The 68,665-nt window shown below is 50.0% G+C and overlaps 4 protein-coding genes across 7 annotated transcripts; all 4 read right to left on the reverse strand.

Moving 5' to 3' along the window:
- Window positions 1-11,385: 11,385 nt before the first annotated feature.
- NEU1 (neuraminidase 1) lies at window positions 11,386-15,389 on the reverse strand. Its single transcript, XM_040250323.1, has 6 exons — window positions 15,074-15,389; window positions 14,475-14,667; window positions 13,508-13,770; window positions 12,633-12,815; window positions 12,230-12,452; window positions 11,386-12,116 (listed from the first exon to the last, which is right to left on the reverse strand). Exons 1-6 carry the CDS (start codon window positions 15,233-15,235, stop codon window positions 11,890-11,892), a joined length of 1,251 nt encoding a protein of 416 aa, XP_040106257.1. The 5' UTR covers window positions 15,236-15,389; the 3' UTR covers window positions 11,386-11,889.
- A 242-nt stretch (window positions 15,390-15,631) lies between these two features.
- On the reverse strand, window positions 15,632-28,883 carry SLC44A4 (solute carrier family 44 member 4). The gene is made up of 21 exons (XM_040250324.1): window positions 28,789-28,883; window positions 26,878-26,926; window positions 26,331-26,404; window positions 26,115-26,193; window positions 25,077-25,176; window positions 24,868-24,993; window positions 24,646-24,706; window positions 23,138-23,222; window positions 22,973-23,056; window positions 22,462-22,697; window positions 22,275-22,374; window positions 21,553-21,645; window positions 21,195-21,297; window positions 17,740-17,990; window positions 17,560-17,654; window positions 17,354-17,457; window positions 17,169-17,242; window positions 16,883-16,953; window positions 16,685-16,779; window positions 16,468-16,552; window positions 15,632-15,869 (listed from the first exon to the last, which is right to left on the reverse strand). The coding sequence occupies exons 1-21, from the start codon at window positions 28,823-28,825 to the stop codon at window positions 15,748-15,750; spliced, it is 2,124 nt and encodes a 707-aa protein (XP_040106258.1). The 5' UTR covers window positions 28,826-28,883; the 3' UTR covers window positions 15,632-15,747.
- Window positions 28,884-29,309: 426 nt separating this feature from the next.
- On the reverse strand, window positions 29,310-42,445 carry EHMT2 (euchromatic histone lysine methyltransferase 2). 4 transcript variants are annotated; one of them, XM_040250328.1, is made up of 28 exons: window positions 42,404-42,445; window positions 41,691-41,757; window positions 41,374-41,592; window positions 41,020-41,273; window positions 40,168-40,252; window positions 40,027-40,067; window positions 39,724-39,879; window positions 38,013-38,150; window positions 37,775-37,889; window positions 37,527-37,628; window positions 37,153-37,301; window positions 36,919-37,062; window positions 36,597-36,832; window positions 36,335-36,517; window positions 36,143-36,225; window positions 35,525-35,631; window positions 35,317-35,439; window positions 35,129-35,230; window positions 34,331-34,435; window positions 34,072-34,226; window positions 33,813-33,980; window positions 33,061-33,205; window positions 32,618-32,695; window positions 32,165-32,280; window positions 31,974-32,060; window positions 30,474-30,552; window positions 30,156-30,331; window positions 29,310-29,831 (listed from the first exon to the last, which is right to left on the reverse strand). In XM_040250328.1, the coding sequence occupies exons 1-28, from the start codon at window positions 42,443-42,445 to the stop codon at window positions 29,651-29,653; spliced, it is 3,636 nt and encodes a 1,211-aa protein (XP_040106262.1). In that variant the 3' UTR covers window positions 29,310-29,650. The 4 variants fall into 4 exon arrangements, with proteins under 4 accessions (XP_040106262.1, XP_040106263.1, XP_040106259.1 ...); XM_040250329.1 differs by lacking the exon at window positions 37,527-37,628; XM_040250325.1 differs by lacking the exon at window positions 42,404-42,445 and having other exon boundaries at window positions 41,691-41,997.
- A 1,902-nt stretch (window positions 42,446-44,347) lies between these two features.
- Window positions 44,348-46,602, reverse strand: ZBTB12 (zinc finger and BTB domain containing 12). Its single transcript, XM_040250335.1, has 2 exons — window positions 46,541-46,602; window positions 44,348-46,044 (listed from the first exon to the last, which is right to left on the reverse strand). The coding sequence occupies exon 2, from the start codon at window positions 46,020-46,022 to the stop codon at window positions 44,643-44,645; it is 1,380 nt and encodes a 459-aa protein (XP_040106269.1). The 5' UTR covers window positions 46,023-46,044; window positions 46,541-46,602; the 3' UTR covers window positions 44,348-44,642.
- Between the last annotated feature and the right edge of the window lie 22,063 nt (window positions 46,603-68,665).

The raw sequence follows: 68,665 nt of genomic DNA on the forward strand, positions 1-68,665 counted from the left end.
TTGCTTAGAGCTGCTCTCACCTTGCTGGTTTGTTTTAATGCTCCAGTGAGAACAATTGCAGGCACAATGGTTAGTTCTGTCCAGTGGCATCTGTGGGCATCTGGCTTTCAGCAGCTCAGGGCCATCTGTTTCTTTCTTTCTTCTTTAATTTATTTACTTAATTTATTTGCCTGCATCAGGTCTTAGTCATGGCATGTGGGATCTAGTTCCCCGACTAGGGAACTAGTCTTAGCCACTAGATCACCAAGGAAGTCCCTGTTACTTTGTTTATTGTACTTTGACCATTAACGTCATAGTTTCCCAAAATAGTCCTGTGATTGTGTTATTTCCCAAAGAATAGGGACAAAGAGATTATCCTAAGGGTTAAAGTACCTGCTGACTCTTAAAAGTGTTAAATTTTATTGGCCCGTCAGATGACTCTCAGGTGAGAATAGGTCACATTTCAAGGCTGTTTATTGCCTGTCATTAAACCATTAACTTCTAAATATAGGGACGATAGAGATGTCAGCCAGCTATCAAACAGTTATGTGCTGATAAATAACCACAGAGGGAGCTGTCTTTAAAAGGCCATGCAACAATGTCGGGTACCACCCAGGACCTGGAGCCTCCCATTTCCCAGCAGCATGCAGGGAGAGGCTGAGCTCCACACTGGGTTGATTGCTTCTATAGTTGCTTTTTCTTTTTTTTTATTAATGTTTGGCTGCATCATGTCTTAGCTGAGACATGTGGGATCTTCACTGAGGCACTCGGGCTTAGGTGCCCCTGTAGCATGTGAAATCTTAGTTCTCTGACCAGACCAGGGATCGAGCCTACAACCTCTGCACTGCAAGGCGGACTCTTAACTACTAGACCACCAGGGAAGTCCTAATTTCTTCTAAAGGAAGCTGAGCAACTGTTATAACCTCCTTTTAAAAGAGGCTGATTGCTTCTTACATTTCTTTTATTAGGAAACTTTTAAAACAGTAGGAAGAATATAAATACCCATATACCTACCACCTAATCCAATACTGTAACATTTTCCCACATTTGAAAATATGGCAAATGGCAAATATATATATATATAATTATATGTGTGTATACATATACATATAATTATATATGTGTGTATACATATACACACATAAAATATATATATTTAGCAGGTGCATTTCAATGTGAATTATAGAGATCAAGGCATTTTATGCTTAAATATTTCAGCATGCATACCCGAAATCTAACGACATTTGCCTGCAATATGATTATGCCTGAGAAAATTAATAATTCCTAATATTACTTAATGGGCTTCTCAGATGGCTCAGTGGTAAAGAATCCACCTGTCAATGCATAAAACCTGGGTTTGATCCCTGGGTCGGGAAGATCCTCTGGAGAAGGAAATGGCAACCCACTCTAGTATTCTTGCCTGGGAAATCTTATGGACAGAGGAGCCTGTCGGGCTACAGTACATGGGGTCTCAAAAGGGTCAGACATGACTTAGCAACTAAACAACAACAACAATATCACTTAATACTTAATCAATATTAAAATTTTTTCAACTGTTCCCCAAATATCTTTTATGGTAATTGTTCTTTCAAGGGCCAGTATTCTTGAATCAAGGATCAAGCACTTTATTTTACTGTTAGATCTTGTTAGTCTCTTTATTCTAGAACAGTCCCCTTCTTTCTGTGACAATGATCCTTTGAAGAGACTTGGGCAGTTGTTTTGTAGGATATTCCACATGTTGGTTTCATCAAATTGTACTCTCATGGTGTTTTTAACTTGTTCCTCAAGTTTCTGCTTTTTCTTTAACCTAGAAATTACTCTTTAAGGCCTGATTAGATTCCTTTTTTTTTTTTTTTGGCTGCACTGAAGCAGCTTGTGGGATCTTATTAATAGTACCCCAACCAGGGATTGAACCACTGGACCACTAGGGAATTCCCTTAAAGGCCTAATTAGATTCTGATTACATGGTTTGGGCAAGAATGCTTCATGAATGACACCAGGTATTAGTTTCCTATGGGCGCTATAACAAATTACTACAAACTTGATGGTTTTAAAAAACCAGATATTTCTTCCTTCACAATTCTGGGAGCCAGAAGTTCAAAACAAAAAAATCAAGGTGTCCACAAGGACTGGCTCACTCCAGAGACATGAGGGAGAAATCCGTTACTCCAGCTTTTGGCAGCTGCTGGCATAACTCGACTTGTGGCCACTGTGGAGTCTTATCCCAGGTCACAAGTGTGAAGTCTTGCACCAAGGCCATAGAAGTGGAGCCCAAAACCAAGGTCACCTCTGAAACTGACTGAGCCCCTTTGTCAGTCAGTCAATTCAGTCACTCAGTGTGTCCGACTCTTTGCGACCCCATGAATCGCAGCATGCCAGGCCTCCCTGTCCATCACCAGCTCCCAGAGTTCACTCAGACTCACGTCCATCGAGTGGGTGATGCCATCCAGCCATCTAATCCTCTGTCGTCCCCTTCTCCTCCTGCCCCCAATCCCTCCCAGCATCAGAGTCTTTTCCAATGAGTCAACTCTTCGCATGAGGTGGCCAAAGTATTGGAGTTTCAGCTTTAGCATCATTCCTTCCAAAGAACACCCAGGGCTGATCTCCTTTAGAATGGACTGGTTGGATCTCCTTGCAGTACAAGGGACTCTCAAGAGTCTTCTCCAACACCACAGTTCAAAAGCATTAATTCTTCGGTGCTCAGCTTTCTTCACAGTCCAACTCTCACATCCATACATGAACACTAGAAAAACCATAGCCTTGACTAGAAGGACCTTTGTTGGCAAAGTGATGTCTCTGTTTTTCAATATGCTATCTAGGTTGGTCATAACTGTCCTTCCAAGCAGTAAGCGTCTTTTAATTTCATGGCTGCAATCACCATCTGCAGTGATTTTGGAGCCCCCCAAAATAAAGTCTGACACTGTTTCCACTGTTTCCTCTTTGTAACTGTTGTCAAAAGCTTGCTGATCATCATCAGCAAGCTTCCTGACCCCAGTTAAGCAAAAATGCCCACCCTGGTAGTCACTCTAAGCACCCTAACCCATTACCTAACGCCACTCTTCCAGCAGGAAATTTGTCTGGAGACTACAAAAATTGGCTGCTAACTCATGAAACACGTTGGCTCTCCCTGAGCTGGCCCACTGTTCTAACAGCATCCCATTGACCCTCCCTGGTCTGTTAGGAGATCGGCCTGCTGTGCTCTCAGCACTCTCATTATCTCTGCTCTTTGTTCTTAACAAACCCACTCCCTTCTGAAATGCTCTGTGTCTGGAAATGCTTTTCCCACCCGCACTTGGACTGCTGTGACAGCCACATCACTCCAGTCTCTGCCCCTGTGTCACACTGCTTCCTCCCCTATACTTGTGTGTATTGAGTCTTCTTCGGCCTCCCTCTTAGAGTGATAAGTGTGATTGCTTTTAGAGCTCCCCCAGACAACCCAGGAGGATCTCCCCATTGCAAGACCCTTGATTTAATCACATCTGCAAAGACCCTCTTTATCCCAGTGTAAGATAACCTTCACACGTTCCAGGGATTAAGGCATGGATATCTTTTGTTGTTGTTCAGTCAATTGAGTCGGGTCAGACTCTTTGCGACCCTGTGGGCTGCAGCACGCCGGGCTTCCCTGTCCTTCAGGGATATCTTTTAGGGGATCATTTTTTTCAGTCTACCAAATGCTATGTACTTCACAGGGCTTTGTGTCAGAGGGATCATAATGTCTACTTGTTCCATTATTCTTGACCTTAGTTTGATCACCCGGTTAAAGTAGCGACCTCCAGGATCTCTTCCTTGTAGAAATGCTTTTTGCCCTTTTGAGTGGCAAGATGGGTTATTTCTTTGGCAGTGTTACCAAACCATGTTTGTCTGCCTGATGCACAGCAAGCCAAATGCTAGGTTTGCAGTAGAGGGCTTATTCATAAAGCAGCCAACTGAGGGATGAGAGGATAAGCCTCAAATTTACTTCCCAAAAGACAAGGGGCTTGGGATATTCATGGGATAAAGCTGAGGTGTGGTGAAAAGCAATTGGAGATAAGAGAAAGGTGCTGTGATCAACATTCTGCATGGGAACAACTAAGCTACAGGCCTCTTATTGGGACCTGTGCTCAGAAAATGACTGTGTTAGCTCTGAGAAGGAAGCTTTTGTCCCTCTGATGTCAAAATGTCATCCAGCAGACACTCGTGCATATCCAGATGGAGGATCTTAATTGGCTGTAGCTCAAACCAGACACAGCCAGCTAGCTCCAAGTCTCAAAAAACAACTTGGGCAAACATTGTTTGGGCTATGTGGTGTTTGGAGGACATGCAAGTTTCTGTAAAAACAAAGTGAGCTTGATCAGTGAAGGCAGGTTACTATTATTACTTATTAACGGCTAACTGCTGACTGCCCTTGGTTTCAGCACCATGTGAATGAATATCCAGCCTCCATCACACTTGACCTAATGATTTTGGCATCCACTGATGATCTTTGCCTGTGTAGGGGAGGGAAAAGTTTTCCTTGACCTTCTTAGGGTCCTGGGCTCGTTCTGAAAAATCAACCTGACAAAGACAGCTTAACAGGAGAAAAATATACATATTTAAGTTTTACATAACACAAGCCTTCATAAAAAAAATGAAAGCCCAAAGACATGGCAAAACATACTTGCTTATATGTTAGGTTGAATGAAAGAGGCAATTGTGGGAAAGTGTCTAAACTATGTGGGGAGGCTAAAGGAAGATAAGGATTATTTTAACAAGTTCTGTTTTTGTTGCAGGATCTTCGTTCCCTAACCGGGAACTTAACCCAGGTCATGGCAGTGAAAGGACTGAGTCTTCACCACTGGGCCTCCAGGAAATTCCCAACAAGTTTTGTTTCTACAGAATTCTCTTGGGCTCAGCTTTTTGTTCTCCTGGTTCAGGGAGTTCAGTTCAGTTCAGTTCAGTTGCTTAGTTGTGTCTGATTCTGTGACCCCATGGACTGTAGCTTGCCAGGCTTCCCTGTCCATCACCAACTCCCGCAGCTTGCTCAAACTCATGTCCATCGAGTTGGTGATGCCATTCAACCATCTCATCCTCTGTTGTCCCCTTCTCTTCCTGCCTTCAATCTTTCCCAGCAGGTCTTTCCAGTGAGTCAGTTCTTTGCATCATGTGGCCAAAGTATTGGAGCTTTAGCTTCAGTATCAATCCTTCCAATGAATATTCAGGATTGATTTCCTTTAGGATTGACTGGTTGGATCTCCTTGCAGTCCAAGGGACTCTCAGGAGTCTTCTCCAACACCGCAGTTCAAAAGCATCAATTCTTCAGCACTCAGCTTTCTTTATAGCCCAACTCTCACATCCACATGTGACTACTGGAAAAACCCTAGCTTTGACTAGACCAACCTTTGTTGGCCAAGTAATATCTCTGCTTTTTAATATGCTGTCTAGGTTCAGGGAGGGCACCTTTCAAATGGGAACTGCCACTCAAGTTTGCAAAATGATGATTTTCCAATTTGGTTACTTTTTCTATACTTATTTTTATATTCTCCTATAAAATAATAATAATCTCTTATTATTATAATAGTAATAATCTCTCATCAACTGGTACTTTAACTTGAATTACTTGTTCCTGCAAAGGTAAGGGAAATGATTCATTCTTTTCCTCTATTTATAGTATCATGTAAGAGGTTGGTGTTAAAGTGTAAAAGTGTCCTCCAGTGGTGGTAAATGAATTTCCCCTCTTTTTTGTATACATGGGTCCAGGAAATTTTCCTGTGGTTCCTTATGACCATATCAAATGCCTTATTGAGACTCAGACATCCTGAGACACTGGCCTCCCCTTGATCTCTCCTTTTAGATCCACGAGCATGGAACTGCCACTGGGGTTGGCACGACATCCTCAGTGAACCCGTGTTAGTTATTGTATACCAGGCTCCTACCTCCAACGGCAACAAAAGCAAGCTTGGTGAAGGTTGAACAACATTCCTTAAATTGGTTGATAGGAACATCACCAAGTTAGCTGGGCTTAAGATACTGAAGCACAAAGGTGATTGTACATCTTCACTCTTCCCTCCAACCTCCCCTCTCTCGATACACATTAGGTTGGGTCATTCACTAGGGGCACCACCTTTGTGGTTGTATTTTTGCCAAATTACCCAGAGGTCATTTATCTTTTTCCTTCTATTTATTTATTTGTTCCTTTCATTTCCTTCTATTTAGTGTGTGTGTGTGCTAAGTTGCTTCAGTCGTGTCTGACTCTTTGTGACCTGGTGGACTGCAGCCTGTCAGGTTCCTCTGTCCCTGGGGATTCTCCAGGCAGAAATTCTGGAGTGGGTTGCCATGCCTTCCTCCAGGGGATCTTCCCGACCCAGGGATGAAACTCATGTCTCTTGTCTCCTGCACTTAGAGACGGGTTCTTACACCACTATTTAGTTTAAAAATATTTACTTGGCTGCAGCATCCGAGATCTTTAGTTGCTGCATGTGGGATCTAGTTCTCTGACCCGGGACTGAACCCGGCCCTCCTGCACTGGGACAGTGGAGTCCAGTTATTTCTGATAAGTATCTATTTCTCCATCTGTGTCAGAAAAGCAGAGTGGATCCCCTGCCCCCAGTCAGGCCGCCTGTGTTTCTCTCTTCATTTTTCTTCTCTCAGACATCCCCATGTCCCCCCCGCCGTAGGCCCGCAGACTCCGCCTCTGTATGTTTGTCCTGTGTGGTAACAACGTGGCTTACCGGCCAAGGTTAAGTATTATGAACACATCAGTTTACTTTGAGAACTGGCAATGAACGCGGAGAAAAGAGGCATTTATCCTGCCTTTCCCATATGAACCATGCTTCAGGGTAACCCAACAACCTTGATGAGGGAGACTTGTTTTTCATTAAAGCATTCCAGTTAATATGTGAAGAGAAAATAATATAATTCAAAAACCAGTATTTCATAACCCCTCATGAAATAATTGATTCAGGCAAAACTCATCTGTGTATGTAACTGTCAGTTGGAAGGTTGATGGGGAAGCCTTACACAACAGAGTTAACGGCCATCTGAACACATCACCACCTTCAGCTTTACTCAAGAGAGGGACAAGCAAGCAGGACTTGCTTCCTGAGGGAGCACAACAGGAAACACACGGCACCTGAGAAGGAATCTTGTCCTATGTTCCTCCTCACCCGGTGGAATCCAAATCTAATTAAACCTTCAGGTTTGGTAAGTGGAAACACAAGGGATGGAGGAAAAAGTTAAACGATGCTCCATTCTATAGGACAAAATGAACCTACTTTTGTGTAGATGGTATCCAAAAAAATAAAAGAGAGAGAGAGAAAGAGATTTAAGAAATACCAAATGCAATGAGTAGATTTTCTTGAGATCCTGGTTTGAACAAATCAACTGAAATAAGACATCTGAGGAAATTTGAATAACCAATTTGGGTTTTAGAGTATACCACAGTTATTGTGAATGTTTTGGGTGTGCAAAAGCATTCAGTTCAGTCGTTCAGTCCTGTCCGACTCCTTGCTACCCCACGGACTGCAGCACGCCAGGCTTCCCTGTCCATCACCAACTCTGCAGCTTGCTAAAACTCATGTCCATCGAGTCGGTGATGCCATCCAACCATCTCATCCTCTGTCATCCCCATGCCTTCAGTCTTTCCCAGCATCAGGGTCTTTTCAAATGAGTCAGTTCTTCACATCAGGTGGCCAAAGTATTGGAGTTTCAGCTTCAGCATCAGTCCTTCCAATGAATATTCAGGACAGATTTCTTTTAGGATCGACTGGTTTGATCTCCTTGCAGTCCAAGAGACTCTCAAGAGTCTTCTCCAACACCACAGTTCAAAAGCATCAACTCTTCGGCACTCAGCTTTCTTTATAATCCAACTCTCACATCCATACATGACTACTGGAAAAACCCTAGCTTTGACTAGATAGACATTTGTTGGCAAAGTAATGTCTCTGCTTTTTAATATGCTGTCTAGGTTGGTTATAGCTTTTCTTCCAAGGAGCAAGCGACTTTTAATTTCATGACTGCAGTCACCATCTGCAGTGATTTTGGAACTCAGAAAAACAAAGTCAGCCACTGTTTCCATTGTTTCCCCATCTATTTGCCATGAAGTGATGGGACTGGATGCCATGGTCTTAGTTTTCTGAATGTTGAGTTTTAAGCCAACTTTTTCACTCTCCTCTTTCACTTTCATCAAGAAGCTCTTTAGTTCTTCTTCGCTTTTTGCCATAAGAGTGGGGTCATCTTTGTGTCTGAGGTTATTGATATTTCTCCCGGCAATCTTGATTCCACCTTGTGCTTCATCCAGCCTGGCATTTTGAATGATATACTCTGCATATAAGTTAAATAAGCAGGCTGGCAATATACAACCTTGACGTACTCCTTTCCCTATTTGGAACCAGTCTGTTGTTCCATGTCCAGTTCTAGCTGTTGCTTCTTGACCTGCATACAAATTTCTTAGGAGGCAGGTCAGGTGGTCTGGTATTCCCATCTCTTTAAGAGTTTTCCACAGTTTGTTGTAATCCACATAGTCAAAGGCTTTGGTGTAGTCAATGAAGCAGATGTTTTTCTGGAACTCTCTTGTTCTTTCGATGATCCAACGGATGTTGGCAATTTGATCTCTGGTTCCTCTCTGCCTTTTCTAAATCCAGCTTGAACATCTGGAAGTTCACAGTTCATGTACTGTTGAAGCCTGGCTAGGAGAATTCTGAGCATTACTTTGCTAGCATGTGAGATGAGTGCAATTGTGTGGTAGTTTGAACATTCTTTGGCGTTGCCTTTCTTTGGGATTGGAATGAAAACTGACCTTTTCCAGTCCTGTGACCACTGCACTAGCACTATGGTTATGTAATAAAATGTAATAAAAAAAAGGAATGAGATGCATACATAAGAATGTAGGGTGAAATGTCAAGAGGTCTGGGATTTGTTTTAAAATAATTCAGCAAAGGAAATAGACAAAAGGATCAGACGATGCAATGGGGTAACATCTCGATTAACTGCTGAAACTGGATGTTGTGGTACCTGAGGTTCACTAAGCTATTTTCAGAAGAACTGTACAAAAAAGATCTTCACGACCTGGATAATCACGATGGTATGATCACTCACCTAGAGCCAGACATCCTGGAATGTGAAGTCAAGTGGACCTTAGAAAGCATCATTACAAACAAAGCTAGTGGAGGTGATGGAATTCCAGTTGAGCTATTTCAAATCCTAAAAGATGATGCTGTGAAAGTGCTGCACTCAATATGCCAGCAAATTTGGAAAACTCAGCAGTGGCCACAGGACTGGAAAAGGCCAGTTTTCATTCCAATCTCAAAGAAAGGCAATGCCAAAGACTGCTCAAACTACCGCACAATTGCACTCATCTCACACGCTAGTCAAGTAATGCTCAAAATCCTCCAAGCCAGGCTTCAGCAATATGTGAACCGTGAACTTCCTGATGTTCAAGCTGGTTTTAGAAAAGGCAGAGGAAACAGAGATCAAATTGCCAACATCTGCTGGATCATCAAAAAAGCAAGAGTTCCAGAAAAACATCTATTTCTTTATTGACTATGCCAAAGCCTTTGACTGTGTGGATCACAATAAACCATGGAAAATTCTTCAAAAGATGGGAATACCAGACCACCTGACCTGCCTCTTGAGAAACCTATATGCAGGTCAGGAAGCAACAGGTAGAATTGGACATGGAACAACAGACTGGTTCCAAATAGGAAAAGGAGTATGTCAAGGCTGTATACTGTCACCCTGCTTATTTAACTTATATGCAGAGTACATCATGAGAAATGCTGGGCTGGAAGAAGCAAAAGGTGGAATCAAGATTGCCGGGAGAAATATCAATAACCTCAGATAAGCAGATGACACCACCCTTACAGCAGAAAGTGAAGAGGAGCTAAAAAGCCTCTTGATGAAAGTGAGAGAGTGAAAAAGTTGGCTTAAAGCTCAACATTCAGAAAACTAAGATCATGGTATCTGGTCCCATTACTTCATGGGAAATAGATGGGCAAACAGTGGAAACAGTGCCACACTTTTATTTTGGGGGGCTCCAAAATCACTGCAGATGGTGACTGCAGCCATGAAATTAAAAGACGCTTACTCCTTGGAAGAAAAGTTGTGACCAACCTAGATAGCACATTCAAAAGCAGAGACGTTATTTTGCCAACAAAGGTCTGTCTAGTCAAGGCTATGGTTTTTCCTGTGGTCATGTATGGATGTGAGAGTTGGACTGTGAAGAAAGCTGAGCACTGAAGAATTGATGCTTTTGAACTGTGGTGTTGGAGAAGACTCTTGAGAGTCCCTTGGACTACAAGGAGATCCAACCAGTCCATTCTAGAGATCAGCCCTGGGTGTTCTTTGGAAGGAATGATGCTAAAGCTGAAACTCCAGTACTTTGGCCACCTCACGCGAGGAGTTGACTCATTGGAAAAGACTCTGATGCTGGGAGGGATTGGGGGCAGGAGGAGAAGGGGATGACAGAGGATGAGATGGCTGAATGGCATCACTGACTCGATGGACGTGAGTTTGAGTGAACTCTGGGAGTTGGTGATGGACAGGGAGGCCTGGCGTGCTGCGATTCATGGGGTCGCAAAGAGTCGGACATGAGTGAGCGACTGAACTGAAGCTATTTTCTCTAATTTTGTATTTTTGAAAATGTCTATAAAATGAAAAATCAAGTATTACATTGTTGACCACAAACTCTGGGTAGAACATAACAAAATTACACCTTGTCTTTACACACAGTGGGATATATTCTACTTCTTCCATCAGACAAGAATAAATTATCCTAACATTTTCTTATAAATGCAGTTGAAAGTAAAAGATATCTCTAACTGCAGATGAATGCAGCCCTCGTCTCTTTTTGATAAAGACATAAAGAATGTCTTGAGGACTTCCCTGGTGGTGCAGTGGATAAGATTCCACCTGCCAATGCAGGGTACACGGGTCTGATCCCTGGTCCAGGAAGATTCCACATGCTGAGGAAGAACCAAGCGGTGCGACACAACTACAGAGCCTGAACTCTAGAGCCAGAGGGCCGCATCTACTGAAGCCCGACTGCCTAGAGCCTGTTCTCCACAATGAGAGAGGTGAAATGCTCTTTTCACACGTAATTGCCACAGTGCTTATTTCTCTGCCAAGCTGGCTTGGGAGAAGCTTCTCACCTGCATTTTACACACCTGCTTCCTGCTTCATGGAGGATAGCTTCTTATCCCACCTTAGAATTACAATGCAGCTGGGTTTTAACTATCTTACGAGGTTCCTCCTCCTACTCCTCATTACATCTGTGAAGAGCGAACTTTTTCTGTGATAGGAATGTGAAGTCAAAAGGAGGATTTGACTTGCCAGAGTCACAGATTTTCAGTCAATAAGCACCCTAGCTTCCTTCCCCAAGCTCACTCCCTATCCCACACGTGTGCACTGGGAAAACAGACACGAAGACGCACAATGACAGAAACAGAGAGACCCTGCAAATATTCATTCTCCTTCATTAAAAATGTTAAGTTATAAACATTTTGATTCATAAATAGTCAAAGTGCATGGTGCCCCTCATCCTTTCTTGAAGCCAAATGTCCTGCCCTCCTAGAACTTTCACCAACCCTCTCCAAAACCAGTATTTTACCCCAAAGAGGTCTTCCCCAGTTCCCTGAGTTCACATTTATTTAATGCTACAGGCCCACCTATCCCTGCCCAAGAAAAGGACCAGTCATTGTCCCGGGAGGGCAGAAAGGGCAGGGAGTGCACAATGTGGAAGGGAAGAGCTCCCGGGTGCGGGCAGCTCCTCCTGGGTGGGAGAAGCCAGGTTTTTAGTCTTAAAGGAATGATCTCCCTGTCAAAGATAGTTGATTTTGCAAAAGGCTAGAGTCGAAAGGAAAGTGGAACTGTCCTCTAAGCTCCTCCAGCAGACCCTCTGCCGACCCACGGTCCTGAGGCTCAGTTCAGGGCCCTCCGCCCCCATGGGAGGTGCACAGTTCACAGTGTTCCGTAGACGCTGACTTTGACCAGAGAGATGCTCTCCATGTACTGGTTCCGGCCTTTCTCATACAGGACGTAGAGTTGTGGGGCCTGCTCCTTCCCACCCACGCTGCCTTCCAGGGCGGTCAGCGATGAGTAGCCACTGGGCCCCGGCCACAGCTGGACCGTCTCCTTCCTCCAGGAGGTACCATTGCTGAAGCTCCAGCGCAGGGTCAGGTTCACTCCTGGGAACAGCAGCAGAGTCAGGGAGATGAAGGGCCTCCCTCCTGGACAAGGCGGCCTTCTTTCAGTCACAGGGGCTCCCCCGCCCACTGCACCCCACCTGGCATATACTCACGGAACTCTGGATGGGCTGGATTGGAGAAGAAGACAATGCCAGAGCTGGTGGCTACAGCCCCTGCAGCTACCACAGGGTCCACGAGCTCCGTGTCAAAGGTCACATCCCGAGGCCTCAGGGTGTCACAGGCGTCGTAGCTGCGGAGGATGATGCGGCAACGGCAGTGGTAGTTGTTTTGGTTCCGTGCATTGATGACGACCGAGCCGTCGGGGAGCTCGTAGGGCTGAGTGGAAAGGAGAGGGCTTCAGAAAGACCCAGGCCAGGGGCAGGGCCCAGGGCCCCGTCCCCGAGGGAGCAAGGCTGGCTGGCACAGAGCTGGGCAGCCAGACCCGCGGTCTGTGAAACAGGTCTCTGGAGGGCCGAGCAGGTCGGGCGGGTGGGAAATAGCCCGTGGAATCCTCACCTGGCACTCATCAGGGTTGAAGTCGTTTTCCCGCTTGGGCTGGCCATAGGGGATGCCGCTGACCCCACCTCCATAGCGCCAGGAGACGCCGTGGTCATCGCTGAGCAGGCAGAACACCCCATCCCGCTCCAGCGTCCCGTGTCCACACACGATGAGCCGGCCCTTCCGAGGCTCCCGCTGTTTCTGTGTGGAAAGGATCGGGATGCTGCAGACAGAGACAGCGAGGAGGCTCAGGCAGGGAAGGGGGACCCCTCAGCTCCTAAGTTTGAGGATACAGCCAGTCCTCTTCCGTTCTGTCCTTGCTGCAGGTCCTGCAAGCCTTGCAAACGCCCACTGACTGAATTTAGCTTTTTGGCAGAATAAACTCCTTGGGGGCATACAGGGTATACTCTGGACAGGCTGTGCAAAGGACAAGGAGGCCTAGCAACAGGCATCGGATGGGAGCTTAAACCCAACCTGTGTTCATGGACCACGCTGTGGCCCATGGCACAGGCTTGTGTCTGCCCAAATGAAGGAGAGGGTTTTTTTCCCTAATCTGCATGGGATTTTCTAATTTTTTTCTAATCTGTACACGGATTCAGTTCAGTTGTTCAGTCATGTCCGACTCTTTGTGAGTCCGTGGACTGCAGCATGCCAGGGTTCATGGATTGTTACATGGTTTGGGGCAGCCCTGTGGACAACCCCCAAATAGAATGCCACTGGCAAAATTCCACCTTCCCTGGGTAGAGTGTTCTTCCCAGCACATCCCTTTCTTCCACGGAATCCCATCTAAAACAGAAAAATCTGACTTCACAGGATCTTGTCTCTGCGAAGGAGTCTGTTTTGGGGCAGAGTCTCTACAAGGCAGCTCCTTCCACCCATCTCAGGACAGAGACCTGAATGCCAGAGCCTGGTCCTGGGGCAAACATCTCGGTGCCTATATCCAGGGAGAGGTTCCGCGGCGAGCTCCAGGAAACACCGTCATCCTTACTCCACACCAGCATGGTAGAGGCCACCTGGCAGCCAGCCTTATGAGCACAGAGGGAATAGAAAAGGAAGACCACGCCTGTCATCGTGTCGCTCACCACTGCCCCCAAGTTCAGCCCATCTGGGGTCTCCCCATCATCCACAATGAAAGCTGTCGGAGACCATGTGCTGCCTAAAGAAAAAAAGGAAGAGACCCAGGGTAAGCACTTTGAAGGTGCCCTTTCCACCACTCCCTGCCATTTTCACCTCCTGGCTAGGGACTCAAGGCTTTATGATGGCCCCAAGGCCTACAAGATCTGCCCCTCCTTACCTCTCTGACCTTCTTCTACCTTTGTTCACTCCATCCAGCCACACAAACTCCTCATTTATTGAATATCTCCCTCCCTCCTTGGGGCATCTAAGCTTATTACACTGCTTAGCATGCTCTTTCTCAAGGCTCACTCACCTCCTCTGAGTCTGCTAAAATGTCACTTACTTAACATTGCAGTCAAGCTCTAGCACTCTCCTTATCTCTTGCCCTATTTTGTTTTTTTCCACTGTACTTATTACCTCCCAACAAAAAAAATACATTTAGTTATTTATTATGTATATTGTCTGTCTCTCCCACCCCCTATCCTATGAAGGCAAGGATTTTTGCTCTGTTTTGTTCATAACTGTATTTACAGAACCTAGAACAATGCCAACTATATTGTAAGTGTTCAATAAATGTTTGAATGTATGCTCAACTCCTTGGTGATCCTAATTTCCAGCTCACTGCCCTGACACCTTCCCTCCTCAGGTTCTCTCTACTTCTCAGGGATCCAGCAGCCTTAGGGCCCTAAAGGCAGGTCAAGCTCCCCACCCATCCAACGTCTTGTGACCCAGTCATCTTTATACCCTGGTCCATAGACCTCCTCAGGGCTATGAATTTAGCTCCTTTATCCGATGTTGACATTTTTCTGGCTTCAGCAAAGGCGAGGAGAGTGCCCCGAGGAGTGGTGGTGATGAGAGGGATTCGGAAGGTGTCCACGGAGCCGATCTGCTTCCCACTCACCCACAGCAGTTGCTCCATGGTCACAAGTGGATGAACCTAGGAAGAGGAAGGGTCAACAAAACAAAGGTGACTTTGGGTTTTAGAGTGAATGAAGAGAGGCTTGGAGTCAGATTTCTCTGGGAGAGGCACGGGGATGGGGATCCGGTGTGCGAGCTGGGGTCCCAGAACTAGGAAGGGGAACCCGAGGAGAGTTTAGAGCGAAACTGGTGGCTCAGAGCGAGGAAGGGGCTACGTACGACTGGAGAATGAGCCCTCGGGGACAGGGAGACCTCAGAGGGAAAGAGGACAAGGACCAGAGAGGGAAAGAGACTAGGAAAGGAGGACACGGGGTCGGAGGGTTCCTTGGAGGAGAAAGCGATCAGCAGCCCCTGTCCCGGGGGGGACAACCGGGCACAGATAGCCCGCGTGGGTCGGGGACGGAGCTATGCGAATGGGGACCCACCAGACTGAAGTCATCCTCTGCTCCGGCCCCGACTCCTGCAGGAGACAACAGCAGCAGGAAGATCGCGGAAAATGTCTGAACCCTACAGATTCCCCATAATCGCAGCATTCGCGGTCTCCTGGGTTTGCCCAAGGGCACTATGCCGGGTCCCTCTTCAATCATCTCTCCCTCGCGGCGGTCACGGCTCTGGCCCCCAGGACGCGGGTGGGAGTGATCAACTGACCCCGGCCCTTTAAACTCTCGGATATCTACCCCAAACCCGGCCCCCACCCAGCCGCCTAGCCGCGCTTCCGCGACTCTAACTGGTCCTCACAGGACTCCGCACGTGACCTTCAGCGATTCAGAGGCGCTTCTTCCAATTGGCCGTCTTTGAAGCCGGGGGCGCGTGACCCAGGCGGGAAGCATATTGGATGTGGCGAAGGGGGCTGGCATTACTCCGCAGAAACCTTTTGACTGGTCAAGGGATCTGGGGTACGTCATAGGGGCGGGGCCTAATTTAAAGAGCCGGCGACGTTAAAAAGGCTACATGTAATCTTGGATGAAATAAAAGTCCGAGAATTTTTGAGAAAACAAAATAGCAATTTTTTAATAAAATCTTTTTACTACAAAAGCGTGATCTGGAAGGCGGGGAGGCTGTACAGGCGAGAGACAGTCCGGGATCAGGGCTGCATCTCTCACTTCTTCCTCTTCTTGTCTCCCGGGGTCCCCTTGTTCTTCTTGCCCAGAATCTTCAGAAGGCTCTTGGACATGTAGTAGGGCCGGTCTGCTGAGCCATCATTCCGCTCCAAGTCTTCCACTAAGGCGCGACATAGACCATAAGAGCGAACCTTTGGGAACCAACCCCACTACCCGGGAAAATGAGGGACTAAGAGACAGCTGCCTGGTTTCCAGACTGCACCACCACCGGCTGGTTTGGGGGGCAGTTATTGTAACCTATGTAATCATGTCCTCATCTGTAAAGTGGGGTGAACGATACTATATTTCGTAGCGCGATAAGGGTTAACGGAAAAAATACATGTCAGTTGCTTGACAGAGAGCCTGGTACACAGGAAACTGAATAAACGCCTACAGTATGGTAAGGAACTCCCCACTCACTACAGCCACCTGCTGGGAAGTCTCCTGGGGCTAAGTTCTTCCCTAGTTTTTCTTGGGAAGATACCAGAGGCCTCTGCCCTAGAATGCCCCTTCTTGAGAGAGCCAAGGAACCTGGGAGCTCATTCCCTCCGTTCTTCCCAAACACCTGCCCTGAGGATATTAGAAGAGGCTCTGGCTCCTGTAACTCACAAAGTCGCTGTTTCTAGAAGCACTACATCTCCTAAGGAGCCTAAACGATCTGGTACTTTTAAGCTGAGGAGAGGAGGTGGGGAGGGGCGGGGGGCTGTCTTGTCACTCACAGAAACAGAGGAAAAGAGTGTCCACACACATTCCAAAAACGCTGAAGAAGCCGCTGGCGATGAGGTAGGCCCCTAGGATGCAGACCTGGAAGACACAAGGCTCCCCATAGTGTTCCTTTGGAGAGTTGGAGAGTGAGGTGGGGGTGGGAGGTGGGGTGGAGGGGCGGGAGGATGAGAAGGTATAGAGTTGGGGGGAAGGTGGGAACGTGTCACTCACCATGATGGGCAGCCAGTAATAGTTGAGTTGAGGATTCTCAAAGTTTTTACCCAGTCCAGGGATGCGACCCGTGAAAAAAAAGAAGGACAGGACCCCTATGGGAGAAATCTGGACGTCACTATCACTGTCTGAGGTCACCTCTTAAACTGTCCAGTGCCCCTGTCCTCTGTCCCTGTAACTCCCTGCCCTGGTCCTTACCGACACCTCCAACCACCAGCAGCTTCCCAAAGAACAGTAGCAGGTCTGTGACTTTGTCCAGGACTACCACCCTGTATAAGAGGTTGGAATAGGTTGCGGATAAGAGGCCTGCCTGGGCTGGGAATAGCACTGGCTGCATAATTTGCTGTGATAGATGCAAAATGAAAGCTGTTCACATTTCAAGATGGAGGTAGCAGATTAAACCAAGCTCAAGGCCCTTCTGAGCACAGCACACTTGTGGGTGGGAGATGACAGGGGTGGGGGTGGGGGGTGGTGACAGCCTGACCTGACAATGTTCCGCATGAGCAGCATGAAGGCGTTTTTGGCTGAGACACAGAAATTCTTCCCGTAGATGGCAATCTGGGTGAGGTGGCAATTTCAGAGTTAGCTGTGGTGAGCTCACCTGGGACAGGGCGGGAGGTCAGGGTCAGGAGTGCCCAGAGCAAGGGGTTGCTCGTATAGTGCGCTCACCATGATGTATGCATTGCGGTTCAGGAACTTGATGAACTTTTCCAAACACCAGAGGCAGCACTTGAAGCAGCACAGGATACAGCGAGTCAACGGGTTCTGGGCTCCTGGGCGTAAGTAAGAAAGGCTCATGTTTGGTCACTGGCCCCTGATAGGTGCCCCTGCCCCATCAGGGATACAGCCTCGGCCAGCCCCCAGCCTCTGCTCACCTCTCAGTTTGTGGTCAATGTATTCCAGGATGACCCGGGCTATCTGCACCAGGGTCAGGATGAGGGCTCCAAAGGCTAGTGACCCTGTGTGGTAACTGCAGGAAATTGGTGGTCAGAGGCAGCCCCAGGACCCCTGGGCCTCCTAGGTTCCCAATTCCCAGTCCTCTGCCCTGGACTTACCGGAGTGTGCGCAGGAAGGCAGAGCCCAGGGGAAAGGTAGGGATGTCCCGGGGCTTGTGGAAGGCCCAGTAGAAGGAAGCAAAGGCCCCAGCCAGGACACACTGGCCCAGGGCCAGTACCCAGTTGATGGTCCAGAATAGCCCCAGAACTGCATAGATTTGCAAGTTGAAGAGAGAACGCTGTGCCAGGCCTGTGGACCGGTAGCCCTGGAAGACGCACATCAGCCCGGGACAAGAGGAGTTCACGTGTTCCTGTGGAGGAGGGCAGAGGATGGAAACAGTCTTCCCAGAGCTGGGGAAGCCCGGTCCTTCTAGGAGATTTATCTCTGGGCTCAGACAGGGTTCAGCTTGCCTATTGTGTGAGCATAATTTGCTTCCTTCAGTCTCCAGTCTCTGCAATAGCACAAGAGCTCCCAGGCTGTGCTGTTGTGCCACTGCTGCGGCTCAGCTGTGTCCGGCTCTGTGACCCCGTGGACTGTAGCCCACCAGGCTCCTCTGTCCATGGGATTTCCCAGGCACGAATACTGGAGTGGATTGCCTTTTCCTACTCCAGGGAATCTTCCTGACCCAGAGATTGAATGCTTGTCCCTTGTATCTTGTGTGTTGGCAGGCAGGTTCTTTACCACTGTGCCACCTGAGAAGCCCTGTTGTAGCCAAGCCTTAATGATATGGAAACAGTGTGACCAGTGCCTAGCTCTCCCTTGGATTCCACCAGCTGTCCTCTTCCAGAGCAGCCTCTGCAGCTTCAACCAAAACACTTTCTAGCAAAGTTGAACAGACTGAGTACCAGATGATACTAAGGAATTGTTCATTTTGCTTGGTGTGATAATGGTGTAAATTTTTATGCTTTTTAAATGGTGTAAACTTTTTATGCTTTTAAAAAGTCCTTATTTGTTGAGATCCATCCTGATATATTTATTGATGAAATGGCACAATGTTCAGAATTTGCCTCTTAAAGCTCCAGAAAAAAAAAAAAAAGAACAGAAAGCTGAATGTTATGGAATCTGAGTATGGGGATTCTCCATGTTTGTGTGTGTCTGCAAATGTCTCTAATAAAAAGTAAAAAACACAGACTTGTCTCCTAAAGCAAAGGAAATAAACAAGTGGGACCTACTAAACTCACAAGCTTTTGCACATTAAAGGAAACTGTTGAAAAATGAAAAAAACAACCTACTGAATGGGAGGAAATATTTGCAAATGACATGATCAATAAGAGATTAATAGCCAACATATAAAAACAGCTCATACAATTCAACATAAAAAAGAAAAACAAACATACACACCTGATTTAAAAATGGGCAGAAGAACTGAACAGACATTTTTCCAAAGAAGAAATGTGGATGGGCACCAGGCACATGAAAAGATACTCAACATTGCTAATCATCAGGGAACTACAAATCAAAACCACAACGAGATATCACATCATACCTGTCGCAATGGCTCTCATCAAAAAGAATACGACAGATGTTGACAAGGATATGGAGAAAAGGAAACCCTTGTACACTGTTGATGGGAATGTAAATTGGTTCAGTCACTGTGGAAGACAGTGTGGGAAGTTTCTCAAAAAGCTAAAAATAGAACTACCATTATGACCCAGGAATTTCACTTCTGGATATATACCACCCCTCAAAAAAAAAAAAACAACCCACTAATTGGAAAAGATCCATGTTCTCCCAATGTTCATAACAGCATTATTTTCAATTGCCAAGGTGTGGAAGCAGCCTAAGTGTCCATCAACAGATGAATGGACAAAGATATGGTGTATATTAATATATACAATGAACTGCTACTCAGCCATAAACAGGAACATTTGCAGCAACATGGATGGACTCAGAGGATGTTATGCTAAGTGAAATAAGTCAGACAGAGAAGGACAAATACTGTAGGATATCACCTATATGTGGAATCTAAAAAATTCAACCAACTAGTGAATATAACAAAAAAGATGCAGACTCATAGAGGACAAACTAGTGGTTACCCGTGGGGAGAGGGGAGCTGGATGGGGCAATATAACTACTTGGTATAAAATAAGCTGCAAGCATATATTTATAGCATGGGGACTATGTCCAGTGTTTCATAATAACTGTAAGATGGGTGTGCCTTTTAAAAATTGTGAGTCACATGCTATACACTTGTAACTTATATAATATTGTACATCAATGATACTTAAAAAATCAAACAAACTTCTCTTTCCATGGGACTTCCCTGGCAGTCCAGTGGTTAAGGCTCTATCCTTTCACTGCACGGGGCTTGGGTTCTATCCCTTGTCAGGGAACTAAGATCCCACATGCCACGTGATGCAGCGAAAAAAAAAAAAAAAAACCCACAAAACCCCAAACGAAAGTTTTTCCATAAAATGTGACAAAAATCTTGATAACTGTTGAAACTGATTGTATGTTTGAAATTTTATAACGAGAGGGAAACTACTTTCCACTTTTTATGTAATTGTGGGTTTGTGTCTGTGCCACCGCTAGGTCCTAAGCAAGTTGAAAGCAACAACTACTTCATCTGGGGCTTTGTATAAGCAGTGCCTGGATCCTCCTAAGTGATCTCCCTCTCCTTTTTCAGTGTGTGGGAAATGTCTGTGGCCATGCTTCCCTGGTGGCTCAGGGGTAAAGAATCTGCTTGCCAATGCAGTAGACACAAGTTCCATCCCTGGGTTGGGAAGATCCCCTGGAGAAGGAAATGGCAACCCACTCCAGTATTACCTGGGAAATTCCATGGATAGAAGAGCCTGGTAGGCTACAGTCCATGGGGACTCAAAGAATGGGACAACTGAGCAACTAAACAACAATGCCTGTGGGCACAGCCCATGGTCCCAATTCTGATGCAGTGGCCACATGAAAGCTTTGACAATAATACCCAGCAGTCCAGCCCCATCTCCCTGGGAAGCTCGCAGAGGAGAGTTTGGGGAAGCAGTTTCTCTCCTGGGCACCCAGGGCCAGGGAACCCACCTGCCTACTGCCTAGAACAGTGTGTTCTGAGGAAGACTAAAAATAACCTAAACAAAACCCACCTACAGATACCAGCTCTTATCAGGTGCCAGGCATTATACTAAGCACTCTCATGTACCCAGTGTCCTTTCATCTTCTCGGCTACCCTGAAGCACAGATATTAAGATTATCTCCATTTTACAGGTAAGTGAAGTGAGACAGAAAGGATGAAGAGGTTAATGTTCCTCTGGGCAGAGAAACGTCCTGAGGAGGGAGGGTGTTGTTCTGGGATCTGCCTGCCCCAGGGCCTGGCGGCACAGCACGCCTCCTCTTCCAGCACTAGGGGCGGGGGGAGGTGCTCCTTGGGAGATCTGGAGTCTGCTAGGGGCCTGCTGTGTGACCCTGGGTGAGCCCCTGCCCCCTCTGGTCCTGTCTCCTCTGCACAATGAGGGATTTGGACCACTTGGCCTCTATGTTCCCCTCAGCTGTCTTGACGCCCTCCACGACACCCCCAGATCCTCACCATGGGGTCGCATGATGTATTCATGGGCACTTTCTCACAGCTGGGCAAACTGCTGTTGGGCGCCCAGAACACGTACTGAGGTTGCCCCGATGTGGCCAGGAATCCAGAGGGGAGTCAAAGAAAGCACGGTGACGGGGGGCCTCCACAGATCCCCTCCCCTCCTCAGCCACCCCTTCCCAGGCGCTTGAGCAGGTTGCTCACTGCACAGAGGGGCTGAAATTCAGCCTGTGCTTGCTCTGTCATGGCAGGCCTGTGTCTGCTGGGCAGAAGGGGTGCCTTCTTCCAATGGCACTAGTATTGTCCTGTCCCCCCACCCCCAAGTGCTTCAGGAGGGGTGAGGCATGTGGGCAAAGGATACAGAGCGATTATAGCCCAGTAGGCAATGCAGACAAGCAGGAGGGTGAAGGTGACCAGCGGGTAGAACATGGTGGACATCATGTAGCCTACAGCCCTGCAAGGGAGATGAGAGCAGTCCATCAGCGAGGCTACCCCCCCACCCCCCCATCCTCTCTTGGGGTTGACCCTGGCACAGGCCACACCTCTGCCTTCTCCGGGGCCTGCCCCATACCCCTAAGACTGGGCACATAGTAGGTGTTCACTGGAAGAACTGAATTGAATAAATCAGGCTCAAGAGAACTTTAGAGGAAACTAGAGTCACAGATGGAGAAGGTAATGGCACCCCACTCCAGTGTTCTTGCCTGGAGAATCCCAGGGATGGGGGAGCCTGGTGGGCTGCCGTCTGTGGGGTCACACAGAGACACGACTGAAGCAGCAGCAGCAGCAGAGTCACAGAGAAGCCACCAGGGGGGGCTTTAGGGACAGTAAAGGCCTATTTCCTATTTTAGGCACTCGACAAGACACTAATTCTTATGACCACCCTACAATATAGGAACTATTACCACCTCCATTTTACAGATGAGTAAACTGAGGCACAGAAAGGCTAAGCTTCACAGCAGTGTTAATCACCATGCTGTGCTACCCCCTTTCCTCCACTGCCCTGCCACCTTTCCAGCGCTCCCATTTTGGGCCCACTCTTTGCCCTCTGCCCCCTGCCCCTTCTCCTTTCCAGGCAGGCCTGACCTGCTGGCCTCCTTCAGGAGGGCGATGGCGATGCAAATCCGCTGCCGCAGGAAGATAAGCATCAGCAGCAGGACGCCTTCGAGCACAGCCAGTATGATCACTGAGGGCAGACAGGGGCAGAGGAACCTGGGTCAAGGCCAGGGCAGCTTTTGGGCAGCCAGTGGTTCACGGTAGGCAGGGTACTCACAGGCGGCTAGCCAGGTCTCCTGAACGTTTCTGTAGGCACTGAGGTTGGTGGTGAAGCCCAGCTGGGAGATAGAGGCGCCCTTGTCCCGCAGCACGCGGTATTCTTCCCAGCAGTGGTAGATGCCATATGCCAGCACGCTCAGCACCCCTATGATCAGCACAAACACCAGGGGCCCGGCCACCAGCCGTAGAAGCAGGATAAACAGCAGGCTCAGAACCAAAGCCACGCCTAGTGCACTGTGGGCAGGGAAACATAAGTGAGGGTCACCCCACATTGCTCGGATCTTTCCCTGTGCAGAGGCCCACAGATGTCTTTCCTCAAACCCCTAATGTCTCCAAATCAGAACCACCCCTGCCCTTTTCTTATAAATCCTGTTGGACTTGGGATCCTTTCGGACCTCTGGCTCCTCCTCCCCTGCCCAAAGCTTCTGTTTCAGACAGTGGTCTAGGAGACAGAGAGGCACAGTGGGGAGAAAAGAAGGACAAGAGGGCAGAGGAACCTAGTGACTCACACAAGAATCCAATACCAGGACTGGGCAAAGTCTTCAAAGATCTTGACACTGATGTCACGGGCATTGAGGCTGTCGAGAACACCACTGTTGGAGAGAGAGAGTCAGATGGGGCTGTGAGTCGGAAGGAGGGGTGGGACAGAGATGGAAGGGCAAGGGAGTGCCCACCTGATGCTCTGGGAGATGGATGTGTTGGAGATCCCTGGGAGCTCGGGCACAGTACTATTGGTCCATGGGAAACAGCGCCCCAGAGCTGGAGGGAGAGAACAGGGCGGGGGGAAGAGGGGAGCCACAGAGCTCACTTCAAAGTCTCTGGCCCGCCCCCCACCCCCGAACTGCTGCTAGGACAGAGTAGAGAAGGGCTCTGCACCCTGCAGAGGGCAGTTCTTGACTCCACAGCAGAAAGGGAGCACCTGCCCCAAGGAGCCCAGTCCGGCTTCCTTCACTGTCTCTTCATGCCCCTTCCTCCATGCCCTGCCACTGCCTCGGGTAGACCCTCCTGCCTCTTGCAGCACCTCCACTCCCACCCCTGCCACCCTTCAATTCAGCCTCTGCTAGAGTGCCTGGGAGACAAGGCACAGGCGGGACCTGGCATTCCAGGCTCAAGGTCACTCTGCTAGACGCCCTACCCTGGAGAGTGCCCACGCTTGACGTCCAGGCTGTGAGTCCCCATCGTCTGAACCCAGCCCCTTTCCCCTCCCCTCTGTACCTTTGCTCTGCCTCCTCTAGAAATTCCATCCATTATGCCCCATTCAGCTCCACCTTCATCTCCCCTCCTCCAGGAAGCCTTTTCACCCCGCCCCCACCCCTCTCCTCTGGCACCTATTATGTGCCTACAAAGCCATTTATCACCACCCTCACAACAGCTTTGTCATGCTTGCTTTGGTATTTACATTCTAAAGGTAAGAAAATAAGGTTCAGAGAGGCTGAGTTATTTACCTAAGACCACACACCTGGAAAGTGCTAGAAATTAAACCCAGATCTATCTGATTCTGGAGCACTCATTTGGAGATACTTCCTATTATTGCACACACTGAGAGCTGGATATCTTTTCTCATGCTATAGTTAAAAAAAAATTTCCCCCCCTATACTTTCCATGAGGTTTGCAGGATCTTCGCTCCCTGGCCAGGGATCCAACCTGTGCCCCGTCCAGTGGAAACACAAAGCCCTAACCATTGGGCAACCAGGGAATTCCCCTCAATTTTCTTTCTTTCTTTTTTCTTTCTGTTAAAAATAACATTCACTATTGGGGAAAAAGAGCATACAGGGGGAAAAAAAATCAACCATGATCCCATAACTAGACACAGTCCCTTTAACATTTGGGTGAACGTCCTTCCAGTCTGTTCCTGTGCCTGCACATAAATGCCTATGTGTGCATTCACCCATGTATGTTCTCGTGGGAATCTCATGCAATTGCTTTGTGAACACCTCTGATCTCAGCACCTAGGAAGCAGTTTTCATCTTCACTTCACCTGTCCCTGGAGCCTGGCATGCAGCAGGTGCATAATAAGCACTGGTGATCTGACTCCAGGATGATCAGCAGAGGAAAAAAAGCAAAGACCTGATGCCTGTTCCTATTTTGTTACAGAGTAGCTGTGTGACTTGACTCTCTCTGAGCCTGGTTTCCTCAAAAACCTAGGACTGGATGAGTCTGAGAGAGGAATGTGGCTTCTCACCTGGAGTGGAAGGCAGGAGGAAACTGGGGCAGAGCTCCTGTTGCAGGCTTTGGAGTACTTGCTAGAGGGTGGGGGAAGACAGACAGACACACAGACACAGAGCAGGATGAAGGAAGGAGCCATCCTCTTTCTCCCACCATGATCATCTACCCCTACCCCTCCCATCTTCCCTTATTATGGACGCTCCCTGGTGACAGCAGTGATGTTGGGGGCAGCGCTCACCATGTTCCCAGGCACCCCTGGCAGACAGAATTTCCTATCTGCTGCGTAGAAGACCTGTTCGACCGTCTGTGAGAACTGTCCCGGTTCCACGGTCCATGGGGCCTCTGGGCAGGAGGATACACACACCTGGGGGCAGAGACCATGCTGAGGGGCTGGTACCCAGACCCTGGGGGGAGATCAGGGGACAGATGCAGGCCCCAGACTCTGACCTGGGGCGTGGGGCACGACAGGCCATTCTGGGCGATCGCGATGATGTTAGTGTTTAGGACGCAGCTGAAGATGTTGAAGTATAGGAGATATGGTTTCTCTCTGTAGGAGAGAAGGAAACATATGCATGAACACTTGGTCAAGCTCAGGGAGAGAGAAGGACTGCCAAGGCTGTACCTCTAGATGTGGCCAGTGTGACCCAGACACGCACCACCCAGCTCCTGACCGCAGGAAGCTCAGCCCAGCTGGGGAGGTGTGGGAGACAGCCGAGAGTTTCCCAGAGGAACTCAGCATTGCCGCTGCTAACAGATGGCTAAGAGCTTGAACTCTGGAGACAGATCGTCACCCAACTTTATGACCCTAACCACTCACCACCTCAGTTCCATCCAATGTAAAATGATAGTACCTGCCTCACAAGGTTGAAATGAGTTTGTGAGTGTAAAGTACGCTGCCTGCCTGGAACATAGTCAATGCCATATGAATGTTACTGTATTTTTTAAAAAATATTTATATATTTACTTTTTTTATTTGGCTGTGCTGGATCTTCGTTGCAGTTATACAGGATCTGTGGTTGTGGCATGTGAACTCTTAGCTATGGCATGTGGGATCTGGTTTCCTGACCAGGGATCAAAACTCGGCCCCTTGCATTGAGAGCATGGAGTCTTAGCCACTGGACCACAAGGGAAGTCCCAGCAGCTTTATTATGTATCAAGCATTTTCTGCATGCTGGAACTGATAGTGTTGCTTCTGGAATCATCCTTATGTTTCAGAAGAGGAACTCCAAGTTCAGAGAGGTTGAGTCTCTTGCCAGAGATCACAGACCAGAACTTACTTAGTGCAGTTGGAGATGAAAATGCCCATCTCTGAACTCTAAAACCCACACATTCAACCATGACTCTGCTGCCTCCCAATTCTGGGTGTCTGGGAAGCCACTGGCCAGCAGTGGGGGCTGTTCTACACGGTGAGATTCAGGGAAGCCGAGGTGGAGTCCATGCCCTATTGCGCTTCCCTCCTGCCCCCTTTCCTGTCTTCATACTCACTTGTTTTCCCCGATCCCGCAATAGGCCCCCGTGGAGTTCCTGGGGTAGAGGACTTGTTTGGGGTCTCCGTACACCCAGGCTGGAGATTGAGACACGTAAATAAATCATCAGGAGCGGGGCACAGGGACTTAAGAGGGAACAGCCATGGAATGGTCCCTCCCTGGGGCAGTAATGACCCCCAGCCACTGCCCCAGCTCTGCCCAGCCAGAAACTCACCCAAGATCCCCACGGCGATGTAACCCAGAATGAAAAGGAAGAAGAGCACACAGCAGATGATATCTGTGCAGCTCCTGGGAGAGAAATGAGAAAGACACCTGGGGGTGTCTGCGGTAGGGGAACATGGTCTGGAGGAGTCATGCTTTGGAGAGCTGGGGGGATGCTAGAAAGTAGGCGTGGGTAGGTTTAATTTTATAACCTTTTTTTTTTTTTTTTTTTTAAAGAAAAACCTTTTCCTGGACGAGTAAACTTTCTTCTGAAGTTTAACACAGGAAAGGGCGTAATTCAGAAGTGCTCAGCTGGGTGAATCTTCCCAAAGGACACTTGCCCGGGTAGCCAGCTCCCAGCTGAAGACACAGAATATCACCAGCAGCCCAGAAAGCCCCTTGGGCCCCCTCCACCCATGACAGTCTCCCCAGGGCCACCACTCTCCTGGGGCAGGAGACTTTCCTCCCACAAATTTCTTAACAATATTCCAGTAAATAGAAAGCAAAACCAAGACCCTGCCCAGCCCCCTGCCCCCACCAGCACAGTACCCAGAACTTACCTGTTCCTGATGGGGCCTCGAAAGGAGGGGTCATATTTGGCTGGTTTCCCTGAAGGGCAGGGGGAGGAGTGTGGGGAGTGAGACATTGAGAGGCATCTCTTTCCCCCAGTTTCTAGTCTCTCCAAATCCCTACCCACCGCAGGATCTACCCTAAGCCCTGTCCTAAGGGCACTCAGGAATTTGGAGGGAGAAAGAGAGGGGCAGGGCTGGCAGGAGGGGAGAGCAGGCAACAGGGAGAGTGGGATCCAGGCTTGCTCAGCAACTTTGCTGCTCCCTGTGAACTCCAACCAGGAGGCCTTGGAGGTAGGGGGGAAGGGCGGCCTTTTATGGGTCATTTATGCTCACACCTCAAGGCTCTTCACCTCCTTCCTCCACCCTGGCTCCTTTCTCCCGAGTCTCTTCTCTGGCTGGGACGTGGGATTCTGTGCTCGGTCATCTCAGTGGCTCTCGCATCCCGGTCCTTGTCCTTTCCCCTCTCTGTACCCCTACTCAGGGTGGGCACGGTCCCTCCCACGTCTGCCCCAGCCCTTCCCTCCACTCTCTGGCCCCAGGCTGTGGGGAAAGAAGCTGGAGCCAAAGGCATCAATTCCTGTAGGACCTGGAGAGGGAGGAGACCCACCCCCAACGCTGTAGACCTCCTGCCCCGAAGGGACCCTAGTCCCCAGCGGCCGCCAGTCTCCTCTCCGGGGGAGCGGCCAGGCTGACACCTGAGCCGACAGTTGAGATTGCTGTGGCCGCAGGTCCTGTTCCTGGTCCTCCCTGAGTACACACGGGGAGGAGGTGGGGCCAGGCCACCAGGGTCCCATGTGGGACACAGGCGGGGGTGAGAATCTGGGAAGGGGTGTGGCCCCTTCTCCCAGGTGCCCTGGACTCTGTCCCTCCTTGGTTCTGGGACATGATGTCAATGATTGACCCAAAACCTCTCCAGGAAGTCTGTGGGGAGTCCCCCCTGCTCCTTCCCCTACCTCCCTTCTGACCAAGCCTTGCCTTGGGCAGGTCCCTCCCTTGGGGTTCCCTCCTGGCCCGACCAGGGCAGGCCCCTGAACCCCAGGGACTCTCTGCAGGCAGGCCCCCAGTCCTCGGTGCACACAGGGATCCCAGAAGCTGGTCCCCATTTCCTTTCCCTGCAGATTCCACCCTGCCCCCACACTAATCCCTGGGACCCCTGGGGCAGGCTCCCAGTCTTTGTTCCTCACAGACACTCTGGAGACAAGCCGCCTCCTTCCTCCTCAGGCCTTACCCTTCACAGGAACCCCAGCAGGCCGCTGCCTCGTTCCTCTGGGCTCCCTCCTAACAGGGATCCTGGAGGCAGGCCCCCAGCCCCCTCTCCACCAACATCTGCAGCCCCAACTCCTTACAGGGGCCCTGAGCAGAACCCACTGCCCCTGCCATTCCTCACAGTCCCTGGCACGCAGACTCCAACACCTTTCCCCTCTCGGAGACTCAAGAGTCCTGGCTGAAACTCCCCCTCTTCTTGGGGACCCCAGCTGTTCCTCCCCACAGCAGCACAGAGCCTGGCTCACTCCTCCAGCCCCTGAACTCCTTCCCCTACTCAGGACCCTGACCTTGATTCCTTCAGGCTTCACTTGGGGGCCCCGGAATCCAGGCGTGACACATTGCCCCCTCCTCCAAGGGACTCCAGCCTCCCTTCTCATGGATATCACAGCTTCACTCCTCAAAGGCTCCCAGCAGTGGTCCCCAGACCCTGAACCCCATACTCCTCCAAGAACCCTGACGCTATCTCCTTTCTTCCATCAGCTGTTTCCCTGGGTCCTCCCCTCGGGCACCAGGACTGCCCTCAGCTCCTCTCCTTGGGGTCAACCCGGCCACCATTTCCAGATCATGCCTCCCCTCCCTGACCGGGGTCCGGGCCCCTAGCCCAGTCTCACCGCCCCCAGCCCTCCGCCTCACCGTAGGCCTCCTCGTCCTGGTCCTGTTTTCCCCCCATGGCTCAGTCTCCCGGAGTGATTGGAGCCCAGGAGACCTGGCGGCTCACCTGCCACCAGCCCCGCCCTCCGCACACGTCACAGCCCCTCCTCTGCCTGTGGTCCCCGACACACTCGAGTTCCTTCTGGACTCAGCTGAGCGCTGGAAGCTGGAGTGCGGGAAGGAAAGCCTGGGATGTGGGTCAGGTCAGGGCTCATGGTCCACGGCCTGAGGAACTCACACACTCTAAAAAAATCCTTTAGAATTCTGTAAACTACTTCCAACTGTAATACAGTCACACCTACGCCCTCCTACCGGAAGTGTGGAGGTGAGACCTACCCTAGACTCGACTCTGCCCCACAGTAATCGCCCCCCACAACCTTCCCCTTCCCTAGGAGGGCTATCCACACCAGCCACACCTGCCCAGCCCCCTTCCCATCCCCTTTCTGCCCCTTGGACCCACATTCCCTCAGGCTGTGTGTGCTTTTCCGTCAACAATCATCCAGTTTATTATAAACCCAACATTTATTGAGAACAAAGGAAACCAATTAGCACAGAGGGTCAATTTTATCAAACTTCAGTTGAGGGTGGGGAATGGGGGTTGGGAGGAGGCTCTCGGGGGGGAGGGGTGGCCAGCCCTGAAGTCACCCTCCCAGGAAAGAACCAGCTCTGGGAGACAGGGGCTGTCAGACCTCCAGGGCCTGGCTGGGAACTGGCTGTGAATGTGTGAAGGGGTAAGGGAGAGAGGAGATGGTAAAAGTCCCCAGGCGTGGGCTGTGGGTAAGCGGCAGAAGTAGCTACAGAGCCGGTGGCCGTCCAGGGGTGGGACAGCAGCTGTGGTCTGATCTCAGGGATTGACGGGGGGCAGGGAGCTGAGCTCAGGCAGCAGCTCAGGGTGTGGGTCCAGGCGGGCCAGGCGGCTCTGCTCCAGGGCAATGGCCTCAGCCGAGTGCTTGCACTTCTCAGAGCCACACTGGCAGGTGAAGTACTTGCTTTTGATGTCCCAGAAGCGGTCACCATAGTCAAACCTGTCAGAGGAGCACAAGAGATTTGTGGAGCCCAGACCCACTCCAGCGCACCCACTCCCATCTTCAGAGGGGCTCTAAGCCCTCCTAGGTTCAAATGCCCTGGCAGTACCAGCATTGCCTGGGAGCTTGTTAGAAGTGAAGGCTCTCACGACCCACCCCAAACCTACTAACTCAAACTCCGTGAGGTCCAGGACTGTCTACAGTGACTTCAGAGAGGCTCTGCTCTAATCTATGCCTGGAAACCAGACACTCGCCAGCCTTCTGCTTTTGGTCTGGGGCTTGCTACATCTCCCACACCCCTGGCTGAGCCTCAGGAGGCCTCACCCCAGCTCCTCCCCGGCCCGGATGTCTCGGGAACTGAAGAAGGCGATGCGTGGAAATCTCAGGTCCTGGTGCAGCATGAAGACCCGGACGGGGATGATGTTGGGGTCACACAAGTGGTTGATGAAGCGGCTGATGTTGCCGTAGTAACGAGCATCGATGCAGTACACCTCTCCATCCTGAGGGGGGAGCATCACTCATCACATCTACCACCACCCTGCTGGCTGGCCAACCTCCTTGCCCCACTGATCACCTGGTCCCTCCTCCCCAGGTTTCCATCTGCTGCTTGAGAGGAGGAGGGCAACGGGGTCTCCTGCCCACCTTGTTGTCCAAGTCGAAGAGATAAGAATCGTCCTCTCTCACATCAGCCTCAGCATCAGAGATCAGTTCTCCGACATACCTGTCGGGCAGGAAGTGGTGGTTCTGGAGGTGAACAGGGAGTTACTGGAAGTAGGCTCCAGGCCCTGTCTCTCCCCACAGCCTGGGATTCCTCTTCCACTGTTTGTCAGCTGTCCTGGTCACTGTCTGTGAATCTCACAGATCCACATGGCTGGGGTGGGTGACCCAAGGATAGGAGACACGATCTGGGAGGGAGGGGGAGGGAGGTCCCCATCCAGAAAGGGGGCCAGGAAGAGGAACCTGGGGACACAGGCATGCGAGAGTACACACAGGACAAACTCTGGGCAGTTGGGGTCCCCCCGGGACAGCTAGACCAACAGGCAGGACCGACAGTGTGGGGCCACTGGAGTAGCAGTGGTGGGGAAGCTAAAGGGAAGGGTCAAGCTGCACCAGAGGATGATTTGGGGCAGCAAGGAAATGCCAAACCTCTGGGTTGAAGGGATGAGTATCTTGGCAGTGGGCCTGGGTGGGGAATCTGTTCAGGTGTGGACGTGGGGAGGATGAGGAATCACCCAGCAGGTGGGGCAAGGTCGGGCTGAGGACAGGAGAGAGGTGAGAACTGCAGGAAGGGATGCAGCCCCAGGAGCTGTGAAGAACTGGTGAGGAAGCACTCACGTTTGGAAAACAGAGGGAGAGGAGCTGGTGAAGAGGAAGAAAGGATGAGTTGCGGGTAAGGATGGTGTCATGGGAGCCAGAGCTAAGGGGGTGGCGGATGCCAGGAGAATGCAGACTGAGACACAGGGGTCGGGGTGTGTGGACCGACAAGAGGAAGCAGAGGGAGAGGGTAAAGGCAGATATGGGCAGGGATGAGCAGGGAGTGGATGGGGGTGAAACTGAAGCCCAGCAGGAAGAGGCTGCTTATCTGAGTCAAACTGAGAGATGACATGATGGAGGAAAAATGAATGGTTTCTTAAATAGCCACCACAGGGCTGAATGACTTTTTTTTTTTTTTTTAGCCAGAGAAGATTAAGTTTGAAGACCATGGGGTAAAAGCTGGGCGACACGGAGAAGTTATAGATGCTGGGAAGAGAAAGAACTGGCAGACAGACAGGCCTGAGGCCCTTGAGGAGGTGGACGGAAGGGTAGTTGTTATCACCTCCATTTTGTGGACAAGAAGGAGGAGGCTCAAAGTGGTTGTGAACTTGGCCGAGGACTCCCAGTGGCAGAATGGGGCTCAAACCCTGGTCTGTTAAAATTGGGGCTTTCCCCAGTTGAGAAGGGCAGGGGACACCGATGGGGAGGGAAAAATGCAGGCCCTGTGGCCCGGGCAGAGTGGAGGCTCAGGGATGGCGGTCAGAGGAGGCTGGCCAGGTGGACCCATTAGGGAAGAGGGCAGAGAGGGATGCCTGGGAGTCAGCCGTGGCCCCACACCCAGCCCTTTGCCCCCAAGAGCCAGAGTACCCTTCCCCCTCAACCACTCACTCGCAAATGAAGGTACCCTGGGGAATGGTCTGCAGGGCACGGACCCCCCAGCCCATTTTGGCTGTTCGGTAGAGCTGCAGTCGCACCCTGGAGGTGGGAGAGAAGATGGTATTGAGGGGGGTGATGTGGAAGCTTCCCAAAGGAGAGAAGGGAGAAAGGGGAGTGAGGAGGGCCGAGGGGCGGGGACTCACTTGATGCCGCTCTGTACTACTCTGTTCTTGCAGTTTCTCCAGCAGGAGCATGCCTGGTTACACTCAAAAATCAGCGGGGGCTCGATCTTATTAAATTCCTGGAGCAGCCGCCCATCCTGGGGTCGAGGGAGAGGAGGACAGTGGTTTTTGTGTGATGCTCCCCTCAGCTGCCCAGAACTCCCAAGACTTCACCGAAAAATCCACCACTGACCCCACCCCAGACTCAGGGAGGCCACGTATACTCTGAGTTCATCCCACAGGAAACCCACAACCATCGCCCTTGATCTGCGTATACCACGTCTCTGGCTTGGCAACGTCCTAGGAGTCCTGGGTCTCGCCCTGCCCTCTCCGCTACTTCCCCCACAGGACAGAAAGCAAGGGACAAGGCCCCAGAGGGTTGGCGTCAGAGGGCAGCTCCGGAGGAGTGGATGGGCAGGTGGCCAGGGCACGCACCTTGTCATACCAACAGCGGATGCTGAGCTGGCCACACAGGCAGTTGGAGCTGGAGCAGTCATCCACACACGTGCAGTGCTGGGGCGGGAGGCAGGGTCAGCTCAGCCCTCAGAATCGGCCCAGGCCCCTCGGCTTCCCCCCACAAGCCCCCCAACTGCTGTTCTTTCTCTAGGGTCCACACTGTAAGGTAGTGGTGGTGATGGTCCCAGGATGCGGGGGAATCAAGATGCTGCTGACGGGGGTATCTCTAGGGCCACCATGAGCCCATGTGACATGTGTCCTAGCAAAAGGTCCCCCTCCCCAGGTGGATGCAAGCCCACACCAGAGGTCCCTTTCAGCTCCACCACCTTAGCCAGACGCCCTTGTTGGCCCAAAGCCTGCCCGGCTCCACTTGGTGGCTCTGGGTGCCCCTTTGGGAGGAGGTCCCAGAGCCCCACACTCACCTGTAGGTGGGTGATGTTGCGGTCAATGTTCATGGTGGACGTCTCGCAGTTCTCCGAGATGTACTTATAATCTTCGGGGCACGGCTCCCCGTCCACACCATTGACACAGGGGATGGGGACGTTCTCATAGCCCCGAGCCACGTCCCTGGCAGGAGGGGAGGTGGAGTTGGGTGGCTAGAGCATGGGGTGAGGGCTTCCCTAGGAGCAAGGAGAGGGCTGGGGGAGGGGAGAGGGTGTTCTGGGGGTACCAGGTCAAAGGCAGGACACTTAGTTAAAAATCTAAATTTCAGATCAGATAATCAGGAAATAACTTTTTTAGTACAGGGCTTCCCTGGTGACTCAGACAGTAAAGAATCCACCTGCAATGCGGGAGACCTGGGTTTGAACCCTGGGTTGGCAAGATCCCCTGGAGAAGGGCATGGCAACCCAATCCAGTATTCTTGCCTGGAGAATCCCATGGACAGAGGAGCCTGGCAGGCTATAGTTCACGAAGTCACAGAGTTGGACAGGACTGAGTGACTAACACTTTCACTTTCATGTCCCAAATATACTGCTCAGAACACTCTTAAACATTAAAAAAGTATGCGGTGTTCACTTGAAATTCTAATTTAGCCAGATGTCTACTTTTATTTGCTGTATCTGCCAACCCTAGCCTGTATATGTTGCAGGGGGGACGGAGGTGGTTCTGGGGACTCCGAGGCTCCAAAGGGCTTGGGGAGGGGGCTCTGTGTGCGGAGAGAGCCCAGGCTCACCGGCAAATGATCTTCTCCGTGCGGATGGCCCGATTCCCCACCCCGAGCCGGAGCTTGCGGTTGAGCTGGAGAGCAAACCACACGTCAGAGCGCTCGGGGGTCAGGTCCCACGCCGTGTCCCCTTCCTTGTTCCGCAGCTCAGGGTTCGCCCCACGTGACAGGAACAACCTGGGAGGGGACAGGGAGCCTGTGGGATGCCTGGCCGTGAGAGGTGGCAGAGGGGTGTATGGGGGTGTGTGTGCGGGGGTGGGGGGCTCACAGCACGCAGTCGTGGTAGCTCTCCCGGGCCGCGATGTGCAGGGGTGTGTCCCCATGGTAATTGACAGCATGGAGGTCGCAGCGGGCGTTTAGGAGGACCTCGGCGATGGCAGCGCTGCCGGTGAAGGAGGCCCAGTGCAGGCAGATGTTCTCCTCCTGTGGGGGCGGAAGGGGGCGAGGCTTGAACCCAGCTTGCAGCTAGCTCAGGCGCAGGGCAGGACTGAGCCCACCTCCGGCATCCCCACCAACCCCTCACTCACGTTGTCGGTGAGAGTGACATCTGCGCCCCGTGTCAGAAGCATGCGGATCACTTCTATGTGCTTATGCTCTGCAGCCCAGATGATGGGGGTCCACCCGCCGCTGTCCTGGGGGCGGGGAGGGAAGGGGCAGGCTGGAGACGCAGCTCCGGCCGGCACTGCTCCACCACCCAGAGGCAGTGGGGGCCCGGGGCAGGTATTCAAGGTCTCTGGGTCTCAGTTTCTTCATCTATAAACTGGGACTAATAGTGTCTACTGCTCATGACTACAAAGTAATTTTTCTCTTTCTAAAAAATATTTCCTAGATCTACCCACTCCCAAGAGAAGCAGGGACCCCAATAGCAATAACCACCTCCAGGTACACAGATTGTTGTAGTCTCCAAAAAAATATTTCCCACTTAAAGGGACCAGAGTTTCTTAGACAGTGGTAGAATCTGAGTCTGGCGCAGGACAGCTGCTGACAAGGATGCTCTCAAAGGCTACTGGATCAGTTCAAAGCCACAGAAGCCTGTGGCAAGGGGCTTTTTCTGGACAAAGGATGGAATGGCTCAAAGATCAAGGAGAACACAGACTAAAACACCTCCAACAGGTGAAAAACTGAGTTAATACTGGCCAGTTCCAGACATTAAGGCAGCAAGTCATTTTGAAAACTGGTGAAGAAAAACAAAAAGAAACAGAAAAAAAGAGTGAAGAGAAATACAAGTGAAGCAGGGAAAAGAGACAGGAACAGGCTGGAACAGTGTGACAGGCAGGGAAAGGGTCAGAGGTCAGACGAGGGAGAAAGGGGACCAGGCTGCTGACCTGGGCGTTGACGTCCACCTGTCCCGTGCTCAGCAGCAGGCTGACCATCTCCAGGTTCCCAATTTTGGCGGCATGGTGGAGGCAGGTGGAGCCGTCTTCCTCCTGGGGGAGACGCGGGCAGATGAGCCCTCAGGCTGGCGCCTCAGGCCCGGCCCCTGAGCCCGGCCCGGGCCTGTCTGGCCACGCACCTTGCTGTAGACGCAGCCCCCGCGCTGCACCATGTAGCGAGCCACCTCCAGATGGTTGTTCACCACGGCCTCCATCAGTGGCGTCCGCTGCTGCTTGTCCACGGCATTGATGTTGGCGCCAGCCTGCATGGAAGGTCTGTTGGCACCAGGGAGGGGCTGGGCTGGGGTGGGGTGGGGTGCTGTGGTCCCAGGTGGGGCCCACGCTGACCTGTAGCAGCACATGGCAGATCTCCACAGAGCCCTTCTGGGCAGCCGCGTGCAGGGGTGTGCGCTTGCTCTGCTGGTCACTCTGGAAGTTGGGGTCCAAGTTGTCCACTGTGGGGAGAGCCCACCACACCGGGAGAGGGAGGGACACGCGGTGAGCAAGCGAGGGGGTGGCTGGCATCTCATCCAGGAAGGCTTCTCAGGACCCCAGGCCAGGTCAGGGGTGCCTCCTGGGCCTCTCCTGTGCTCACATCCACCGTGGCACAGCCTCATGACAGTAGACGTTAAGAGCACCAGCTCTGCCCAAGTTCAAATGGCCCCAGCCCCTCAGTACCCTGTACACTGGGCAAGCCAGTTCACCGCTCTGAGTCTCCGCTGGGAAGATACAAGTGAGTTAAAGCGTGTAAGCTCTCAGAATAGGGCCCAGGGCCTCTGCGCTTATTGCCACCACAGTCCCCATCATCACGGGCGACCTGTGTGTCTGCGTCCCCTACCAGCCTAAGTCCTTCAGGGCAAAGACTGTGTCCCTCATGGCTGTCCTCCTGGCTCCGAGCCCAGGGATGGGCACATAAGCAGAGCGCAGGCAGGGTCTGCTGAATGAACGTCTGCTGGCGACACTCACACAGCATCAGGATCACCTTCTGCAGCTCCCCTTGCTTTACGGACAGGTACAACTGCCGGGGGTGGAACCGGAGCTTCTTCCGCCTGCCGGAGAAAGGGCCTCTCAGATTCAAGCATCAGTCCCAAGAGCCACAGATCCACACTCCCAGTCCCAGTCCCAGTGGCTGTGCCCACGCATGCAACCCCTACTCACCTCTCCGACTCCTGGATGACCAGGGCCTTCTCCAGGGCCTCCCGGCCCGGCCCTGGTGGCAGCCCTACAGCTGAGAGGCAGCCCCCGTTGGGCAGGGTTAGGGAGGGCCCTGAGCTGTCGATGGTGTCGGCCAGAGGGTCGCAGGGTGGACGCCGAGGCTCCCCCTGCCCCCGCATCCGGGCACTGTGGGAGAAGGTGTGAATGTCTAGGGCAGATGGGGACCGCATAGGGAAGAGACAGAAGGCAAGGGCGAAGCCAGTACCTGGGCTGGGAAGTGTCCGCTCTCCCGGGGGCATCCTGGGCCAGGGGTGGGGGAGCGGGGGCCGCAGTGCCAGCTGGTGGGGTCACCCCATCCCCCCGGGGGATGGTCACCTCCTGGGCCTCAGATGCATCCTCCCCACAGTGGGGACAGAAGACCATCCCGTTTAGCTGGGACACACAGGCCTTGTGGAAGCGGTGGGCCACACGGAAGTCAGGGTGACACTCCAGGAACGTGCCCTAGGGGCAAGGGAACAACGCAGTCAGGCTCCGGGAGCCCCTGCCCCTGTGGGGCATGCCGCCTAGCTGCCCTGCTGGTCACTCACCGCCGTACAGAAGTAGCCACAGCCGGGGCAGCAGTGATGTTTGACCATGCGTGCACGGTGGGTCTCACAGAGCACCATCAGGGCCACGCGGCTGGACGGTCTCATGGTCTCCCGCTTGAGGATGGCAGCGTTGCAGCCGGACAGCTGTGGGCAGCGAGGCCGGGTGACAAGAGGTGAGGCTGGGCTCCGGAGCCAGCTGCCCTGGCATCTCGCCGGCCAGCGCCCTGGGCCTACCTCTCCGTCCACGCTCTCCGTGGCCATGCACTTGTGCCCCGCTCTCTCGCTGATGCGGTCTATCTTGGGGGCCTCCATGCGGCAGCTGCAGAGGGGCAGCTCCTCAAACCCGCGTTCTGTCTCCAGCGAAGATGTGTCATTGGAAACCCCTTGGATAGAGGGAGCAGGGAGCTGAGGGAGGCCCAGCCCCTCACCCACCAGGACCCCTCATGGGGCCTCTCACCCCCACCCTGACTTTCCCTCCATGCTCCAGAACCCCCAAAGTCAGGTCATGGACACCCCAGCTCCAGCGGGGTCCCCTCCTCCCCATTCCCTCTGGCCCTGAGGGCACCCCTAGTGGCTCCCTATCCCGGCAATCGGCAATTGGCAATTACCAGCGTGGTTGGGAGAGAGGGTCCCCTCGCTGGGCAGCTCCAGGGACCCCAGAGGGACCTCCATGTACTCACTGGGGCCTGAGGAGCCCACACCATTCACTCCTGACACAGAGACAGAGAGAGTGAGAGTGCGAGCTCACAGGTGCCTGGACGCGGGGGTGCATGCGGAGCGTGGGTGTGCATGCACGCTCTCTGGGGGCCGGGAGGGGGCTGGAGGAGGGGACCCCAAAGCAGAGGAGCCTCCTCACCTCGTGGCTCCTTGGCCCTTGGAGGCTCTCGTTTCCGCCGTTTCCGTGATGGCTTCACCCACGGGCTGTCCTTCCGCCATTTCTTCTTGGCTTTGCGGCGGCCGCTGGAACCACTCTGGGGAGGAGGAGGAGCATTAGGGTGGCGGGTGGCCCCCAGCCCGTAACACCTTCCTTGGAGGACTCAGACCTCCGGTCCTGCAGTCTCCATTCCTCCGGGGCCGCCGGCCTCCCATCCTACCCTGTCAGACTGATTGCCGGACTCTTCATCTTCCTCCTCTTCTTCCTCCTCTTCCTCCTCCTCCTCTTCTTCCTCCTCTTCCTCCTCCTCTTCTTCCTCTTCCTCACTCAGTTGTTCAGCCAGAGCTTCAACCTCAGACTGGAAGAGAGGTAAAGCTGTGCCCTCCCGCCCCGCCCCAGGCCACAGCTCGCTCTTGGGGAGAACTTGGGAGAGAGGCAGGGTAGGACACATCCCCCTGGGACTCAGAGAAGGAGGTGTGATCAAGAAAACCATAAATCCCCAAGGATGGTTCCCTCTTGAAGATGACTGTGGACAGGAGAGGAAGGAAAGGCTGGGTACAAAGACGGGCTATGGCGTGTCATACAGCAATGAAAAACACGGTGCTATGGCGATATGCAAAAATGTGATGATCTTGCAACATAATAGTAAGCAGGGAAAAAAAAAGAAGTTGTTTCAGATAACAAATGTATAGTATGAGACTCTATGAAGTTCATAAACACGTGAGACTGAAAACACTACACGAAAAGCTAATCAGAAATGCCATAATGAAATCAGGGTGATATCGTCTGAATCCACTGATCTTAACTTCACTAATAAAAGACCAAATGTCCAACACCTGATGATACAACAGGAAGCACCTGCTATGAAGTCTTACCAAACTAAAAAGAAAAATAACAGGCCTCTGAGTCTGATCACACTTCTAGATCAGGAAGAAACACTGGACAGAGAATTACACGTCAATCCCCACCCAATCAGCCGACTCTTAAGTGTGAAGAATTCTGCAGGACAACCGACTTGGTTCCTTTAACAAACAAATGGCAAAAAAATATTTTTTTTTAGAAGGCAGGGAAGGTATATACCAAGAGAAACCTAAGACAAATAATCAGATCAATGTGTGGACCTCTTTTGAAACTTGACAAATGAAAACCCATTTATGAAACAACTGAGAAAATGCGAAGACTGATTGGTAGCAAGGCAATGGGATTAAAGAATCATTTGTAGGGACTTCCCTGGAGGTCCAGTGGTTAGGTCTCCATGCTTCCCCTGCAGGAAGCGTGGGTTCTATCCCTGGCTAGGGAACTAAGATCCCTGTAAACCACATGATTCGGCCAAAAAACCCCAAAAACATCTGTAAATCTTTTGAAAACATAAAGAGGTCTTATGTTTAGAGAGACTTAAGGAAATGTTTCTAGATAAAATGAAATGGTGCCTGGCTATTTGCTTTGAACCAATCCAGTAGGTGTGGGTATTAGGGGAGGAAGAGATGAGTCAAGATCCGCAGTGTATTGCTAATCCTTCGAGCTGGGTGATGGCCACCTGGGGGCTCACTATTCTATTTTTTTCTGTGTATCTGAAAGATTCCATGATAAAACAAAAAGTAAAAGGCAAGACTAAGCATTATGTTGCATGGGCAAACACACACGTGAAACAAACCAAACAAGAAGCAAAAGAATACACAAGCAAACAACAAATAAACCATAAAACAGGTTGTTAAACCCCAAGTCCAGGGTGGTGATTATCACTGGAGAGGGACAAGGGGATGGTATGGGGTAGAGCACACACTGGAAATAAGTTATAGGTAGTACGGGGCAGTGAAACTAGTGGGTGTTCAGAAAAGGAAAAGAGAGGGAAAAGTGGGGCAGGAAAGACGGGACAATGAGCCCTGGATGTGGGGGGAGCATGGCTGGGAGGGTGGCCGGCTCCGTCTCACCTTGCTGTCAGAGTCCACCCGCTCATCCACAGAGTAGGAATCATAGTAGAGGCTGAAGTCATCCCCCACCACCGTTTCCCACTCCTCCAGGGACCCCGGGTCCCCCTTCTCCAGGGTCACTTCTCCTGAACTCCGCGTAGAAGCCAACTCCTCTGACTAGAAAAAGATTGAAGAAAAATTGCTGCTGCTGGCACTCACTCACCAACCCATTTCCCGGGAGGGTAAGATGGAACCCCAGCTCTGGGGCTGCCTCAGAGCAGCCCTCAGGGGGAGAGGCCCTGTTCCCAGCCCCTCTCGGCTCACCAAGCCACCTCCTGAGTTCAGCTTCCTCCTTTTGGCCACATCTGGAAGGAGAGACAGAGAGAGAAAGGAGTGAGACCGGGGCACTCTAAGCCCTCAGCACAGGCCATAGCAAGCCACAGGTAGGTGGGGGATGGGACTGACCTGAGGTCACCTTCCCCAGCGAGTGCACGTCATCACTCATGCGGAAATGCTGCACTTCAGGGGGCCGCTTCTCAGGGACTGGGGGCTGGGGGCCAAGAGGGAGCACACTTAGGGTCAGGGAGCATCTAAGGTTCTGTTTGGATGAGCTGAGAGCCCCAGGTTGGGGCGGGGTGGTGAGCCACAACCTCAGAAACGCCATCCGAAGTTCTCTGGCAATAAGAACCACGTCAGGCCATATTCCCCCTTCTAACACTCAACCCTTCATACACAGAGAAGCAGGCCCCTTGCCCCCTCCTTTCCACATGGAAAAACACAAATTAAGGCCTTGATCAAAGCTATGCAAAGCAAACCCGGAACAACATGATATCCAGAGCCCTAAAAACACTGTCATAAAGCTTCTGAGATTCTGGGGCTCTTGTCACTTCCCTTGTCTCCTCTGTAGAGATCCACAGTAAAACCTTTAAAGCAGCAGGGACAGTTTCAAAGAAGGGAGGGAGAAGTTCCCTTGGGGCTTGCTTTGAGGTAGAAGGGAAAGGTGGATTGAAGTCTCTATAGTTGTTGTCACAAGAGTAATTAAGACATTGACGACAGAATTAACTTTTCAACATTTGTATCTTCCACTCTCCTCTCCCTAAGAGCACAAACCCCAGGAAGATAGGTATCTGGTATGTTCACAGATTAAGCCCCAGTAAAGAATCTGACATACAGTAGCCCCCTGGTAAGTATGTGAAGCAGTCACATATTGGGTAAGAAAAGGCCTGAAGCTAAATTGTGAAAAAAAAGCAGCCCACGGAGGTTTATGGTTAATTACCCTGTCTCTCCCACCCCCACAGCCATCCCCCTAAGCCTCACCTGTCCATTTCCTGGTTTGGACATGGTTTTCCTGGCTCGATGAACCTTGGGCTGCCCCTCTGGGCTGGCTGTGGCCTGAGGGGGTTCAGGCCCTGCTGCTGGCGCCCCCTGGGCGCCTGGCATACTCAGCAGCCTCATAGCCAAACTCTGAACTGATGGGGGTGATTTTCCGGCCCCTGTCATTGACATCTTGGCTCGGCTAGGACAGGCACCCCCCTTGCTGGGGGAAGACGGGAACGACTTTGTGGCATGGCCTGGAAAACACAGGCAGGCAGGCGGGAGACAAGATAAGAGGGAAGGCAGAGTCAGAAGTTACCCCACCTCACCCCTCCCCAGACTCCCCCGGCCTCTCACCCAGCAGGATGCGACCCCCATGGAGGTCCCCATCTGCCTCGAGATTCTCAGGTTCATCCCCAATGAGTGGTGTGGCCCCTACAGGGGTGTCAGCCCCCTCATCGCCGACAGTGACCGTGACAGAGGCTGGGGATGAGGGGCCAGCAGTCTCCAAGGAGTCGGGGTTGGCCTTGGGCAGGGTCTCGTCACTACGAGGGGTGTCCCCCAAAGAGCCATGAACTGTAATGGAAGAGAAAAAGTCCAGGGCTAAGGGCTCACGAGATCATGTGTTGTGGGGGAGGTGAAGGTCCAACAGGGCCCGTTTCTGCTGCACTCACCTCTCTCGGTGGCTCCTCTGGGCTCCTTGTCCAGCACCAGCGCCCCCATCTCACCGGGGGCCTCCCCCTGGGAGGGGACACAAGGGATAGGAGGGCTGGTCAGTCCGGTAGGAAGTTGGGGGGCCCAGGACGCCTGGGCCCTGGGTAGAGAGAGCAGGCTCCGGGGCCTACCTCTTCCTCTATGGGCTCCCCCCCTTCCGCGGCCTCGGCTGCCCGGAGGGGCCGCACGACCCCTCCCCCGGGCCCGCATCAGCCCCCGCCCTCTCGGCAGACCCCGCATCTCAGGGGCCGAGAAGAGAGGAGGGGGAGGGGGCGGGGCCTCTGCGCCCCGGCCCCGCCCCCTCCTCCCGGCTGCACGCGCCGCTCCCCCTTTGTCCCCCAGGCCGCGGGGACCCCGGGCACCAACCCCTCCAGCGCCCGCTGCCCCCCAGCCCGGTGGACGGCCCCTCGTGCCCCTCGCGCGTGCTCCTGGGGCCCCGGCGCCCGCCACCCACTCGGGGGCAGCCGGCGACTGCACGCGCGCCTCCGTGCCCACTCCCCCCACCTCCCACCCCCTGGTCCCCTCATCCGCCCCCGGTGCTGGCCCTCCGGATTGCTGCAAGTCTCGCTCGGGCCCCCCGGCCCCGTTGCACCCCCGGAGCATTGCACGGGCGCGCGCTTCCCCCGGGCGCGCGCGCGGGCATGCACCCGCCTCTCCCCCTCCCCTTCCGCACCTCGGCGGCCGCCGCCGCTGCAGCTCCCGCCGCCGCCGCCATCGCCGCTTGCGCGGGGGGCCGAGCCGGCGCGCGGCCGCCCCGGGTCACGTGGGTTGGGAGGGAGGGCTGAGAAGAGCCTTAAAGGAGCCACTACGCGCTTTCTGGCCATTTTTCCCCCGAGAGCGGCCTCGGAGATGGCAGTTCCTGACCTAAACTGGGAGCGGCAGGGGAGAATTGCTGCCCTTCCTGGCCTCACTCAGCTGGGAACCGAAGGCGAGGCACGCCTGGGTCCAGGTGTGGCTTCTCCATCTCCCACCTGGCTTTTAGGTAATTAGCGGAGCGTCTGAGCCTTCCGGCTCTCGGCAGTCTGTATATCCAATTCTACCCGCGTGTGCTTCTCCCGCTTCTGATTGCTTTCTAGTTTTCTGGGTCACTGGGCTGAAGCCTGGGCCTCTTGGCTTCGCTTCTCTAACGAGCAGGAAGGGGGCGATGGGGACGCGCGGAGGACACCTTTAGTCTTAGCTGGTCCTAGCATGCGGCTTCAGTGTACCCTGGAGCAGCGACCCCTTTTGAAAACCTGGGGCTGAATGTCTCTCCCGTTTATGCCAGACATGTTAAGCCACCACGTGCACTAGGGGTCCAGGTAAGCCCCCAGAGGCCTGAGTCATTACTATCGGCAGACACTCTAGTAAGTAACCTTTTTTCGCCAAACAACAAGCATACCAGGCACTCCGTGGGTCATAGCCCAGCCAGTAGTGGAAGTACGAATGGTATTACACCGAGACACAGAACTTTGATAGCAGTATTTAGGGTACCATCTCTTTAGGTATTGCATCTGGTCAAAGTTTGGAAAATATCTGTACTTGCAATATTCGACACAGGCAAATGGTTAGGATATAGGGCACCTGAGGCCATTTCAAGGCCTTCTGGGAACTGTAGTTCTCTTTGGTTAAGAACCATTTCAGAGCTTTCTGGGAATTGTAGTCTTCTCCATACCAGAATCCAAACAGTGGTTTTTAGTTTTCTCCAGGACACGAGCCCTTTCCCCAGACTAAACGCCCAAACAGAGGCTTCTGCTTAAAATTTTAATGGGCACAATGATCACAACTATAGCTCATCCCTAGCCGTCATACCCAACTCCTCAACTGGAGCAGGTTATCTGTTAACACCTCTGCCAAAAAAATCACTGAACACTTGTGCTGTGAGCTGATAGAAGTTGAGGATGCAGAACTGGGAGGGTCTCTGGCTAGAGGAGCCCACCTGTCACATTTCCCTTCCCCTGTCAAGGCTCCTTTAGGCATGAGACCTGCATGAGTTGTGACCTCTGAGTACTTAGCAAATGACATCAGAGGGTGAGATGGTCTAAGGCCGGATAGTCATTTACACACAGTTGCCAGACAGTATAAAGAAAAAAAAGTTTTTTTTTTTTTTTTTTTTTTTTTTTTGGAAAAAAAAAGCCAAAAAACTAAAACCCCAAACTCCAGAAAAAATCCTAAAAAATACGTTTTGTTTTCTTAAAAAATACTGTATAAGTCTCTACTACTCTCCCTCCCCCCAACAACAGCCCTTCTTGTGTACTCTCATCTAAGTGCCCTACCCCCCACCCCCACCACTATTTGTAGTTCTTGCTTTTGTACCCCACTTCCCAGTATCTACCCAGGCTGCTCACCCCCATGTTCTCTTACCTGCCATCTTATTTTGTTCTCCTTAGAATTTGGTGAGCCTTGTACCCATCCCATTTCCCCAGCATGCAAGAACTGTCTCCCTTCTCCAGAATTCAGTCATCCTTTCCCCCTACCACTCCCTTCCCAAGGATCTATTCCAAGCAGGAGCAGGTAAGCTGCCTCCTGCCAGATTCCCTCCCACTTCCCACCCCCCCCCTCCCCCATCAAGAAATGTCAGAACCTCTTCCTGGGCAGCCTTAGCCAGGAATAAAACATTTTCCAGTCTTTTGGGGGGGGGCCCCCCCGCCTCATTCCATAAGCCCTTTTCCCTCCCTCCACATATCCATGCATCTCCAAGAGAAGAAACTCTTTCTCTGGGACCCCCTATTCCCTTGGCCTTCTCAAAGAACTCTCCCTCTCTCCATCCTTTCCTTCTTAAGAGGCAGGGTCTTCTCTCCAAGGAATCTTCGGCCCCTTGCTGTGTGTCTGCTCAGGCTCCCACCGTACCTGCCTGCCCCCCACCCCCCCCCCCCCTATTCTCCTGGACTAGGGAGCCCCTCCCCACTTCGCCCAGGGCCCCGGCGCCCGCCTCGCTAGCGGATGAGGACATTGATCTCAGCCACACTAGCCTCCAGCACGTTCTCGGCTGTGGTCTTGCCGTGCTGCTCCTTGAGGTGCCGCCTAATGGCCGGCTTGTGAGCGAAGCGCACGTCGCAGTAGGAGCAGCGATAGGGCCTCGCTCCCGAGTGGAGGTTGAGGTGGTCGTGCAGCGTGGACTTCTGCGTGAAGCACTTGCCGCAGATGCCGCACGAGTGCGACTTGACGCCGCGGTGCACGTTCATGTGGCGGTTGAGGTTGCTGCTGTGGTTGAACTGCTTGCCGCAGCGCGGGCACATGAAGATGAAGTGCTGCGCCCGCATGTGGAAGACCAGCTTCTCCACGCCCTGGAACACTTCCGGGCACTTGGTGCACTTGATGTTCTTCAGGGGATTTCCGCTGGAAAAGCCTCCGGGCAGGGGTCCCCGGCCGCCCCCGGCCCCCAGGCTGCCCCCCGCCCCCCGGGCAGCCATGGCCACCGCTGCTGCCTCCACGAGGCCTGAGGTGGCCCCCACACTGGCCCGGCCTCCAGGGATCAAGAGCAGGCCCTCCCCTTCCGCGTCCTCAGACAGGCTGTAGCAGGCTTTCACCACGCCCTGCGGTGGGGCCACAGTGCTGGGAGGCACGCTGCTCTGGGCCAGTTCCCCAAGGTGGCTGCCCACAGAGCCTCCAATGCCCAGACCTCCTCCGAGGCCCCCGGCAGGTTTGAGCCGGTGTGCCACCTCCAGGGCTGATTCCACCTTGACGATGCAGATGTCAGACACGTCCTCGTCCTCGTCCTCATCCTCTTCCTCGGCCTTCAGCTCCAGGTCCTCATCTAGAGGGAACTCCAGCTTCACAGGCCGCAGGAGTGGAGGGGGGAGAGGGGGCGGGGGCGGGGGTTTGGGGGCTGGCTTTGGGGTCCTGGCAGGAGGGAGCAGGGATTTGGTGGCACTGACAGTGCTCACAAGGCTGGCATCGCTGACCCCATCCTCCTTAAGGCCTATTTTGGGCTCAATAAACTGGCTGAGGGCGTTCCGGCATTTCTCCACCACGTGCTCCATCTGCAGGTAGGACGCGGCCGTCAGGTAGTTAACGATATCCCTGACGGCGAATTCCAGGGCGCCCGTATAGCAAGAGAGGAGCAGGTCAGCCACTATACGTGCACTGTGCATCAGTGAGACCTGCAGCTCAGAGCTGGGATTCAGCAGGAACTGGTCCCGCAGGAACGGCGAGCAGGCGGCCAGGATGACCTTGTGGCCGCGGAACTTGAGGCTGTCGGCCACAATGGTCACGTCGCAGAACCGCTCCTCTGCGCGGAGCTGGTTCATGTTCCTCAGCGTAGCGGCCTCGTGGCCAGGCAGCTGGAAGCGCAGGACTTCCACCCCAGAGGCCATTGTGGCGGGGGGGTGGGCCACCCTGGTTGGGAAGGAAACCGGTCAGAGACAAAGGTCTCTGGCTTTGCTAAGCCAAAGCTCCAGGCCTTGCACTCCCATTCTTGGCAGGGGCCCCCAGCATCAGATACCCAGTCTTCAAGCCTCTTCCTCAGTTTCCCCAGCCCCCGGGGAGGCGCTGTCCCTTCGGGAGAAGGGAGGCGTGGTTCCCGGGGGCGGGGCAGCGGCGTCCACACCCCCAGCCCTACTGCCCGCGATGATGGGGCGAGCCCGCGCCCGCAGGGGAAGGTCGGCAGAAGCGGGAGCAGAGGCCTGGGGTTCTGGAGTGGCCCGGGTTGCAGCCTCTTCTCACTCCGCCCCTTTTACCCGCTGCCCCATTCCTCCGCCGCCCCCTTGCACGTTTGCATGCGCTTTTCACGTCCTCCCCCCCTGCCTGCACGCACCGTGCACGCCCCCCCCACGTTCAGAACTCCTTGGCACGCCCCCCCCGCCCCACGACCCTGAGTGCACGCGCCGCTCACCTGGCTGGGTTCCGCGCGCTGTTTTTTTCCCCCCCTATTTCCCCCACCCCCCCCGGGGCCGACTGCGCCCCCACACGCGGGCAGGGCCTGGGCAGCGCGCAGGCGCGGGGGTGCACGGGGCGCGCGCGCGGGGCCGGCTCCGCGTGGGCGTAAGGGGGGAGGGGCGGGGGCGGCTCGTGCAGTGTGTTCCAGGCCCCGCGCGCGGCGGCGGCGTCGAGAACTCGGGGAGGAGGAAGAGGGGAGGGAATTAAAGGAGCAGGATTCCCCCTTTCCCGACCCCCCTTTCTTCACCAGCTCCCCCCACACGGTTAAAGGGCCGGACAGCCTGGCCTCTCCTTTGGCCGGTATTATTTGTCCGCCAGAGCGGAAATACGTTCCGCACCCCCCTCTTTCTAGCTCCCCCTCCTCTGTGCCTCCGGGCCCCGTGGCCCGTCTGCGCGTGCGTGCCAAATGCCGCGCGGAGGCCCGCTCGCTGGGGCCCGCCCTCCCCACTCCCAGCAGCCGGCCGCGCAGCTTGCTCCTCGCCCCTCAACGCGCGCTCCCCGCCCTCTGCTCTCCCCGACTGCCTGGCTCCCCGCGGGCTGCGCTGCCACCTGCTCACGCGGGCAGTACTTCTCTGACCCAGCTCCGCGAGGCGGAGCCAGAGTTGCAGCCACGGCCCCTCCTGGGGTCCCAGACCGCCCGTGGCTACCGAGATGTTGGTTGTTGGTTGCCTACGCCTGCATCCCCTGTTGATTCTGTTCATACTTCCTTCAGCCACGCTTTCAGATTTTTACAACTCTTCTGAAGCTGGTAAACACCTCAGCACTCCCGGCCTAAAAGATATTTTAACTTTATGCAAGGCCAGACAATCCTCCACTTCCTCTCCTCTGTCTCAAAATCTTACGAAATCACAACCATCCTTCCCTTCCCTGCATTCTCAGAATCGATCCTAACTTCTTGCCAAGGCAAACGCCCTCGTAAGGTCGACGACCTGGCCCATTTCACCCCCTACAATATAATAGGCCTAGTACAAATTCTTCTAATTATGTGAAGATGTAGTTTAGTAGGACAAGCGTCCATCCTACCCCTGCTCCTTCACCAGACTGACAAGGTCAGAACTCCATTGCCCTAAACAGAGTCTTCCCTTAGTTCTGCCCCTTTGCCTTCTCTTTCTCTGTTCCTCCCAAACTGCCGTCTCTGCGCTTCGACACTCGCGTTTATAAGCGCCTTGAAGGCTGGCTCCCTTCCCGCCTTCTTTATTGCACCTCTCATATACCTGTACTCATTTCTCCACCCAACCAAGTCCAGGTGAAGAAGCCTCTGTTGCCACCTGGATTTGTTTATTACATCCTTCAGGAGACTAGAGCATTATCCTTACACATCAGTTTTGGTGGAATGTTAAATATCTGTGTTCAGTCTAATGGTTTCCCCATTAGATTGCCAACTTCTTGATTGCATGAATCATGTCCTGGGTTATGTTTTGCAAATAAAAGTCATACAATAAATGACTGACTGTTGAAGTCATTCCGCTTCAGTTCAGCCGGCATCCACCCATAAAAAGTTTGTTTCTGACTTAAACTGAACTTAAGGGATGCCCTTTCGGTTGGGAAGTGTTCAGATGATGCCTCTACTCTTTGCCTTTCTCTTTTAAATTCTCTGACTTTTTTGCCTTCACCCTGCTGATGCTTACTTAGTTGCTTCAGTCATGTCTGACTCTGCGACCCTATGGACTGCAGCCTGCCAGTTTCCTCTGTCCATGGGATTCCCTAGGCAAAAATACTGGAGTAGGTTGCCATACCCTCCTCCAAGGGGTCTTCCCCAACGAGGGATGGAACCCAGGTCTCCTGCATTTCAGGCAGAGTACCCCTGAGCCGCCTTCAGCCAGTTCTCTCTATTCTAAAATGCCCTCTGTAGAAATATGTGTTGTTAGGCCACATGGATTCTGTTGGCATTTGTGTCAGATTTTCAGACACACCTAGGCTCAAAGCCGTAACCCAGTTCAGTTCAGTTCAGTTCAGTCGCTCAGTCGTGTCTGAATGTTTGTGACCCCATGAATTGCAGCACACCAGGCCTCCCTGTCCATCACCAACTCCCGGAGTTCACTCAGACTCACGTCCAGCGAGTCCGTGATGCCATCCAGCCATCTCATCCTCTGTCGTCCCCTTCTCCTCCTGCCCCCAATCCCTCCCAGCATCAGAGTCTTTTCCAACGAGTCAACTCTTCGCATGAGGTGGCCAAAGTACTGGAGTTTTAGCTTTAGCATCATTCCTTCCAAAGAAATCCCAGGGCTGATCTCCTTCAGAACTACTTATGAAAAGAGGGCCTTTGGGCAAGTTCCCTCTCGAATCACAGTATCTTTATCTTTAAATTGGAGGCCCGGATTCCTCACAGGGCTAATGTGAAGTTCAAGTGAGCCTGACACATAGTACGTGCTGAATCAATGAGACCTCCCTTCTCCTTTGCCTAATTGGAGGACAGACTGAAATCTTTGAAAGGACTTTAAAAATTCTGTTTCCCTATCTTATCTCTTCTTTTCCTCATTACCAAATTTCCCAAGAGTTGCTTACAGGCTTCTGGTGGCTCAGTGGTAAAGAATTTGCCTGCCAATGCAGGCAACAGGAGTTCATTCCCTGGTCTGGGAAGATCACACGTGCCATGGAGCAACTAAGCCTGTGTGACACAACTATTGAGCCTGTGCTCTGGAGCTGGGGAGCCACAACTACTGAACCCCGAGTGCTCTAGAACCCGTGCTCCGCAACAAGAGAAACCACTGCAATGAGAAGCCTGCTTATCACAATTGGAGAGTAGGCCCCTGCTCCCTGCAACTAGAGGAAAGTCCACACAGCAACAAAGACACAGCACAGTCAAAAACTAAAATAATAATAATAATAAATATGAGTTGTTTACACTCCAGTGAGAGCAGAAATTTTAAAAGTTGTCAAGGTAAGAATTTAAGTTTGTAAAGTTTTGTACCTTGTCTCCTTCTTGCTACTTCTCCTTTCTGGGAGTATGAATGGGACAGAGGGCCTAATCTCAGTTTGGAGTTTAATATAGATAGTCCTAGGTAGCAGGTAGAGTTAAGAGCTGGGGAATCCTTAAGTACCCAGCCCACCCAGTTATAGTTTTATATGGAAACAAGCAGTGCACAAGCTTGTCTTCTTCTGTACATTCTGGTGGGGAGATGCTGTCGGGCTGTTTTTGTCACATACCCCCATGTAAGGATGTCTTGGGCCCGACCTTCTGCCACTGTAAAATGAGAGACCCTCCTGTCCTTGGGTGGCAGTACCATCTTGGCATAGTGTCAAGAACACAAACACATAAATTCAGGATTCTTTTTTTTTTATTATTAAAAAGAATATTTATTTATTTTTGGCTGTACTGGATCTTCTTTCTGTCTGGGTTTTTCTCTAGTTGCGATGAGTAGGGACTGCTCTCTAGTTGCGGCATGAGGGCTTCTCATTGCAGTGGCGTCCCTTGTTGTGGAGCATGCGTTCTAGGACGCTTGGCTTTGGTAGTTGCGGCTCCCGGGCTCTAGAGCACAAGCTCGATAGTTGTGGCTCAAGGGCTTAGTTGCTCTGTGGCACGTGGTATCTTCCTCGACTAGGGATCCAACCTGTGACTCCTGCACTGGCAGGCAGATTCTTTACCCCTGAACCATCAGGGAAGCCCAAAATGAGGATTTTTATTGCCACTGAGAAGTAAAATCTGAATAAGGATTCAGAAAAAAACTGGGAGACAGAAAGTCTAGGTTCTGGTCCAGTTTTGAAGTCTTCAAAGCTCCAGAAGTTTCAGTATTCTCGTCAGTGAAATGGAGAGATTGTCTTCGGAGGTCACTTTCCAGCCCCATCAGTCCGCGAAAGTTCAGTCTGAAAAGGGGTATGTGTCTTTGTGTGTATGTGTGCTTGTGTGTATGTTTGGGAGAAGTGGTCAAGGACTAGCGAGCTCAGGGCTTAGGGCAGCACTCTTGGTTACTGATAGAGGTGAACAGTGGCCCGGTAGGAAATGTGTAAGCAGTAGGAAAGCTGAGACATTTCCCTGTGGCATTCAAAGTATTTTTGGCAGTGGGTTTACTTTTGCAATTGTGCTTCGCCCAGACCGAAATAACTATCTCTTGAGCAACCAAGAGAAAGGAGGAAAGAAGTCCGCCTGGGTTTTTAATCCATCAGCTGATAAGACTTTCCTGTCTTACAACAAAATCTCCAGCTTCTCCCCTCTCTCTCCTTTGCCCCACACTCAGCGCTGCCCTCCCTGTAGGAATCCTGGTGAAAAGGGCAGCCTGTTCAGGCAATGATAACAGGGGCTCACAGCTTGAGAAAAGAAACTCTATAAAAACAAAAGGCTCACACCAGTCCCCTCTATTTGTAAAGCCACCTTTCCTAAACTCCCATCCATCTCCTAAAATGTACTCCTGTCCTCGACTTTTGCTGGCCTTTTCTCCAATAACCTGTTCCTTCCAGCTCTTTGGAACCCTCTCATAACAACCTCCTGATAAACTCTTCCCTCCCCTTCCTGTTTTACAGGGAATTTAGTTCTTCCTGCAGCCCGTGACCTTTCCCCTCCTCCAAATCACCTCCCCTGCCTTGCTCAGCACGAGGTCTGGGAAGATGGTGGTGGATTCTCCTAGCTCCTTGTCAACCCAAGGAGCGGAACTGTTCCACTTCATGCCAAACACCCTTTCCTCCCAGCCTCAAGAGTGCTGCTTGTTGCCATGAGAAACTGACTTCCAGGCCTGCCAGTGTTCATGCAAATGACCCAGTCCACACTCCAATTAAAATTTATTTTGGTTTATGTTTTCATAGAGTTCTTTGTAGGGCTCAAAATTCAAAAAAGTGTAAAAGGGTACATTGTCAAAGTTCTCCCTTCCACCTCCACCCTGACCCCTTGCCTTCCACAGTCTATATTACAGGTTTTTTAAAGCTTCTTGACCTCCTTCCAACAACTTTTATCTTGACTCTTATCTCATCCATGTTCTTCCCAGAATCATTCTCTGGTGATTATTAGCACTTGGAACTACATCCTCTCTGCGATTTAAAATGCCAGCAAACCATTCTCTGAGAAGCCCTCAGCTTGCTCCCTTTTGGAGGGCAGCAAGTATACCTGTCCTGCTTCCCTAGGGGGACCTCTAGCTACCTGGTCTTCCCTTTTCTGTCAGGCCCTTCTCCCTCCCTTTCTTCCCTGTCCAGCCAAAGTACCACTCACAGTCCATCCCTCAGCTCTTCTCTGCAGGCTCCCTTTAGCTGGCCACTGGGTGCCCCTTTAGGTACTGGAAGAGCCTCTCCCACCTCTCCCCAACCCCCAGCTCCTTTCCAGTCCTGTCCACTCTCCTGAGTCCCCCACCCTAACTCCAGATCCCCTTCTCAGCAATCAGCCCTGTCTCTTAACTGAGCTTCTTCAGCCTGGACCCTCTCCAGCTTCTCCTCTTTCCAGCATAGCCAGCATTCTGAGTTCCTCACTCAGCCTCTTCACTCTCTCTTCACATTCATCCTCTCTCCTAAAAATATTTATTGTGAATATATTAGACACATAGAAGTATGTATGGGGCTCCCCTCATGGCTCTGCTGGTAAAAAAATCTGCCTGCCCGTGCAGTGCAGGAGACACAAGAGACAGGAGTTCCATCTCTGGGTCGGGAAGATCCCACGGAGAAGGAAATGGCAATCTGCTCCAGTATTCTTGCCTGGGAAATCCCATGGACAGAGGCGCCTTATGGGCTACAGTCCATGGGGTTGCAAGGAGTCAGACACAACTGAGTGTGCACACATACACACACAAAGGGACTAGCAAACTTCTGGAATTCCCTACCAACCAACTCAGTGATAGGAGTATGTATATGTTGGATATGTATAGTTAAAGATGAATGCAACAGAACCCCTGGGTACCTGATCAAAGGTTAAGAAATCAGTTCCTGTAGAACTGAATCACGGTGCTGTACATCTGAAACTAACACAACATTGTAAATCAACTATGTGTGCGTGTGTGTCAGTTGTTCAGTTGCGTCTGACTCTTTTCGACCCCCTGGATTATATAGCCTGCCAGTCTCCTCTGTTCATGGGATTTCCCAGGCGAGGATACTGGAGTGGGTAGCCATTTCCTTCTTCAGGGGATCTTCCTGACCTAGGGACGGAAGCTAGGTTTCTTGCATTGCAGGTAGATTCTTTACCATCTGAGCCACCAGGAAAGCCTGTAAATTAACTACACTACAATGCAAAATTTAAAAAAATCCTAACACACACACACAAGAAATAAATTTCCAGGATTTCAGATGTCCACATGCTTCACAATGACTGCATCCCTCTCCCTCTTGGGAGAATGGACGCCACGCTGAATTCCTTAGTTCACTTCCTTTGTTTATCTTCATAGTTCCACTCGCTATGCATTTTGTAGGCATTCCTACACATGCACACTCTTTGGTTTTGCCTGTTTGATCTCCAAAGGGATAGAATCATAGGAATCATGTTCTGTTTTTCTGAGGCTGGCTTTTTTACTGAGCATTATCATTCCATTGACCGTGTAGCTGTCATTCATTAGCTTACTTTCTGTTGCATGATGACACCACTGTTTATAAATCCCTTGTCCTGTCAGTGGACATTTGCTTTGTTTACACTGGTGCTTATCACCACAACGCTGGTGTGAGTTCTCTTACTCTTCTCCAGTAAGTTTCTCCAGGGCTACAGTCTTCAAAAGAGGGCCTGTGTATCTCTGTGATGTGAGAGGACTGTCCAGGGCTTAGGTGGACCTGGAGAGATGTACAGGACTGTCCTCAGATCCAACACTTCCATATGAGTTGGGACACTGGTGAGCCTGTGAGGGCCCCTTTTGCCACCCCTTGCCCAGTTCTTCCTTACCACAGAAAGAAGGCCCAAGAGGGAATCCAGAAGGGTAAAAACTGCCAGGCACCAAAGCGGCAGTTTCAAAACTCACTGAGGTGAGTGACCTAGTGACATCATTTTGCAAGTGAGGTACTTTTTCTTTCCTTTCAACAAAATTGAAGGAAGATTTATCGAGTGCCAGCTGATTGCTTCGGAGAAGGCAATGGCACCCCACTTCAGTACTCTTGCCTGGAAAATCCCATGGACAGAGGAGCCTGGTAGGCTGCAGTCCATGGGGTCACTAAGAGTCAGGCACGACTGAGCGACTTCACTTTCAATTTTCACTTTCATGCATTGGAGAAGGAAATGGCAACCCACTCCAGTGTTCTTGCCTGGAGAATCCCAGGGGCAGGGGAGCCTGGTGGGCTGCCGTCTGTGGGGCCGCACAGAGTCAGACACGACTGAAGCGACAGCAGTAGCAGTAGTAGTAGCTGCTTGCTTATTTTTTTCCTATCCTTTATGCTACTGAGGTGAAATTCACACAGCTTAATTTTTAAAGAATTTTTATTGCTAATTCTAGCAATAAATAATATTTATCCGTAAATACATGAACTGATTGAGAAGTGGCCCGATTGTCTTATTTAGAATTGGGCTTCCAATAGTGTTTTTATGCTTCATCATTATGTAGTGAAATTTATAATATATTCATATTCTTTTGACAAATTGATTGTTAATGATGATCATAAGTACTTAATCCAGAAGAAAGTTTAACACTCAGAGCCTTAAAATTTTTTAAATTCAGTTTTAAGTTATATACTTATTTTTATTGCAGAGAATAGAAGATTTTCAAGCATAAAACATATTAGGATCTTATTTGGGGAGGTAGAAACAGAAATATGAATTCAGAAGAAATGGAATGATATGAAAAATTTTTTTTTGGCCATGAAGCTTGCAGGATCTTAGCTCCCAAACAGGCATTGAACCAGGGCCCTCAGCAGTGAAAACTCAGAGTCCTAACCACTGGACCGCCAGGGAAGTCTCAGATGTGAAATTTCTGATTGTTAAAGAAGGGTGTGTTCATGTACTTTTAAATGAATCATAGTATCATCAAAAGTGAAATAACGCCTTTTTTTTTTTTTAAGGCCAGTGTTTACAACATGCTGGAAATGTCACCCTTTCACAACTATTTAAAAACTTGAGGAAAATTCTAGATAGCAGCAGGAAAATGTACAAGAGGTACACACTCGCAAAACTTTTTAGCATGAGCCAAAGTTTTGAGTGTTTCTCAAACTTCATTATGCATAAGAATCATTTACAATGTGGATTCTGAGTCAGCAGTTCTGGATGGCCTGGAATTTTACATTTCTACAAGCTTCTGGTGATGCCAATGCTGCTGGTCTGTGGACCACACTTTGAGGAGCAAGCCTCAGTATATTCCCAAGAGTGGAATTGCTGGGTGATGGGTATGGCACATGCTCAACTCCCAACTGATGTTAAAGTATTTTCTGAAACATTTGTATAAATCTGATAGCAATAGCCTAAAGGGACACAGTGGGTGATTAAATAGTTAATCCCACTAAGGGATTGGAAGTAGAAAAAAATATGGGAGACCCCTGTAAGTTTATGATTACTGAAGAAAGCAGGTTTGCTTAACCACAAAACCAAGCAGGCTTGCTTAGTAACAAAACCATGCAACAGCAGCATAAGACATGCCCTCAAACAATAAAGCAATGGTGGCGTAAAACCCACATCCTGCCCAGTGAGCTTACTAAATTGATGATCGCTAGGACATGCTCTCTGCACACATAAAAAACACTAATTTGTAGACCTAGCTTGACCACACAGCAACAAGAAAACTCCCCCACTCAACCTGGAGGAGGAACTAATGATGAAAATATGACATCTACTCAAGAAAGACAAAGAAAATCTTTCTACCTGCCCATTTTTCCTTTGATTATAAAATTGTAGCCCAGGAAGTCACAGCACGTCTCGCCCACCACTTGTAAGCCTCACAGATGCCCTATTCTAATAAACTACTTCTTATCTATCACCTTGTCTCTTGCTGAATTCTTTTTTGTGCTGAGGCATAAAGGATCATGATACCAGAGCTCTTTGGAGCTTCTGCAACGACAGCAAACTTTGCAAATCTACATTCGAACTATCAGTCCTCATCTCACTTACACTTTCTGTGACACATTTGGGCATGCTTGTTTGATACACTGCTTCCCCCTGGTTTCTGTGACACCATTTTCTTTGGGTTTCTTTTCTTCTACAACCACAGTCTCTTCTGTGACCCTTCACCCTCTTCCACGTCCATCATTTAACTGTTGGTTGTACTTGACCTTCTGTTGGGCTGAACCCCCAGGTCTATCAGGCCTGCACTTGCCCAGCTTTAAGACTGAAGAAAGAGCCCAGTGTCAGCAATAGAGACATCAATGGAATGGAGGAGCTTGTGTGTCTCAAGCAAGATCCTGGAGTGACACCCCACCATGCACAGCTGCTGGGCTGGCAGGACTTGGTGGCAGGCTTTGCTCCTGGGGGTGGAGGGGGAAGAGGAGATTACCTGTTATAGGAGAAAGTGACAGCAGTTTGGCTCATTAGTTACCAGGGAAACTAGCAGAGGGGCCGCCGTTCTTTAAGACCAAGGTAGGACCACTAGGTAGGGCCAGGGCAAGTATGTAGGAAGATCAATCATGTGCATAGGGTGTAAGTGAAGCAGGCACTGGTCAGGCAGGGGATGAACACAGAGCAACAGAATAGCCATTCCCCTCCCCACCACACCAATTATTTTTTGTTTATGGTTGTATTGGGTCTTCATTGCTGCATGTGGGCTTTCTCCTGTTGCATTGAGTAGGGGCTGCTCTTCACAGCAGTGCACGGGCTTCTCATAGCAGTGGCTCCTCTTGTTGTGGGGCATGAGCCTTATGTGCAGAGTCTTCAGTAGTTGGGGTATACGGACTTTATTTGCTCAACGGCATGTGGAATATTCCCCCATCAGTGATCAAACCTGTGTCCCCTGCATTGGCAGGCGGATTCCTATCCACTGTACCACCAGGGAAAGTCTGAGAACAGCCATCTTGAGTGGCCTGACCATACACCTTCTTTCAGTTTAGTTCAGTTCAGTTCAGTCATTCAGTCGTGTCCAACTCTTTGCAATCCCATGGACTGAAGTACGCCAGGCTTCCCTGTCCATCACCAACTCTTGGAGCTTACTCAAACTCATGTCCATCGAGTCGGCGCTGCCATCCAACCATCTCATCCGCTGTTGTCCCCTTCTCCTCCTGCTTTCAATCTTTCCCAGCATCAGGGTCTTTTCAAATGAGTTAGCTCTTCACATCAGGTGGCCACAGTATTGGAGTTTCAGCTTCAACGTCAGTCCTTCCAATGAATATTTAGGACTGATTTCCTTTAGGATGTATTGGTTGGATCTCCTCACAGACCAAGGGACTCTCAAGAGTCTTCTCCAACACCACAGTTCAAAAGCATCAATTCTTTGGTACTCAGCTTTCTTTATAGTCCAACTCACATCCATATACGACTATCGGAAAAACCTTAGCTTTGACTAGATGGACCTTTGCTGGCAAAGTAATGTCTCTGCTTTTTAATATGCTGTCTAGGTTGGTCATAACTTTTCTTCCAAGGAGTAAATGTCTTTTAATTCTGTGACTGCAGTCACTATCTGCAGTGATTTTGGAGCACCCAAAAATAAAGTCTCTCACTGTTTCCATTGTTTTCCCATCTATTTGCCATGAAGTGATGGGACTGGATGCCATGATCTTAGTTTTCTGAATGCTGAGTTTTAAGCCAACTTTTTCACTCTCCTCTTTCACTTTCATCAAGAGGCTCTTTAGTTCTTCTTCACTTTCTGCCATAAGGGTGGTATCATCTGAGTATCTGAGGTTATTGATATTTCTCCTGGGAATCTTGATTCCACCTTGTGCTTCATCCAGCCCAGCATTTTTCATGATGTACTCTGCCTATAAGCTAAATAAGCAGGGTGACCATATACAATCTTGATGTACTCCTTTCCCTACTTGGAACCAGTCTGTTGTTCCATGTCCAGTTCTAACTGTTACTTCCTGACCTGTATACAGATTTCTTAGGAGGCAGGTCAGGTGGTCTGGTAATCCCATCTCTTTAAGAATTTTCCACAGTTTATTGTGATCCACACAGTCAAAGGCTTTGGTATAGTCAATAAAACAGAAATAGATATTTTTCTGGAATTCTCTTGCTTTTTCGATGATCCAGTGGATGTGGGCAATTTGATTTCTGGTTCCTCTGCCTTTTCTAAATCCAGCTTGAACATCTGGAAGTTCACAGTTCAAGTACTGTTGAAGCCTGGCTTGGAGCATTTAGTTCAGAGCATTTAATTTAGAGCATTACTTTAGAACATTTACTTTAAAGCATTTAATTTAGAGCATTACTTTGCTAGCATGTGAGATGAGTGCAATTGTGTGGTAGTTTGAACATTCTTTGACATTGCCTTTCTTTGAAATTGGAATGAAAACTGACCTTTTCCAGTCCTGTGGCCACTGCTGAGTTTTCCAAATTTGCTGGCATATTGAGTGCAGCACTTTCACAGCATCATCTTTTAGGATTTGAAATAGCTCAACTGGAATTCCATCACCTCCACTAGCTTTGTTCATAGTGATGCTTCCTAAGGCCCACTTGACTTCACATTCCAGGATGTCTGGCTCTAGGTGAGTGATCACACCATCATGGTTATCTGGGTTATACACCTTCTTTGCCTTTATCTTGTTCTCCCTGGTGTGCTTTTAAGAGGTGGGTTACCACCTTGATGACCCTGTGATGGTTAATTTTATGTGTCGACTTGGATGGGCCAATTCTTTAGTCAAATACTAGTCTGGATGTTTCTGTGAAGGTATTTTGTAGATGTGACTAATATCTGTACTCAGTTGACTTTAATTAATAGAGACTGCCCTAGATAATGTGGGTGGATGACCGTCAATCAATTGAATGCCCTAAGAGCAAAACCTAAGGTTTCCATAGAAGGAATTTTGCCTCAAGACTCAATCAGAAATCCTGTCTCCATTTCCAGCCTGTCAGGCAGCTCTACAAATTCAAACTCAAAGCTACATCGTCAACTCTTACCTGATTTCCCAGCCTACTGGCCTGCGCGATGGATGTTTTGGAATCACTAGTCCCCGCAAAGAGTCGGACACAACTGAGCGACTGAACTGAACTGAACCGAGTCCCCACAATTGCGTGAGCCAGTTCCTTGTTCTGCTTCTCTGGAGAACTCTGGCTGATACAGACAGACACCCATGTTTCTTTCTCTCACTAGACCTTTCTCCTATTTCCAATCTAGAATATCCACCTCCTCCTGAGTGTTCTAAAGGTGCTTAAGACATAATATGTCCTGGACACAATCTGTTCTCTTTCTCCTTAAACCTGTTTCTCCTCCTGCATAGACTGTGCTGCCACCAGCCATCCCCAACCCAAGCTGAAAACTTGGAATTCAGTATGGACTTCTGTTTTCCCTTTTACCCCTCATATATGCTGAGCCACCAAGTCTTTTATCCATCTACTTAATAAGTATATGAATTTGGGACTTCCCTGGTGGTTCAGTGGTTAGGACTCTGCACTACCAATGCAGGGAACTGGGGCTCCATCCTTAATCAGGGGACTAGATCTTACCTGCTACAACTTAGAATTCACATGCCACAACTAGAGATCCTGCATGCTGCAACGAGGATTGGTGATCCCATGAGCCACAACTAACACCCAGGGCAGCCAAATAAATATTAAATAAATGTGTGAATTATTCCAGTGTGCCAAAACCAGGCTAGTGCTGGGCATAAAGGAGAGAGTAAGACACATTTGCTGAGGGTATGGAGATACTGAAACCTTTGTGCATTGTTGTTTTGGTGGTGAGAATACAAACTAGTATTCCACAGCTGCTTTGGAAAACAGCACGGCGGTTCCTCAATTAAAAAAAAGAAATTATCAGAGGACCCGGAATCGCCACTTTGGGGTATATATCCAAAAGAATTGAGAATAGGGCCTCAAAGGGATATTTGTACACCTATGTTTATAGCAGCATTACTCACTGTAGCTCAGGTGTGTCCATCGACAGGTAAATGGAGAAGCAAAAGGTAGATACACCATACAGTAGGATATCATTCAGCCTTCAAAAGGAAATTCTGACACATGCTTCAGTATGGATGAACCTTGAAGACACCACGCTATGGGAAATAAACCATACAGAAAAGACAAATGCTGTATGATTCTATTTCCATGAGATACCTAGAGTAGTCAAAATCATAGTGACAGAAAATAGAATGGTGGTTCCAGGGCTGGAGGAAGGAGGAAGAGAGTTCTTGATTAACGGCTGAAGAGTTTCAGTCTTACAACATGAAAAGACTTAGAGATGGTTGGTGGGGATGGTTGGATGATATTATGAAGGCATGTAATGCCTCTGAGCTGTACAGTTACAACGATTGATATGGTAACTTTAATGTTACAAGTATTTTACCACAATAAAACATTCTTTTAAATGAGAAATAAATTCATTTAATAGTGAACCATCATTTTAATACAAAAAACTGTCCTGTCAAATACAATTCTTGACAAAGAAATCTGTCTCTTTAGAAGTTAAAAAACCTATCTATTTGTTGGACATATTTTGCTTCTCTTTTTCAAGCTCGTTTCCCAGGTAGCTAAAACCTCTCTCATATTTCACTGCCTTGTGAATGAAATGTGTGTGTGTGTGTGCTCAGTTGTATCTATCTTTTTGTGATCCCATGGACTGTAGCCCACCAGGCTCCTCTGTCCATGGGATTTCCCAGGCAGGAATACTGGAGTGGGTTGCATTTCCTACTCCAGGGGATCTTCCTGATCCAGGGATTGAAACTTCATCTCTTTTTTTTTTTTTTGAACCTTCATCTCGTGTGTCTCCTGCACGTGCAGGTGGATTCTTTACCACTAGCACCACCTATAAAGTAAAGTAAAGTAAAATGAATTAAGGTAAGGTAAGGTAAAGTAAAAAGTAAAGTAAAGTAAAGTTCTGTGCTTAGTCACTCAGTCGTGTCTGACTCTTTGTGACCCTATGGATTGTAACCCACCAGGCTCCTCTGCCCATGGGATTCTCCAGGCAAGAATACTGGAGTGGGTTGCCATGCCCTCCTCCAGGGGATCTTCCCAACCTAGGGATCAAACCCAAGTCTCCCATATTGTAGGCAGATTCTTTGTTGTCTGAGCCACCAGGGAAGAAGTAAAATAAAGTACTCAGTGACTCTTTGCAACCCCATGGACTGTAGCCCACCAGGCTCCTTTGTCCATGGAATGCTCCAGGCAGGAATACTGGAGTGGGCTGCCATTCCCTTCTCCAGGGGATCTTCCTGACCCAGGGATCAAACTCGGGTCTCCTGCATTGCAGGCAGATTCTTTACTGTCTGAGCCACCACCTGGGAAGCCCTTACATCAAATAATAAAATGTTATTTAAAAAAAAAAAAAGACATTTCCTACCCTCAAGAAGACTGTAGACATAAAAACAGGAAATCACAACACACTGAGATAAGTGTTGAGACTGAAGCAACCAGGGTGTTTGGAGAGCCCAGGGAGTCATCAGAGGGGCCTTGGATTTGCTCCTCAACATTCCTCCTGCCTCCCCTTCCCGACTTCTCTATTTGCTCTCGGCCCCTGGTCTCTTGCCAGAACTATAAATGTCTCCTAACCAGTCTTCCATCTCTCTCAATTCTCTCTCTCTTTTTTTTTTTTCAATTCTCTTTCCACACTGATTCCACAATAATATTTTTGAAGCACAAATGAAATTCTATCCCTTCCTTATCTAAAATGCCTAATTGCTGTACAAGCTCCCAACCCTGGCTCCCCAGTAGGATGTACCCTCCTCCCTGGTCTCTTCCTACTGTGGCCTCCCCTTCCCCCTCCCACCCTAAAACTTTTGGAATTGTGGGTAATGTAGTTTCCTTCATGGACTCTAGGTCTCCAGAATCCAAGCCTCTGCTCCCAGGGATTGCTTTGCCTGGAGTGGTCTGTCTCTTTTAAGAACACTCATCTTTTTTTTTTTTTTCTCTTTCTTATGTTTTAAATTATCAAAATATAATAACACATTTATAGGAGACTTGGAAAATACAGAACAAATTTACACATAGGTTAGTTAGTGTTAGCCACTCAGCAGTATCCAACTCTCTGTGACCCCATGGACTGTAGCCCCCTGGGCTCCTCTGTCCATGGGATTCGCCAGGCAAGAATACTGGAGTGGGTAGCCATACTCTTTTCCAGAGAATCTTCCCGAAATAGTGCCAATATATATTACAATTATTTTAAAGTAGATAAATTAAGACTTTTAGTTTCAGTTTCAACATTAAACACTCAAAAATTAATAGAATGAATATAGAGAAAAGTAGAAGATACGGTAGACCTGAAAAGCACCATGAACCAATCCAACACAAGGTTTATCCAATTTTCATACAACAGTAGGATACAAATCCTATTCAAGTTCCCATAGACTATAAACTAAGAGACACTAGAACATGTCCAGGGACATAAAACAAGTTGCAAAAATGTCATGGTCTAAAGGCATCGAGATGATACAGAGTCAGAGCACCTATGTTTTGAGGCCTATCTCCAGTTCCCCTATGAAGCTTTTCTGACCTCTGGAGACATCTGCTACCTCCCTCGGTGTCTCTGTGAACTTTATATGCATTCCTGTCTCAGTTTGTGTCAGTCAGAATGGCCAAGTAACACCGGAGAGACAAACCATCTGGCAATCCTAGTAGCTTAACATAGTTGTATTTCTCACTAACGCTACCTGATTGGGTCAGTGGAGTAGTGGGTGGCTCTGATCGTCATAGCTGCTCAGCGTCCAGATTAAAAGAAGCTCTGTCAGAAGAGGGCGCTGCAGGGTGTTAGGTAGGTTGAATTGGCAGTGAACGCTTCTGCCATGAGGAAACAACACATTGTGTTGTTCACGCGTTGTGTTGAAAGCACAAGCACGAGCTTGTGTTCACACCTTGCTGTTGAAAGCAAGTTCTGTGGTTATGGCTAATTTCAAGAGCACTGAGAGCTTCATCTCCTGTGTGCCTGGAAGGCAGAAAATGGCAAGACTGGTGCACAGCCTCAGTGACTACCATGGCTGAGCACAGTGCTGACTGGTGGACATGTCTCTCTCCCCAAGGACATAGAGTGACCCCAAGCGTGTCCCAGGGTCCCCTGCCCTTGAGCAGTTTGTGCTGCAACAATGTGGAGAGACCAGTAAATCGATGGATTCTCTGTGCTAATGTTACAGTCCAGAGGTGAGTGGCGTGTTGGTAGGAAGCCTATAAAGGAAGAACAAAGGGAAGTAGGAGAGGAGGACGGGAAAGGGACTGTCCTGGTTTGAGTTTCCTGAATTCAGAGCCTGAGACAGAGGTAGAGGCAGTTTAGGTGATTCCAGAAAGTAGATGTGAGGGAGGGAGAGATTGTGAAGGAGGAAAAACCAACTTAGGAGAGTGACAGGATTCGATTTCACTGGAATATTCTGAGGAGAGAAAGAGAATGTCTCCAGAAATTGTCCACCTGAAGGACATGGAGGCTGGAACTTCTGTCCTCTAATTTCCATTCCTCAGCTGATTGCAGGTTGACTCTGGGGCTCAGCTTCCCTGCCTTTGGGCATCGATGGTACAGAGAGGGCCCAGGTTGGGATGACTGAGGACAAGATGAAACTGAGCTGCAAAGAACTGCACATCTCAGCCACTACGGAGAACAGGTGGGTGAGGAGAGGCTAGGCTCCGGAAGTGGCTGCTACAGGAGCCTGATGTTGCTTGAATGAGTGCTTCCTGCCAGTTGCTGTGCTAGGTCCTAATTTAACACGTTTTACTCTTGTGTAGTACAGCAGCCTTATGAGGTAGGGTTTGTGGTAATTTTTAGAAAGACAGGAGCATGTCATCTGGGGAAGGACAAGAGGCAGCTCTGACAGGGTGGGTTTACTTTTTTTTTTTTTTTTTTTTTACTTTTCTATGGTCATTTTCTAAAGGGCGTTATGAACTCAGAAACGAGATTTTAAAATGCCTACAGAATGGTCCCCAGGGAACAGACTCATGCTAGTAGAACTCACCAAAAACTAGTGTGTGCATGGCTCATTTGTTAGTTTCAGTGGTAGATGTAACTCACAAGATGATTCAGTGTGTATGTTCCCTGAGTTACGTTTATCAGCCATTCATTAAATATTTTTGGCAATGCCTATTCAGTGTCAGGGTCTTGGTGTCTTGTCTGGTCTTCTAATTTCTTTGTTTAATTATAGTCATTTATTAGTCAAAGGGGGTTTAAAAATAGTTTATTTTTAACTTTTTGTTGTGGAAATTTTCAAACATACCTAAAGTCGGGAGAATAATATACAGAACTCCCATGTACAGATCATTTGGCTTCAACAGTTTTCAACAGCTTGCCAGCTTTGCTTTATCTGGCTTCCCTGTCCCCCTAGCAATTTTTAAAGCAAATGCCAGACATCATATCAATTCATCTGTAAATACTGCTGTTTGCACACCTAACATTAAAAGAATTTTAAAACAATATCACCATATGGATATAATATACAACATAAGGAATATGGTTAATAGCATTTAATAACTTTGCCTGGGGACAGATGGTTACTAGACTTATTGTGGTGATCATTTCATAATGTATGCAAATGTTAATCATTATTTGTATGTGGTACACCTGAAACTAACATAGTATTTTATGTCAACTATATTTCAGTTAAAAAAAGAACCACAATGATATTGTGAGGGGTACTCCTACCATTTTGCTCTTTCTTTTTTTTACATTTATTTTTGCTTTTTCGTTTTCTTTGTAAAGGCCATTTAGAAAATATTCATTTATTTAGGCTGCATCAGATTTTAGTTGCGACATGCAGGCGCTTTTTTTAGATACTGCACCTGGAATCTAGTTTCCAGGCCGGGGATTGAACCTTGCCCCTTGCATTGGGACTACAGACTCATAGCCCCTGGACTACCAGGGAAGTCCAAAATTTAAAATTTCTTTTCAACAGGCCTTCTGACTTTGTGTCCCTTATTTCCTGCATTACTGTCTTCCTTTTATTTAGTTGGTTTTTCAGAGTGACATGTTTAAATTCTCATTTCCTTTTGTATATATTCTATTGATATACCTTATTTTCTTTGTGGTTACCATGGGGATTACTTTTAATATCCTAAAGTTATAATACACTAATTTGAATTTATACCAGCTTACCTTCAGTAATATATAAGACCTCCTCTCCTTTTCAACTCTGCCCCTACTTCTTTTGATTGTATATGCTACAACTTTATGAATATATCTAATACAACTGAGCTGTACACTTAAAATTAGTTAAGATGGTAAATTTTATGTTATGTGTATTTTACCATAATAAAAAGTTTAAAAATAGATTTGATATTGCTTATATTAAAAATGTGAGAATTGTATTATGATTCAAAAAGTATTGTATTATGTATTATATCTAATACAATATGTATATAATTGTATTATGTAATATACATAATATAATACATAATTGTACTATGATTCAATTATGATACAATACATAATTGTGTTATGATAAAAAGAGTCCTTATCTTATATAGGTACACACTAATGCATACAGTTGGCCTGTATCAACTGTAATACGATGGCTTGGATTTGTTTAAAAATAATCCCGGGATTTCCCTGGTGGCTCAATGGTTAAGAATCTGCCTGCCAATGCAGGGGCCCTGGGTTTGATCTCTGGTCTGGGAAGATTCCGCATGCTGCAGAGCAACTAAGCCTGTGGACCACAACTACTGAAGCCCAGGTGCACGGAGCACGTGCTCTGCAACAAGAGAAGCCAGCACGGTGGGAAGACAAGCAGGGCAACGGAGAGTAGTTCCTGCTTGCCACAACTAGAGAAAGCCCATCCAAAGCAGTGAAGACCCCGGGGCAGCCAAACATAAGTCACTAAATAAACTCTACTTTAACAATCCTGGAAGGAGTGGGAGGGTGTACAGAGATGAACCAGGATTCTCTTAGGATTGATGATTGCTGAAGCTGGGTGATAGGCACACGAAGGTTCATTATACTATTTTCCCCACTTTTGCATATGTTTGAACTTTTACAAAATAAAGCTTGGAATGTCTAAAGAAAGAGATTGCATCCGGATCTCCTGTTAGTAGCCCAGCAGGTGCTTCTTTTGCTGCATGGTTCCATGCAGGCAGACATTCAAGCTGCTTTTTCCTGTAAAAAGCTTTTATAGGGCTTCTGCTGGAGACAGATTGGAGACACAAAGAAGGTGCCAACTCCCTCAGAGACCTCCTGCCTAGTTCCTGAGCTTTCTCCTGGGCTCTTTGTGTTTCTCTCCATCAATTTGAATAGGAACCATTCATACCCAATAAAAAGCCCAGAGAATAATAAAGGGGATTTAAAGAAGAGTAGATCTCTGGAAATTCCCTGACTGTCCAGTGGTTAGGACTTGGTGCTTTCACTGCTGGGGCCTGGGGTTCAATTCCTGATTGGGGAACTAAGATCCCACGAGCTGCCAGGTGCAGCAAACAAACAAACAAACAACTCTTTCCTTTCCCCACACCCCATTTACCAGCCCCCACCCATTCTCCTCAGAGGCAGCTTTCCTATCCACTTTCCTGTCAACCTTTCCAGAGAAATTTCACACGCATAAAATGCAAATACAGTTGCATTCTCTGTTTCCTCCTTTTTGCAGAAATGGTGGCATCCCAGACACACAGTTTGGAATGTCTACTGAGTTAAAACGTATGTGTTATATTACATATAATATCTTGAGACATCCCACTTTGCAGGTACAGACAAACCTTAAGCTTTCAGAGACAGCAGAGTTTCCATTTTCCAAACCACTGACTACTGTGTGTCAGTCTAGGGACACGGGTCAATCTCAAACTTTTCCTCTTGGTCACAGTGAATGCTGCAGTGGATACTTTGTACCTTACCCTTCCACACCTGTAGGGGAAAGGACCCTCTCATTTTGTCAGTCCTACTTTAATTTTCAGAGGTATCCTTAAGGGCAGGGTGTGATAGGTGATAAAATATGGTGAGTAAGGTTATGAAACAGCTAATAATTTTTTCAAGCTGAACCTGAGATTCCAGGCTGTCTTGAGGCAAAGACTGACTTCCTTCCCCTATCCTGGAACAGGGGCCAACGGTGGGGGCATGAGGAGCTCTGCTGGGGTATGACATTTCAACTGCGTCTGGCAGGAAAGCAAGGCATGGATGCCTGTCCTTTTACACTGGAAAGTACTCTCCCTGTCCCTTGGTAGTACTAGGGGTGGCGGCAGGAGGCTGGCCATTTTTGAACCCCCGGGCTGCCCTTTTGGTGGGAGGGACCTCGTATCCAGGGCATAGATGGATCACCCTCCCTGCACCCCTGGGAAATAGAGGAAAACATTAGAGGCATTTTGAAGGAAAAGGCAGAGGAACTGGGCTTCCCCAGTGGCTCAGATGGTAAAGAATCTACCTACAATGCAGAAAGACACGAGTTTGATCCCTGGGTTGGGAAGATCTGGTAGAGGGAATGGTTATCCACTCCAGTACTTTGGCCTGGAGACCCCATGGACAGCAGAGTCTGGCAGGCTACAGTTCATGGGGTGGCAAAGATTCACACTACTGAGCGACTAACATTGGCAGAGGAACTACAGTTAGTTCTCGCCTCCCACCAAAGCTCAGTCCAGACAGGGGACCGGAGGTGGAGGTGATGAGAGAGGAGCCAGGGAGGTTGCAGGCAGAGGCCATCCCACTCCTGCCTTGCATTTTTCTAGATGATCCCTGAGTACACGGGCCACGATCATCACCTTCTCACCTGGGCTATGCAGGGCAGCCTCCCCAAAGGTGGCAAGAAGTAAAAGTAGGGAGAGTGACATGCACACCGCCCCCCTCAAGACTAGGAGGCCCCAGAGGGGTGGGAGGACGGGGTGAGGTAGGGGCTGTAATGTGGGAGACAGGCACACTGCAGAGCCCAGGCCAGGCTGTTCCCAGAGACTGATGTGGCCCCTTAGAGAGCTCAGGGACAGGCTGTTTGTTTCTTGGGAGGAGTGTGTTCCACCCTTGCTTAATTCTCAGGAATTGCTTGTGCAATGGATGGGTGAGGAGAGAAGATTCAGTGTCCCGACCTAGAGTCTGAACTGGCAGGGTAGCCTCTGGGTGCAGGGGTTTGGGGGATCCTGGGGATGGGGGAGAGGCCAGGGACTGGGCATTACCCTTCTCTGAGGCTCTAAAGATAATTTATGTAAAAGGGTTCTCAAGGTCACAGTTGGGCAATTGGTTCAAAGTAAGTAGGTTGGTGCATGCTAGGCCAGGGGTGGTTGTGTGTCTAGTGCTCTAACACTAGTGTGTGCTAGAGGAAGAGGGTGGGGTCTGACCCAAAGTAAATATTTTTATTAAACAAGAAATGGAAAAGGACTTCCCTGGTGGTTCAGTAGTTAAGAATCTGTCGGCCAATTCAGGGAACAAGGGTTTGATCCCTGGTCCGGGAAGATTGCACATGCCCTGGGGCAACTAAGCCTTGCACCGGAACTACTGAGCCTGGGAGCCCAACAAAGAATAGCCCAACTCGCTGCAACTAGAGAAAGCAGGCAGAAATTAAGACCAACTGCACAAAAATAATAAATAAATGTATATATAAAAACAAAGCAATGGAAGGAATAGAAACCAAAAACAATTTTGTTGCCAATCTAAAGGAACCTGGAGGGACTTCCCTGGTGGTCCAGCGGCTAAGACTCATGTTCCCAATGCAGGGGACCTGGGTTCAATCCCTGGTCAGGGAACTGGGTCCCTTATCCTGAGAGCCAACCTGTTGTGGCCAAATAAATAAATATTTAAAAAAAAATTTGGAGTGAGGCTATGGCTAGGGAGAAGGTTCTGCTGGGTGTAACCTGGAGTCTGGGGTGTAACCATCAGTCTTGACCTCACTCCTGGTGCTCATTGTTTCAACAGCTCTGAGGACCCTTCCTCTGGGAAGCATGAGACAATCATGCACGTAACTAGAAGGCAGTACAGCCTGTGGACGGGTCTCGTAGGAATTTGGAAGACTGAGAGAGCTCCCTGGAAGATATGGGGTTTGAGAAAGATGGAGGCATTTCAAGAGAGAGGGTAGTAAGAGGCAAGCGCTTAGGGGAGAGAGGGCTGGGGAAGATATAGGGCAAGGGGGTGGGGATGGAACTGGGACTTGAGGGAGGTTTGGGCAGCTCAGAAGATGCTAGGAAGAAGCACCAAAGCACAGGGTCTATGAGAGTAGACTCAGGGTACCGTCTTGTTTTGAAACCAGCTCTACCACTTAGTGAAAGTGTTAGTTGCTCAGTTGTATATGACTCTTGCGACCCCATGAACTGCAGCCCACC

This window comes from Oryx dammah, unplaced genomic scaffold, assembly GCF_014754425.2.
Source record: "Oryx dammah isolate SB20612 unplaced genomic scaffold, SCBI_Odam_1.1 HiC_scaffold_11, whole genome shotgun sequence".
NCBI classification, from domain to species: Eukaryota; Metazoa; Chordata; class Mammalia; order Artiodactyla; family Bovidae; genus Oryx; species Oryx dammah.

What these genes read in the sequence shown, in the direction of transcription:
- NEU1 (XM_040250323.1), bottom strand. Translation starts at nt 15,235, where the DNA reads ATGATTGAAGAGGGACCCGGCATAGTGCCCTTGGGCAAACCCAGGAGA. An exon ending in CAGAGGATGACTTCAGTCTG is followed by an intron (nt 14,668 to 15,073) that starts GTGGGTCCCCAT and finishes TCCTCTTCCTAG; the next exon opens with GTTCATCCACTTGTGACCAT. An exon ending in GAGGAGGTCTATGGACCAGG is followed by an intron (nt 13,771 to 14,474) that starts GTATAAAGATGA and finishes TTTTTTCTTTAG; the next exon opens with GCAGCACATGGTCTCCGACA.
- SLC44A4 (XM_040250324.1), bottom strand. Translation starts at nt 28,825, where the DNA reads ATGGGGGGAAAACAGGACCAGGACGAGGAGGCCTACG. An exon ending in ATACATCATGCGACCCCATG is followed by an intron (nt 17,991 to 21,194) that starts GTGAGGATCTGG and finishes CCTCCTCCACAG; the next exon opens with GAACACGTGAACTCCTCTTG. An exon ending in CTCATGCGGAACATTGTCAG is followed by an intron (nt 16,954 to 17,168) that starts GTCAGGCTGTCA and finishes CCTCTTATACAG; the next exon opens with GGTGGTAGTCCTGGACAAAG.
- EHMT2 (XM_040250325.1), bottom strand. Translation starts at nt 41,970, where the DNA reads ATGCGGGGTCTGCCGAGAGGGCGGGGGCTGATGCGGGCCCGGGGGAGG. An exon ending in CCTCTCTCCCAACCACGCTG is followed by an intron (nt 37,302 to 37,526) that starts GTAATTGCCAAT and finishes CCTCTATCCAAG; the next exon opens with GGGTTTCCAATGACACATCT. An exon ending in AGGTGGACGTCAACGCCCAG is followed by an intron (nt 34,436 to 35,128) that starts GTCAGCAGCCTG and finishes CCCCGCCCCCAG; the next exon opens with GACAGCGGCGGGTGGACCCC.
- ZBTB12 (XM_040250335.1), bottom strand. Translation starts at nt 46,022, where the DNA reads ATGGCCTCTGGGGTGGAAGTCCTGCGCTTCCAGCTGCCTGGCCACGAG.